Source organism: Cuculus canorus, chromosome 4, assembly GCF_017976375.1.
Source record: "Cuculus canorus isolate bCucCan1 chromosome 4, bCucCan1.pri, whole genome shotgun sequence".
In the NCBI taxonomy this organism is placed as follows: domain Eukaryota; kingdom Metazoa; phylum Chordata; class Aves; order Cuculiformes; family Cuculidae; genus Cuculus; species Cuculus canorus.
The window spans coordinates 7537036-7608814 of NC_071404.1; the positions used below are offsets into that span (position 1 = coordinate 7537036).

At 46.3% G+C, this 71779-nt stretch overlaps 1 protein-coding gene across 1 annotated transcript; it reads right to left on the reverse strand.

The window, feature by feature from the left end:
- Nucleotides 1-25446: 25446 nt before the first annotated feature.
- Nucleotides 25447-50793, reverse strand: ATOH8 (atonal bHLH transcription factor 8). Its single transcript, XM_054065864.1, has 3 exons — nt 50153-50793; nt 35591-35782; nt 25447-27189 (listed from the first exon to the last, which is right to left on the reverse strand). Exons 1-3 carry the CDS (start codon nt 50570-50572, stop codon nt 27184-27186), a joined length of 618 nt encoding a protein of 205 aa, XP_053921839.1. The 5' UTR covers nt 50573-50793; the 3' UTR covers nt 25447-27183.
- Between the last annotated feature and the right edge of the window lie 20986 nt (nt 50794-71779).

Consider the following 71779-nt stretch of genomic DNA (forward strand, 5'->3'; position numbering starts at 1 on the left):
GCTCAGGACTGTTGGGATTAAATTCATAGTAAAGTTTTCTAGGAGAGGAAGTGGGGGTGGACTAAGGGAGAGTGTAGCAGACAACTTCGAAATATTCACAATGAGGAGAGATCTTGGTTCTATCTTTGAGACAACCATAAAGCACCATGCAAAGGTTTCAACTCATTCATTTACTTTGCAGTTGTAACAGGCTAGGAGCCTGTACACTTAGCTGTCCGCTCAAATCCTAATCCTATCATTGTTTTAATTTGCCAGTGCTTGTAGATCTCCATAGACTTCCAGTGTGGTGCTGGCCACACAACTTCACAGTGATTCAGGGGACCTAGAGGTTTGTATGAAGTAAGACAACCCTTTGATTGAATCCCTTGAGCACCAGGGATCCTGATCTATTGGTTTGAGGTACCACAATGGGATGGGAGACACTAGGTCTCCCATCTGGTAAATAATTCCTGTCTTTCCACCAAAGGGATCTAAGAAGGACATAAGCAGAGTGCCTTTTGACCAAAAGCCATTATTTTCTCTTCTACTTTGGGTCTGCTAAAGGACAGCAATGCCGTATTATGAGCAAAATTTTGCAAGCAATGGTTCCTGTCTGCGAGAAGGGCAATGATTGCGCAGTGAAGCACCTTCATAGCTGGGATAGTGTAAGATTAGGAGAAGCCCAGCTCTGAGCTTCCAGGCAACATATTCCCTGCAAATGGGATTCCCAAACACTCAGACTTGTTCAGATTTTGATGTCTGCTTGTTTTATGTTGCAGTTCAAGGGGCCATTTCACCACTCTGTCCTTCCAGAGAGACCTTGGGTCAATTTGATATGGAGAGGCCTTGGGCAGAACTGCTGTCTGAGCAGCAGGGGTTGCCTATCTGCTCATCTCCTTCAGCTGCACTGTCCAGAGAATGTTTTTTTTTCTCTTTGTCTCCTACTTAATATTATCTCCTCCTGTTTGTCCTTGATTTTATCGGCTGAGAATGTGCCTGTGTGTTGTCTACAATGGATTTTCAAATGAATGCCTTTTGGCCAGCCGTGTTGTTGGCATTTTGGTACAGAAGAAAGGAGAAGGAATTGGACTGAGGACTCCAAAAACTGAAACCACCTCATTTTTCATCCCCTTTGATTAACTTTCTGGTTTATTTGCCTGTAACAATGACAAATGACGCCACCAGCTGATGCTATCACTTTTGGCAGAGTCAGGCTAGTTTTGAACTCAGCAATTAAAACTCTAAATGGGACAGATTTATTGTAACATTTCACAAACTCTTGGGGGAAAAAAACGTCTTTGACAGATGCAAGCTAAGGAGGAATCTGAAAGGTTCTTAACAGCAAGAACAAACAGTTCCTTTGTGTTCTATCTGTTCTGAGCTACTAATGTCCACTAATGCTACTCACGATTATAGGATATCTGTGTTTTATTCTCATTGCTTTTTTGTCTGTTTTAGTATCAGTCTAATTCTGCTGTTAGTTACACCAGTGTAAACTGGGAGCACATCCATGGAAATAAACTGCTCTAGCTTTAAAGTAGTACAAGCTCCAGAGGTACAAGCTCCAGAGAAGGTTAAAATGCCTTGTCCAAGCAGCTGAGAGGAGGTGGTTGATTGGCGAAGGAGAAATCTCATCTTTCAGAGAGAGCTTTTAGGAAAGTCTCTCTGAATGCAGAAGGCTCAAACCAAGAAAGTAAATTAAAACTCCAAATGTATTCTTCCCCTATTGTTGTTATTACCTGGAAGGTGGCTGGGAAGGTGTCTTGTGGTTGTTGAGTTTTCAGGTCAGATACTGCTGGATGTCAGGGCTTTGCAAGGAAGTGACCCCACACCACGCTAGTTGTATCCATAAATGCCAATCAGAGTTTTTGTACACTGATCCTCTGCATGTGGGATGGATCCAAACCCACTCCTTTCCTGAATCACACGTCTGACAGGTTTTATAGCCAGTGGAGAGGAATAGGCATCTCCAATGCCCCTGAACTACTTGAAATACTGCATTAGGGGGGCATGAGTTACACCTTGTGTCCTGAAGTTCAGTTGAATCCTTATCTTGGCTATAGCAAATGTGGTGAGACTTTGACCCTGAAAGCTCTGTACCCCAAACCTCATGTCCTTGCAAGTCATGGCTCTTAAGTCATGGCACATGTCCCATGTCTGGAAAGATGTGACCAGAAAAAATTTCCAGATGTGGCTCACGGCGGGGTAGAGGATTCCCATGAGATGCTGCAAGCCGACAGCAAGAAGACCGTTGAGACATTTTCCTGCCTGCCCAGACACAAAGGAATAGGGAATTGTTGCATTCAGATCCACTTTGCTGGGAAACAGTTTTAATAAAAGCAGGGATGCGATAACCTTTACCTGCTGGTGTGTGCCATGCTGCACATGCAGGAGGAGCATGAGTCAGTAACAACACACCTGGTCCTCCAGAGGAGGCACAGGTAGATCTAAAGGACCCTGACTTTGGCCTGAAGTCTAAACTCATGGATTACAGGCAGAGCCAGCTAAGTGAATGGCCGTGTTGTAAGTCCAACTTATACAATGCAACACACCCTTCCACCCCTCCCCTCCTGCGGTGCTGTTAGTAATTCATGCGGCACACCTGCTCTTCCTTATCTCTCTCGCCTGCCCATGGCTTTTGTTTAAATGTTAATACCGCATGTGCTACCTTTCTTCTGGAGATGAAGATGGATTGCAATGTCAGACTGGATTTAAATTCGTTTTTCTATTAAAAATTTGTAATTATATTGCAAGGTTGTACAAAGTCCAAGACCACTCCAGGTTATTGTGGTTAATTAGCTGCCACAGATATTGTGCATTCAATCAAATGGTCCTCACTGCATTAAATTAAGTTATTAAACATTTCAAATAGTTGAGATATTAGTAATGGTTGATTGCTGATAGGTCGCACACTTCGTTACTCATCTAGGCCAAATTCTGTGTGTTGGGCAATTTAAGTGCAAATGGATTTGGAGGCTGAAGAGTCCTCCAGGAAGACATTTGGTAATGGTTTGCACAGGTTTGTGCAGGCACTGACAAAGTAGCTAGAGGCTGACACTGCGACCTTCAAGAAATCAACGAGTTCCTCATATAGCCGATCAAGTGAGATCTGTTCCTGCTTACAGGCTTCACCAAAGAAACAGGGTTCATGAGGGACCTGCTGAAGGTCTGGTCTCCCTGTTTGAAGAAAGGGAGAAGATTGCTCCAAATAAATCCAGATAGGAGCAAAGAGATGGCTTTAGATGGTGATATGGGTAGGGAACTACCATTTCCATTTCCATTTCTTATAAATGGAAATAAATGTCTTTGTGCTGCTACTCTGGAGCATGTTGGCTTTTGTCCTTGTCCTGCCTTTCAAAGGGCCTTGTCTCTCACACCATCCTTCATGCTAGGAGGTCCAGGGGGATTCTGTGTCCAGTCTTGGCCATTGCCATGTACTGGATGTGTGATGCATGCTGAACTCCTCACAGCCAGATCTACACCGTACTGTGAATTGCTAGGAGACCCCAGAAATGACCAGGGCAAGGCTCTCTACTTACACAGGTCAGCTGGACCTGTTGAATCACTTGTGTGGTGGAGACGACACAGGGCTGGTGGTGGTATATTTACCAGTTGCAACCTCTTCTTGTTCCCTTACCCTGGTTTTGTTCTGCTACACCACCAAACAGATTGCTCATGCATGGCAAAGAGCTGCATCTGCTCTTCCAAATAACTCCAGTTCTTCTCCCACACATGCCAGCAGCTCAGTTTGTTTGTCCTGTGTTTGACTCTCTGCTCCCTCCTGTGCATTAACCATCTCTGCTGGCAGGCAGATCATTGCTGGGAGGGAAGAACAGATTTGGAGATGCTAATGGCCATTTCACATGCAATCAAAAGCCTTGTGGCCATAGACTCTGGAAGGCGCAGAAGAAAGCCACCAAGCTGTGGGCTAGGCCCTCTCCAGTTTCTTTGAAGGCATCATATAATGTGACTGAGACAACTAGTGAGTTACTCAAGGTCACAGACAACAGAAAACTTCTCTTGTCAGGAAACAAATGCAAAGCTTTTCCATCATGCAAAGTCCACTCCAAGTGTTTTGTTGGGGATGTTAAAGAGAGCCCTCAGCCCTCTCTGCAAAGATGGTGCTGCAGCCTGGTGTCCGTATTTCGAAGAGATCGCAGAATCGCAGAATCACAAGGTTGGAAAGGACCCATTGGATCATCGAGTCCAACCATTCCTAACACTCCCTAAACCATGTCCCTCAGCACTTCATCCACCCGTTCCTTAAACACCTCCAGGGAAGGCGACTTGACCACCTCCCTGGGCAGACTGTTCCAGTGCCCAATGACTCTTACTGTGAAGAATTTTTTTCTGATATCCAACCTGACCCTCCCCTGGCGGAGCTTCAGGCCATTCCCTCTTTTCCTGTCCCCTGTCACTTGGGAGAAGAGGCCAGCTCCCTCCCCTCCACAACCTCCTTTCAGGTAGTTGTAGAGAGTAATAAGGTCTCCCCTCAGCCTCCTCTTCTCCAGGCTAAACAACCCCAGCTCTCTCAGCCGCTCCTCGTACAACTTGTTCTCCAGCCCCCTCACCAGCTTCGTTGCTCTTGTCTGGACACGCTCCAGAGCCTCAACATCCTTCTTGTGGTGAGGGGTCCAGAACTGAACACAGTATTCAAGGTGCGGTCTCACCAGTGCTGAGTACAGAGGGAGAATAACCTCCCTGGACCTGCTGGTGACCCCATTTCTGATACAAGCCAAGATGCCGTTGGCCTTCTTGGCCACCTGGGCACACTGCTGGCTCATGTTCAGTCGGCTGTCAACCAGCACCCCCAGGTCCTTCTCTTCCGTGCAGCTCTCCAGCCAAAGATGCAGCAGATCCTCTCTCCTTAGCAGCTCTCACCTGCCATCTCCATGTCCTTAGGCAAGGGAGACAGCAGTAACTATTCCATTCTCCCATATTGTACCCCTGATGCTGCCCAGAAATCGATATTGCTATCTGTTCCTCTGCAGGAACGTGATGGGCTTGTCTTCATTGATCTTGCATTTGTAAAAACACAAGAGGAGAAGAGGTTATTGTTTCTCTCTCTGCTGGACATGTGCTATCTCCCAGACCCACAGCTTGCAGCTGGTTTTCTTTGTCAAATGATTTTGGCTTAGCTGCCGTGGTAATTACACAGCTGGGCAGTGGGAAATCCCACCCAGTAGCTGACGCCTGCGTAATCACTGCTGGTTGTGCTCGGAGACTCGAGGACCTGCTGTAATAACACCACCACTTAATTAGTCTTTTCCTGAGTAAAGGCTTTGGAAAGCAAAAGAATTACAGCTTCCTAGATCTTCTTAACGATGTGCGTCCACAATGGGAGAAAACAGTCCTGATAAAGGATCAAGAAGGGAACTTAAGCAGCTGGATGTCAAACCTTGGCCTTGCCTCAGTTTCCCCTTCTTGGGTTTCTCACTGACTGTGATAGAAGAAGTAGTTACCATTACAAAAAGTGGAATATTTTTGATTTAAGCTAAAGTAGAGTTAAGTTTCATCTAAGTAATTATGTTCTTTGAAAATTAGACAGAATATCCCTCTGACAGCGCATTTTCTTTAAAACGCTGTTTTTTCCAGGAACTGTTCATTCTTTGAAGATGATAACATCTTGTGTGAAGTATGGTCTGTGCTGAACAGACATATCTTCTTCTGCAATCACCTCTGTTTGCAGCCTTTCCCTGTCTCAAATGCAAGGTCAGAGAGCCAGCTCCAAATCTCCAAGTTAGCAACAGTTTTGACTGTTGTGGAGTTTCGTAATAACATTAAAATTAGACCTTGGAAAGTAACAGAAGATGCATAAGACTTCTGGGAAGTTTTATACACATGCCCGTAAGTGAGAAATATATTCACTAATCAGCTCTCGTCTCGCTGTGCGATTGATGGAGATCACTCCCTTGTGTTGCCCAGGCCTGATAAAGGTTGCTTGCTTTCTAAAACTCCAAAATGAGTCTTAGACAGTTGTATTTGATGGCATTTTTGGTATCAACTGGCATTAAGACAACCAAAATAATACCCACTCTTGGGGCATGGTTTATTAAGAGGACATTACTGTTCAAATGTCAAAATAAATAAATAGAATATTTCCTTCCCTCCGAGGGCTGCCTGGCATTTCACTCACCTCTTCATTTGTGAGATTTTCAACACGAACAGCCCTAGTTTGTCTTCCAGACTAACTACCATGCTTAAGGACCTTTAAACCTGGCTGTGCTGGTATTTTAGCTGGTTTCTAGATTTGTATTAATGACAGAGTGTCTGTTCTGTATTTGGAGGATCCAGATACACGACTTAACAGTGAGCTGAATTGCAGTGATTACTGTGCCTGTGCTTTTACCCTGTTGCCACTGGGAAAACTTTTGCAGAGATTAAAGCTAATTTATTCCCCTTGCCTTGCCCGCCTTGGGCTTAGGGGACGGCATTGTTAACCACCACTCGGCTGACAGGCAGTGTTGCACTATATCAAGGCTTAAATAAACTTTGCTGAAAATCAGATTAAAAATAGTGCAAGGGCCATTATTCAAATGTGGAAAAAAAACCCAGAAGCAAAACCTCACCTACTCCTCTCCTCACCAGCCATTCAGCCCTCTTAATTCTTCACTGGCCTCTTCATGTGCCCTGTGAGAACCGACTGGCCTCTCACATCTTCTTCCTTACAATTGACTTGTCCCCAACTTCTGACAGATACCTTTGCCCTCATAACCAGCCCCAGATTTGCCTCCTCCTCACCCACCCTTTCCTTACTCCTTCCCTTCTCCACCCCAAATCCATTTCTTCCTGTCATCAGTTCGTGTCTTGCCTGATCCCTCTAAACACCTTGCTCAAAGTCCTCCAAGTCAGCATTTTTGCTATGCGGCAATCCCATGTTTGCCTAAATTTGAGTCTCTTCACCTTCCTTCTCCTGGCATACTCTCTTACTTGCGACAAATATGTGCGATTGCCTTCCCCATGTTTGCCTTCCTGTTTCTGGCCTTCCTTTCAAAAGTCCTAACTCTGGCTCTGTCATCAAATATCTAATTCAGTGTCTCAACCAAAGAAAATGTCCCAACAGACCTTGAAAACAAGAAAAGGGGCTATTTTCATGAAATAAAGCAGCCATAAGATGACTCTATTTTGTTATAAAGACTCCAAGATATCTTAGTTTTAACTGGGCAAAGAATGGTTCTTTCATTGGCCATTTAATGGGAGATTGGTTGGAAGAGTGAAACTCAAATCTGGTCCAAATTCACATTTACGTAACATCAGGAAGTTGAGATTTGTTATTGTAGTTTGAATCTGCCTCGTAAAAATGCAGTTTAAACTCTGGCACTCAGACTCCAGCCCAAATTTCACTCACTTTTATGCAGTTTCTGGTTTCAGCATTGGGTCAGATCAAAGTTATCCCTGGAGACAAGGTGCAAATGCCCTTTCAGTTCTGAGCTGGGTCTGCTCTTTGGTTCCATGTCCAAGTTCAGTACTTGAGTTAGAAAAGTATTAAAATTCTTAATCTGCTTTTTAATTGCTAGTATCATATATATATGTCAGAATACCTATTTTCTCCTGTCCATTTTTCATGTCCACTTTTCTTGTTCCAAACCTTGAGTATTGTATGAAGACTGTATCAGCCATGTACTTTGTGGAATTTATGGTGGACCCAGGGCCAGCAGCTCTAGTGAACCTGAGGGTAAATGATATTTGGGCACTTTGGAGAACAGCTAGCAGCTCCTTCTTCTCCCAGAACCTGAGGTCCAGATGTGGTCCAAGTACAAGAGCTGCTGCATCTAGACTCCAGATACTTATTTTCCTTTGCTACATTTCTTAATTTTATAGAATCATAGAATGGTTTGGGTTGGAAGCGATGTTAACGATCCTCCACTTCCAACCTTCACTTGATCAGGTTGTTCAAAGCCCCATCCAGCCTGGCCTTGAACACATCCAGGGACGGGGCAGCCACAGCTTCTCTGGGCAACCTGTGCTGGTGCCTCACCACCCCCACAGTAAAAAAATTCTTCCTAATCTTTGGAAGGGGGCCTACTGGGGCTCTGTTATAAGGTCTCCTTAGAGCCTTCTCTTCTCCAGGCTGAACAACCCCAACTCTCTCAGCTTGTCATCACATAAGTCCCCCAAAGAACAGGGGCAGGACAAGAGGGAATGGCCTCAAGCTCTGCCAGGGGAGGTTCAGACTGGACATCAGGAAAAAATTTTTCACGGAAAGGGTCATTGGGCACTGGAACTGTCCAGGGAGGTGTTTGAGTCACCTTCCCTGGAGGTGTTTAAGGGACGGGTGGATGAGGTGCTGAGGGGCATGGTTTAGGGAGTATTAGAATGATTGGACTTGATGATCCAGTGGGTCCTTTCCAACCTAGTGATTCTATGATTCTATGATTCTGTAAGAGGTGCTCCAGCCCTTGGATCATTTTTTGTGGCCCCTCTCTGCAGCTCAGGTTGGAACACCAAGGGAGCTTGCTCTAACAGATCCATGTCCTTCCTGATAGATAATTTCCACATAGATAGTCGGTATTTCATAGAAAAAAAAGTCTCAAGACATTTCACAGAAAAATCTCAAGCCATTCCCACCGCAGAACTGTTTGTCCCCAGGAGGGTCAGCATGGCTGCTCCGCAGCTGTAAAGTTTGGCCATGTGGTGGTCAAAACCAGACCGTGGTTACAGCCCTGAGTCCTGTAGGCATTAAAAGTAAGCTGAGAAAAGAAGATAAAAGTGAAGCTGTAACAGTCCCTTCAAAGGTTCTTCTTACAGACCTGGATGAAGTTGTTTATTCAAAACATTCTTTTTTTTTTCTGAAAATGCCTTAAAAAAAAAAAAAAAGAAATTCTGTGGGAATTGTCCAATTTCAACAACAATTTTAGAGTTTTCATTGAGAAAGAAAAAGCTTGAAAAATGTGCAGTTTTTTTGGCAAAAGCAAGTTAAGGAGTTTGGCGAAAACCCAAAACAAAACCAAAACCCTGAAACCCCAAATTATTTTGGTTTGTGGCCAGGAAGTTTCCAGTTTTTGGTTGCCAGAAACCAAACACTTTTTGGTTTTGTTTTTTTGTATGAAAGCCCCTGGACTTCTGTGGAAAAACATTAAGATAAGCTTTAGTTTTCACCGATTGTCTTTCATAGGAACAGGAACAATTTCTGCCTTTCCCTTTTTCCTCTGTAGATGGATGTGTGTGCAACCATGGGACTGTGGTGGCCCTTTGGCAAGCTCCCTTGGTGTGCCAACCTGAGCTGCAGTGTTTTCTCTTCCTGGCTTAACTCCTCCAGACTTTGCTGCCAGCCCGTTGCTGGCTGTTGGCAGGCAGGTATCAGCATTCTCTGCAAAATACTTCGGACCTTCAGCTTCTAGAGATATCAGTAGCATCTGAGGACGGCAAACATGTCGCAGGAGTATTTGGGCATTACACAGGACCTGGCCTTCAATAAAACCACCTTCATATTGGCAGGGAAGTCTGGAATACGCAAAACGTCTTGGCTTCTTAATCATGATTTTCCAGCTTTGCTTCCCACCCACCATGCCTGGGATTACACCTGTTTTAGAGTGCATGTTCTGCATTGCTGTGTTCCAGCTTGGATATACTCCCTTAAAAACAATTACTTCACTCGGCAGGTCTAGTTTAACACCCCTTTGCAGCCCTAGAGCTGCCTCTGATCCTGCAGATGCTAAGTGTTAGCAGTTATGCTCTAGTTCCGGTAATCCTTGTTACGTCAGTGAAGACAAGACCTATTTGCACCTTGAAAGCTTTAAAATCATTTAAAGGGATCAGCTATGGAGGGTTTGATGGTGGTAGTGGCTGTTTTTTCTTTCCCAACGATGCTGAGTGCCAGTATCTGCCAATTACTTGACTGGAGCTATGTGAGATGGGCACTCAGGGAAGCTCAGCCAACTTTTTGCCCTTTACCATCCCACTGAAGTCATCGCCAAATATAAAGTGAGGCCCTTGTGGATTTTCTTCTCGGTTTCAGATGTGAAGGTGACCAGCTGCTGATTGAGTGTTGCAGAGATCTTTGGAGAACAGTATGCGTTCAGCTTGGAAATGAAGGGCTAAATTCATACCATTTGTGTTCTTGGCATGATGTTCGTCCTCATCTTCTCTGTGTTTGCTTTAGAAGTCTGAGTAGCTGGCATGCCCCAGCCTCCGGCTAACGTGGATTAATTCTGACTCTCTTAAGGCTTCAAGGAAACAGATTGTGGAGGAGTTTTCATCACAAGGGGAATTAAAGAAGCTAGCAAAGTATCTTAACCCCAACCACATCACCCATTGCTTTCAATCAGGAAGGAGGACAGATGAGATTAACCTCAAAAACCTCTCGGCCTCCTTGCGGAGACTGTAAACCACAGTGCCAAGTGAGAGAGGAATGCAGGAAGAGGATCATTTTTATATGGACATGTAAGAAACTGGACTTACACCACCAAGCCCATTCCACGTTGGCCACCGAACAGTCATCAGAGGGTGTTGACTTTTGACCACTACTGTTTTTGTTAACAGGGAAAATAAAACCATATGTCGTCTAAGTAGATGCACAAAACTTTTCTCCAAATCCCTACAGACAAACTGTCAGCAGCAGAAGTATTTACTTTGGTAATGCAGCTGGGCTTAATCCCAGCCCATTGTGTTTGTGCATGCCTTTTCACCACTGAGCTCAATAACATGCTGTTTGTGAAGAGGGTGAATGAATGCATGCAGTACGATTTCGGTTATTAGGCCTATCGGTTACGTTCCGAGACAAAAGGCTGGAGTCAACAATGGTAGCATCACATAGGCACTGCTCAATGCCTTGAGTTAGGCTAAATGGAAATCTTAGTCATCAGTCACGTCAAGTAGCCATCAGCTTGAGGTAGGCCAGCAGGACTTGGACTGGTGGTGTGGATCCTCAGCTGGCTTAAATCAGTGTAAATCCAGTGTAGTCCAAGGAGCCACAGCTGAGAATTCTGGCGCCTACTGTCTATTTCTGAGTTTAGTGGTTGCTGAATACTTAATTCACTGGGCTGCAGGCTCCTGCAGCTGAGCGATGGATGTGTTCACAGGCTGCTCCTTCCCGGCCAGAAGGATGGCAAACTCTGGCAGGGCCCCTGGATGGGACCTCTACAGGTACCAGCCTTCATCTGAGGGTCACGGTCTTGGGTCACGGCTTCTTTTCTCCCTCCTACTGTCCCAGGAAAAGTGGTGTCTCTGTATTGAACAAGCCCATTGAGGCACCACGAGGATTGAGGGCAAGATTTGGGTGGAAAGGTTAGTGTATAGGGGTTGGGTGCTCGTGTCAAGTAGATTTATAATTTGAGGGCTTCAGACAGTGAAGTGATGATGGTGATGGTAATGTGCAACATACTACAACTCTGATCTCAGGCTAAGTACTCTACAATGCATTCTCCATGGAGAACACGTCCAGAAATGACCTGCGTCCTTGTGTGATAAGCTGGCATGCAAGGAATACATTGCATGTGTTTCTCAAGTGCTTTGTTTTGTGTATGCATTTGAAATGGTGCCATCACTGACTTTTTGAAGCTGTCTGTGGTTGAGTGTTGACTGATATAGGTCTGAATGCAGTGTCATAGAAAGACCCCCAAATTAAGCAAACTTGGCTGTGTGGTCGTACGGTATGAAGGTAGGTGATGGTCTCTTCTCCCAAGTAACAAGTGATAGGATGAGAGGAAATGGCCTCAAGTTGCTCCAAGGGAGGTTTAGATTGGATATTAGGCAGTATTACTTCACTGAAAGGCTTGTCAAACATTGGAACAGGCTGCCCAGGGAAGTAGTGGATACCATCCCTGGAGGTATTTAAAAGACATGTAGATGTGGTGCTTGGGGTCATGGATCATTGGAACTTGGCAGTGTTAGGTTTATGGTTGCACTTGATGATCTTAAAGGTCTTTTCCAACCTAAACTATTCTGTGAACCCAGCCTAGAGCAGGAATATGTCTTTTCTCCTGGCTTTGCTGGGATATTGGGATCCTTTTCTTGGATGCATCAGTTTTTGGACAGGAGACAAAAAAGAGACTCAACTGCCTCACGGGTGATGATGGAATGAGGGAAGAATAAAATGGGTGAAAGTTGCATGGAAATTGAGGAGAGAATGGAGAGTTTTGGGGTAAACGAAGGTTTTCTGTGCAAGGCATGGAGCTGAGTAGGTGTGGCATTGGGAGCTGTGTGTAATTTGAGGGAATGAGACAGGGAACATTTAGGATAGGTGATTATCTGTGGTCAGCATTTCTGGGAGACACCTGGCATGGGAAACCTCACAAGAGAACAGATTTAGTGCTTGGTTTACACCTCTCCCAGTGCCTTCTTCAAACTCTCAGCATTCATTATCCTTAAACATGGAGTTACTCTGCATCTGGATTTTGATGTGGCTGTGTCCAGAGCAGAAAGGCAAAGCCGGGTGTCCCAGCTGCTGTTTCTTCAAATACCGGTGAGCAAGGGCAAGCCCTGCAACAGGCAGCCCCTGGTGCTGACGCTGTTTCGGTGGCAGCACGTGCAAGATGTAGGTCCTCTCCCAGGGGCAGCGTTGCTGCCAGTGTGCCCCGGTCTCCATCGTGCTCAGCTGGTGACAGGGCACAGTGCACAGACTTATCAGAGACTCCTTACAGGCTTATCAGAGAGCTGCTTGTCAAAGGGGAAAGCTGTGACTGCTGTGATTGCAGTCTGGGAAGTGGGGAAAGGTCCCATGCCCTCACTGTCACCAGAAGAGTCACAATATTTCAGTATGGTTAAAAAGGAGAGACCCCTCTCACAAAGCTGCAGCTGGAAATGTGCAGCTATTCCCTTCTTCTGGAAATACCAGGTGGAGATGCGTTTCTATCAAACACAGTTGTGCTTTGGGTTTGACGAATCCTGACTGTGGTTTGGCTCAGTGCAAATTGACCCATTCCCAAACACTGGAAATAAGTGAAGAAATCTGGTTTTGACCCCCTCAGAGGGCCAAATTTCTCATTGTAAAGCAAATGTAAAGAACTTCTTTCTGCACGTGTAAAGGTTGTTAGAGAAACCAGATCTCAGCTAAAAGCAGAGCTGATTCTGCTGAGACTTCCATGAGGACACAGCATTTTTTCCTTAATGTCCTGTGAAAAACTTGAATGGATTGCTGGTAGGCCCAAGCAACTCAAATTGTTTAGATCAGCAAAGAAACAGACCCATGCCAAACTGCGTGGTTTAAAATACTCTTTGCAGAGCTGCAGAACAAAGGAAAACAGACTTCCTTTTCTAGGACAAAAGATCATTTGATAAAATTTAGGGATAATCCCTAAAATGCCCCTGTAAAACATAGTACAGTTGTTTGAGGGCTGTTTGACACCATTTGAATCATAAGGCTGAAAAGTATTACACCAATTATTTCTGTAATGTTGAACCTTTGGGATAAGAGGTATATTTTCCCGCTCTGGACTAGGTTCATAGAATCAGAATCACAGAATAGTTTAGGTTGGAAAAGTAGATATTCCCAAGTAACAAGATATAGTATGAGAAGAAATGGCCTCAGGTTGAGCCAAGGGAGGTTTAGATCAGATATTAGAAAAAATTCCTGCACCGAAAGAGTGGTGAAGCTTTGGAAGAGGCTGCCCAGGGAAGTGATAGAGTCACCATTCCTGGTGGTGTTCAAAAGACGTGTAGACATGGCACTTTGGGACCTGGTTTAGTAGGCACAGTGGTATTTGGCTGATGGTTGGACTGGATGGTCTTAGAGGCCTTTTCCAAGCTTAACAACTGTATGATTCTATGATTCCATGTGTTTTGGGGCAATGCTGAACAAGACAAGAAGCACAGGGTGGTGCAGAGAAATGAAACCAAGAGCAAGAGCCCATCACCTTTGATGTGCTGTGGTATCACACAGTTTCAGCACTGTAATGCTACGGCTTTATTAGAGTATCGTCATCAGTAATATAATCTGATTGAAACACCAAAATTAGGTGTGCTGTGAGCTGCATGAGAGAGAAACCTGTCCTGCCTGGAGAGGCTGTGTGCAAGCTGATGGGCAGAGAGGCAAGGGCGAGCCTGAGAGGCTCTGCAGAAGGAACATTAAAGATGAAGACAATAAGGAAACCGCTAAAAATGCTGATAACTTTTCTGGTTTTCTGGGGAGTGGCAAAATGACATTTTTGTGGAAGAATTTCAGCTTTCAGCAGACAAAAAGATCCTTTTGGTATTTCCCCCCCAAAAATTGTTCCTTTTTTTTTTTTTTTTCTTATTTAAGTTGGAGACTGCTATTGCTACCAAACCTTAAGTTTTCATCAGAAATTTCTGATGGAGGAGAAGATTGAGAATTATGCTAAATAACTCTTTCTACATAAATATCCTAAGCCTCTCAACATTGCCCTCATGCTGCTCCTTCTAGTCATCCAGGAGACAGTACCCTACTCAAGTTCCTCCTTGAGCAAAGCTGCTTTAAAGGAATCCAAATGCTCCTTAGCCTCAGATACTGTATTTCTGTTGCTCTGCAGTTTGCTGTCCTGCTGCTGTGCCTAAAGAATTGCTTGTGGGTTGTGCTGCAAATGGGGTTTGTGCACTTTTTAAAATCTCAATTAACTTATTTCTCCCTTTGGCCTTAAGTTTTCTTTCACTGACTTGGTTTACAGATGGTTGCATGGGTCCAAAGGAGGAGGACATTCAGGGACCTCTTCATCTGACTTTGCCTCTGCAAAAATGTCACGTGGAAGACATTGAGGGAGCATTTTCTGGCCAGCACCATGTATCCTTGAAGCAATCATCTCTTTCAGATCAGTCCCTGGGGGAACAAGGTCTCCTCTGCTGATCTCAGCACGGTGTTTTTGTGTGCCAATTATCTCTGGGTAATTAAGGCCCAAGCATCACACTATAGGGTAGGTATTTTCTGGTGTGCAGTGTCGCTCGGGAAGGGACGTGAACACAAGCACTCCCTGAATGGTCATGGTTTAGCTAATGCCATTTTAAAGGCTTCCTGTGTCTTTACTTGGCCCTAATGCCCAACGCAGATTGCTGCAGGAGAGAGGGTTGAACCGCAAGAAAATTATAAGTGAGTTAAAATGCTCATGGCCTCCTCAAGCCAGCGAGGATGCTATTTAAAGGAATGCATTATTCCTTGCTGTATCTTCTGGCCTGCACAGGGAGCTTTCATTAAAGCAGCTGGCAGAGAGAGAAAGATAGTGCCTTGGAGAGCTCATGAGGCTTTCCACAACATCTCGGTTTGAAAGAGCCTTTGACCATGCATCTTGCAAAATGTTTTCTCTGAAATGTCAAAATATGCACCAGTCAAACCAAAGGAGTCTGGAATGTATTACGTGCATGTCGGTGCACCGTTACCGTTAAAGCTGTACAGTGCAGGAAGGGGTCACAGCAGTCACTCTCTGAAGCTCTGCAAAACCACCATGGTCCTCAGGGGATTTCTGAGGGCCTCGGGAGTACCTCAGCCTCTGTGCTGCTGGGGACAAATCTCAAACCCAGGGGGATTTCTCCTCAGAGGACACAAACCTTTCTGTTGGTTTTAAAAGCAAACAAACAACTTTTAGCTATCCCATCTCTCAACGAAGGGCACGTCCCTTGGCTTTCTTCTCTTCCAAAGTATGAGATTGCACATGTTGAGCCTCCCAGCAGGGAATGGGAGGGCACACAGGCAGGGACAGAGGATTGTGTGTCACAGCATGTGGTTATGCCTTCCCACGGGGATTGCCTGAGCTGGGAGCCCTGCTTCCAGACTTGGTGCGATCCTCTCTTGCCTGAGAAAGTGTGGCCTGTGGATAAGTGACCAGCTTGCCCTGCTTTGTCAAACCCATGAAGCTGAGGAATAGGAGACTGACCATTACGCAGCCTTGCAAATGTGTGAGGCACTGTTGGGATTAGGGGGTCAACTGTCAGGAGCCCATTTTGTGCATCTCACGGCCAGCCATGAGGACCTGAAGCCTGTTGGAGGAGGCTGGAGCACAGCAAAATCCAAATTTTCTTGAGGAAAACACACCACAAAGCAAATTCTGACAACACTGGGATGGATAGGCAGGTAAACTGCTTTAATAAAACTCTTGTGAATGTCTCTGGAGCCTGTTGAGAGCTGCTTGAAGGCACTTTCTTTCAAGTAGAGATTTTGCTGACCCTGTTTCCAGAAAACATCCATGTGTGGCCTTGAGCATGGCCAGAGGGTGCCCTTCAGAGCATGTGCGATTCCATGATCTTGGCCAGGCTTGGTGACGTGCTGTGCTGCTGGAGCCCTCCTGATGCTGCCAGGCTGACAGCTCGGATGGTGCCAGCCGTGTACCCTGGGCAGCCTGCGGAGCAGGTTCCTCCCGAGCTGCTCACTCACGGGAATGCAGGCATAGTGTTTCCATGAGTAAGCCTTGCTTGCAGGGGTGCATGCTTGCAGGATGAGGCCATGGAGCGAATTAGTGAGCTCCCAGCCTCTTGTGGAGCTGGTGAGGTACACGTGGTGTGGAGCTGGGCAAGTGCACGCTCGAGAGCTTTTAATTTCACGCTTCCTAAGCAAGCACAATTTTCTTCATAAAAGCTGCAAGACTCTTGGTGATTTTATTTTAGTATTAAATTCAGCATTTCTTTAAAAGTAGAAAAGGCTAAAAATGGGAGTTACGGAGCTGTGGCAGATTTGCGTATGGGCTGGGGCAAGGGGCATCTTTCTAGTTTGCCCTTCTGGTGTGCACAATACAGTTTGGTCGTGCCCTCTACATCTGAGACAATTCATGTCACTAATCATTCAAAAATCCACATTGCAAACACCTTGCTCAGGTTGAGCTGTGGCCTTTCCCTTCTAAGCACAGAGAATAACAGATGAGGTGTGAGGCATGAGTGTGTTATGGGTCCCAAAGCAAGGTCAGCAAGGGTTAGCACATCCGAATGGCAGGTCCCTATTCAGGTCCTGATTGCAATCTCATGTCATGTTAACACTGCAGCACTGGAGCTGATATGCTCCCGCAAGGACTAATTAGACTTGACTTTGGATGATGCTGATGTGGCCAGACCGTTTCCAGGTCTGAGGCCAACTCTGGAATCTGTTCACCATGCTTTGTGTTGCTGTGCTTCCAGGTGTGCACAGAAAGGCACCTCTCCCCTGCTTTGTGAAGCGCAAGGCAAGAAAGATAGTAGTGAATATAGCAAAATTGTTTGGTTTACATTACGTAAATGTAAAATTGTTCTTGTTTTTCTTTCCTCTAACTCACTCCTTGCTCTACAGCCCTAAACACCACCCTGGATCTGCAAATCCTTACTGGGTTTCCAGTCCTTACCTGATTTCTAATCCTTTAAACCCATTTTCCCCCTTCTATTAGATAGCACATGGAAAACTTTGAGTTCATGGTCACGCTCCCCGCACGGATGTGAACGCAGTCCAAGCAAATAAATCCTGAGTGCAAGCATTCATACATGAAGAACTTCACACTCGGAAACATGACCACACTAAATTGCTGCCAGAGCTTTAAAGGTAGCTTTTGAAAATATTGGCCCCTACATCTTGTATTTCTGGAGCAAATGGTTTGATTCATTAGGGAAAAGTCAGCTAACTCCACACAGGACTGCATCCTGGGGGTGCAAGGAGGAAAGTGGCTGGGATGAAGACAACTCTGTGCTTGTACATAAATGCACCCTGAACTGATCAGCTACCAGAGGAAAAGGAAATCTTTATGATTTCTGCCTTCATTTTCCATGTCTCTGCAATTACTGAGACTTGATATAGAAGAGTATCTTTCAAGTATAGAAGTCATATGCTTCCCAGAAACATTCAGCAGCAATGTTTTTGCTACAACTAATGCTAGCAGAAGGATAAATTTCCTGTGTGTCAGCACGAGTTTTTATTAAGAATGAGTATTTTCAGTTTGTTTTCTCTCCCATTTCCCAAAGTATTATTGATAGTTGATTATTAGTATTTTATGTGAGGTCATAGCAATTACGTTTGAATTAAAGACGTGCAAACATGTGGTCTGTAAAACTCAGGTCAGTGTTGGAGTGTGTAGGTAGTAAATGCCTATAAACAGCACTGAGGCTATGAACTCCAGCATGGAGAAGTCAGGAGATTCCAGAATGGAAGTTGTTATGTCACATCTCCACTTAGCTTTCATTAGCCCATGACTCATGATAGTCTCATGATCATTACACAGTACTCTCATGCTGGACCCTCCATTCAGCTCACTGTAGAGACACCAATCTTGCAAGGAGTGCCCAACTCAGTACTTTGTGTCAGCCTTGTGGTTACTCCAACACATGTGCTACTGATGAGGTGGCGTTCTCAGTCCATCACAGGTCTCCACAAGTCAGCCCCAGCTGGTTAGGGCTCTGCTCAATCTGCAGCAATCTTCTCTGCTGGTTCCTTAGTCAGGAGCTCAAGCCAGTCCATGGGTCTTGCCAACTTGTCTCACATTGAGCCCTTTCAGGCTTCCTACAAAAAAAAAATCCCTTGCTTTCCTCCACACAGCAATCCTGGGGGTGATTTATGGTGTAATTAATGAGTTATATACTATCACAATGCATATCATGGAAAGGGATGGAGCAACGAGATCTTCCGCTTCGTTGCAAAGACTTCTATGCTTCAGCTCGTGTTTTACATACACTTACATACCTTGGCTGGGTGCCAGCCCAGGTTGTCTCTTTTAGTGCCATGTGCCATGTGGGAACATGCTCATGGAGACAGGAATTTAATGTTAGTATCTACCATCATGTGAAGGCACATGACCCTTTGCTGCACAAAATCCATCCCTGACGCTGGGTCACCAGAGCACCAAAGCGGTTGCTTGTGCTTATAATGCTACGAGAAATCCCATGAACTTCAGGAATATCAGCCGCACACAAATCACACTTGTCATTTCAATACTGATATGAAGCGATCCTTCCAGTGTCTGAAGGGGCTACAAGAAAGCTGGGGAGGGACTGTTCACAAAGGCTGGTAGTGATAGGACGAGGGGCAATGGATATAAACTGGAGAGGGGCAGATTTAGACTGGACATAAGGAGGAATGTCTTCACTATGAGAATGGTGAGGCACTGGCACAGGTTGCTCAGCGCAGTCATGGCTGCCTCATCCCTGGAGGTGTTCAAGGCCAGGTTGGATGGGGCGTTGGGCAGCCTGATCCAGTGGGAGGTGTCCCTGCCCATTGCATTAGGTTGGAACTGGATGATCTTTAAGGTCTCTTCCAACCCAAACTATTCTGTGGTTCTGTGATTCTATGATTATATGATTCTATGAAATACCACAGATTTTATCAGTTACTCGTATGTTGTGGATTAAAAATTCTAAAAGCATATCAGACATATGTATAACTTAACCCTATGTATAACTTAGGGTTAAATTTTATCATCCCCACATTTCTTACCACACATTTTGTTGCAATCAGGGTTTGCTTTAATTCACCCAATTATATCTAAAGGAAAGATTTATCCTTTTCTCTGCTGCTAAGTTCAGTTGCACTTAAAGCGAAGAGATTTTATGCTCCTTGAAGAAAAATGTACAACTAATAACAGTAAAATTCAGTTGCTGAATTGCTATCGATGGCAAAGTGTTGTAGAAAACATTGTGACCTGAATGAAGCACTTAGCTCTACACAAAGTGAAATATTGTCTGATATCTAGGGCTTTTCATAAGCAAGTGGAAATAAATGTAATTATAATAGGCAGAGAGGAAAAATCAATGTTTTTCTTTGAAAATTTGCCTTTTCTGGATTGTTTTTTCTGGCTGAGACAGGCTGACAACATTTTATGAAACATTTTGATCTACTCAAAATTGTGTCTCTTTCTTTCTCTTTTTTTTTTTTACCCAAAAAGAAGTAGTTTTGGCTGAAAATTTTTACTCTATCCAGAAAGGGAAATTGTCCTGTCAAGGGTATTGTAAAAAGCCCTGTGTTTCATTGCCTTTTAATGGAACCTTAATAGAAGTTGGCAGCATAGAAGACGAAGCTGGAAGGCTGCAGTGAAATTAAAATAATCAGAAGTTGTTCCGAGGTTCATGACCGTGAGAAAGCCCTCAAAGCCCGTAACTACTCACTCAGCCATAAAAATGGCTGATCTCATTTCTTCCCATCACATCCCATCCTTTGGAGAAAAGCTCACAACTATAAGAAGCCCATGGGGGACTGTGCTATTGCTATTGATTTTAGATGAAAGTTGTGCAGATACTACAGTGAGGAGGAGAAAGATCGGCTTCACCAAAATAAAAGTGCCTTGAAACCTGGAAAAGCTCTTGGATCTGAAAATAAAAGGATAAATTTTAATCAATGTCAATATTTCCAGCTGATTTAAAACTCCTGACTATGCATTAAGGTGTAATGACCTCTGACAGACTTTTAATCTAGATTCAAACATCATAACTTTCTTTTTTAATGATAAGCACGGCTTCTAAATCCTTTGGAACAGTTGCATCTGAACAAGTTTCTGCTACTTGGAGCTTAAATTGCACCCACTGGATGTTCCTCGGATTTTTGCCAGAGTATTGCTGAAATCAGAGTTAGAAGAAAAGTTCCCCAGGGATAGCACTATCTGGACTTGTACTTCTTTTGCTGCCCTGCACTGATTATTTCTGCCCTAAATATACCAGCATACTCTTTCTTTTTCCCCATCATTATTGCTATATATTCAGACAGCTTTTGGCTTTAATTCTATTGGTTTGTCTATTGCAGAGCCTTTAATAATGGTTATTTCCTGGTAGTGAATGCTCAGCTTGGTCTAGGGGGACCTGTTTGTAGCATAGTTTTCTGTAATTACCCAAAATTTACACAGCAATTCCAGTCCTATTATATGAGGCGTAGTATGTAATTACAGACATAATATATTAGGTCCTAATAACAGCAAATAGATCATTACACAAATCACTCATGTTACTGTGCTGATATTTTTATATGGAATAAGTGAATACAATTACTAATAATTACAATAAACATCTTACAGCTGCAGTGTAACTTGTGCCACTGCGACAGATAGCCGGGCAGGGACAGGAATAATTAAACTCACACTGAAATGAGGGTTGGGACTGGATGTTCTTTAAGGCCCCTTCTAGCCCAACCCATTCTGTGATTCTATGAAATATGGGGGAGCCTGTGAATTATTACATCTGGAAACCCTCTCTGTATAGCTATGCGTGCGCATACATATGACAATTGTACTCATCGAAGCAGCCTTCTGGGAAGAGTGATCTGTATGGTCATGCTTAGGTGATGGATTATTTATAGGTGAAGATGTTTCTTCAGGCACCAGGGCTGTGAAGGAAGGATATAGATCTGATAAACACAGCAACAAGCAGAATTGGCCCAGCAGGTCACAAGGTGCTTCTCACCTTCCAGTTTGGAAGTGCTGGGTTCAGCCCAAGATTTATAATGAAAGTGCTTCGAGGCACTTTAAACCTTCCCTGAAAGGTGACTGCTGAACTCTGCCAAATGTAGGTACCTTGTGGGGAAAAGATGTTAGTGCTGGCACCCGTCAGGCAGTACCAGATGTGATGGATTCATGACACACAAGTAGTGCAGTCCTGACCTTTGCATGCAGCTATATGAGTGATTTGGACAGATGCATATGGGTTTACGAGTGATTTGAGTTGATGCATGTTGGATAATGCGTTGATTTCTGCACTGCCACCCTGGCACTTCAAGATGCATCATCTCAGCCATTGGCATGGAGGGTGAAAAGCCCTCCAAAGCTAGATGAAGGGTAGATGCAATAGGGATTTCCTTTTCCTATACTACTATACCCAAAAGTTCAAGTGGCAACTTCTGTTTCAACATCTACCTGTTTATTTCTGCTGTATGGTATAGGCTGAATATTATCTCTTTCACCTGTGGGTTTCCCTGCTCTCGGGGCTCTGTCTGCAGCATCTCAGCAGCATCTTTAGCAGCACTAACTTGTGACATCACACCTCCTTTCTTCACGGTAACGGGATAAGGCTCCAGCCACTCTCACCCAAGTTAATGGGGATTTTGTTTACCTCTCCAGAATAGCTCAATATGAGGAGAAAAACCCATCGGCTGCGCTCATGGTTGGGAGTTACTTACAGAACCCGGCTTGCACTTGGTCATCTTGATTTTGACAGAGGTTTCTGCCTGGCCTGTGTCATCCTATTTCAGTATGCAAATTCCTTGATGAGAGCAGGGATGATGCATGGCAGCTACAGGGGTCAGCATCAGTCTGCCGAAGGCATTTTATCTGACTGTGGAAATACTGATGGGCCAGCCTGAACGATTGCTATTTATGTAGGTCAGAGGGAGATGGAAGCACTCACTTCAGCTTGGGGAAAGTGTGCAATTGCATGAGAAAAATGTGGAGGAAAAAGCCATTGGGGAACAAGAAATAATAACAAAAGAGAGAGTCTTAGTGCCAGGCTTTGTCACAGGACTACACTGATGACTCCTGTGTTTGATGCCAGCATTGTGGATAAAAACACTCTTAAAAATTGGGCTGAAGGGCCACTTCCAATAAAAAGGGTCGGTGTGAGTCTGCATCTGAATAAAGCCAAAATACTGCATGACGGAGACATGCAGCAGAGCATGAGTGCTTTATGGTAGGAAACATGCAAGTGTTGTGGCCAGGGCTCCCTGATTGCAGCCTTTTGGGGTCCATCCATTGGTTTTTGCCCAGGCTTGGTCTGATTGTGGCTGGGATTCAAGCAGGAGCGGGAGAGCTGTGGCTGTCCTTGCCCAGAGGAGGCTGGCCATTTGCATGGGGCTCTGCCAATGACCTCCTATCTTGTGCTTCATCTCCTCGATGGTTTATGAGTCCAAGAGGCTGCGAAGTGGGAGCTGTTTGTTTATGTGAAATGGGCAGAGATCTTTTCAGAGAGCCAAGCACCTACTGAGCTGAGTCCTTTGGCAGCGTGACTGTCTCTCCCTCTTTCAAGGTGTTTTTGTGCTCAGCATTCAAGGGTAGGACAGGTCCTATTGCTTCCCTGCTGTTCTGCTGATCACACCACCCATGAGCAACAGAAAACTCTTGAAAGAAAGAATCGTCTGTCTTTATGGGGCAGATCATTACACAGTTTTAGGAGACGTTTTTGAGACTCAGTAGACAGCCTTTCAACACGTGACAGCTTGCACTGATATAAAACCTGGCTTGAAGGTGTTTGGATTTAGGATGTCTTGCTATGCAGGGCTGGGCTCCTTGGGCGAGAAAGACTTGGCAGCTGCAAGGAAGTAGATGGTGACTGCTGCTATGAATTCTGTGCAATACTTCGAACAAGCCTGGTGTTGCCATGTTCATGAGATGATCTTCACCTTGATCCTCACCTTTGATATCTCCTTGGCCCCTAAACTCCCACAGCAGGTCAGAAATAAGGGGAAATGCCAACGCTTTTCACTACCACAGTTGGCACCTAAGCAGATGATGTGATATAAGCTAGGTGCACTTCTTTATGCCCAAGTGTTGTTATTGGTTTGATGTGTGATTTCTGGTTTAATACAGCATTCAGAGTCTGTGAAAGAAACCCAAATAAAAGTCATTTCCCCTCTGTCTAATGGTGAGTTATGGTAAGCTGAGCTCCTGCAAATTGTCCTGTGTGGGGGCTGCGTTACAAGGACTTCCGTGCCCTCCCATTTATACAACGTGGAGCAGGAAGCCAGCGCCAACTGGGAGCAAAGGCTTTGGCTCTGCTGACCTTGGGGAAGTGACAGCACGAGGGCAGTTTTGCTTTTCTAGCATGATAATAAACATCATTACCTTATTATTGGCAGAACAGAGCGACCATTCCACATGTTTGCTGGGGAGGAGTGAGGCAAGGTTGGTTCTGTACCTCGGTTGACCTCGGCTGCGTGGCTGGTCAGGAAAACAGTGTCACCTCCACTACGGTATTCAAACGCACATGTTTACTACCTTTTGGCAAAAGTTTATGCTTCTTGTTGTTGTTAGAGTTGATGGAACTGGGCTGGGCAGCATGGGGCAGTGTTAGTGATGACCACTGTGGCTTGTCTTGCCTTGCTTGACCTCCCACAGGGACAGAAAAGCAGCCACAAAGCTTCTTGCAGAGCCTTGCTCACTCAAACCAAGCAAAACAATTTCTTTTTCCTTAACCTTCTAAGGGCTATCTTTCTGCCAGCACTTACTGGAGGACAATGGTAGGGTGGGAATCCCAGTATATGCTAAAGAAAAGGGAATTTGGGAATTTGTAAACGAAACAACTTGATCCCAAGGGTTAATAGTTCCCTAATTAGAGGGACAAAGAATATTATGACTTAAAGCCCCAATCGCAACCTGATGCTGCTGCGCAGCTTGTGTATTTGCAGCAAACTCCTTATCTGAGAACAGGAATTGAAAATAGGAGGGGAAAAAAAAGGACAAATAAAGAATATCAGCAGTATTATATTGCTGATGCTCCCTGCAGACCTTGTGTTACTGATAATTATTAACTCTCAAAAAATCAAGAGTCACTGCAGAACAGGTGACTAAAATACAATAATATTTCTCAAATTAAAAATGCTCAGTGAACTTTGGATTCACTGCTCAAAGGCAGAAATGCACACAGTTTCTTATCCTCCAGCTACACAGTGCAGCCAGTGCATGCCGGGATGGGGACCATTTGGAGTTGTCCTCATTGCTCTTGTTCAAAACCCAGATGGGAGATTACAGCACAGACCTGTGCAAACCCTGCAATTCCCCTGCCTTTTAGTTCCCTTTCTCTCACTGTGGCTGGGTGACATCTGTGGTGCTGTTCTCAAAAGCAAATCCACTTTATATCCAGTCTTTAGACAAAGAATCACAGAATGGTTTGAGTTGGAAGGGACCTTAAAGCCCATCCAGTTCCAGTCCCCTGCCATGGGCAGGGACACATCCCACTGAATCAGGCTGCTCAAAGCCCCATCCAGGCTGGTCTTGAACATCTCCAGGGATGGAGCATCCATGACTTCTCTGGGTACCCTGTGCCACTGCCTCACCACCCTCAGAGGAAAAAAATTATTTCTAATCTATCTTTCAGCTTAAAATCATTACTCTCACCCTATCACTGCTCTCCCTTACAAAGCGCCCCTCCCCAGATTTCCTGCAGGCCCCCCTTTAGGTACTGGAAGGCTGCTATAAGGTCTCCCTGGAGGCTGCTCTTCTCCAGGCTGAACAACCCCAACTCTCTCAGCCTGTCCTTGTATGGGAGGTGCTCCAGCCCTCGGAACATCTTCGTGGCCTCCTCTGGACTCGCTCTAACGGATCCATGCCCTTCCTGTGCTGAGGGCTCCAGAACTGAATACAGTACTCCAGGCGAGGTCTCGCTAGAGCAGAGGGGCAGAATCTCCTTCCTTTCCCTGCTGGTCAGACTTCTTCTGATTTAGCCCAGGATACGGCTTTCTGGGATGGAAGTGTACGCTGCTGGCTCATGCCGAGCTTCATCCAGCAGCATCCTGAAGTCCTTCTGTTCAGGGCTATTCTCAATCCATTCTCTACCCAGCCTGCATCTGTGTTTAGGATTGCCCCGATGCAGGTGCAGGACCTTGCACTTGGCCTCATAAGGTGAGCACACACGTGGTAACCATGGGAGTAAACACCTCCAAGGAGCATTGCCTGCTGTCCATGAGGTCAGCCCCTTGTGCTGTTGTAAGCTAAAAAGCTGGCCTTAGCATATAAAACAAAAGACAGGGTTAAAAACTGTGCTTTAATAAAGAAATACAAATGACAAACTAAAAACGTATTTTATTGGGCTGCTAATAATTACGGGCAGTGAGGGTGGAGGTGTGAGTAGTATTGTGAGCTCTTGGGAGGGGGCTTGGACACAGTCATTCCCCTCATCTCCCAGAAATCAGATATCATCTTGAGCATCCTCACCAAGAACTCACCCACCTTTGCCTGCCCTGGGGACTTGGCAACTAGCAGACTGTCACCGCGCAGGCTGGCACCCCAGACCCAGACCCTGCTCCCGTGAGCTCAGGTTTTGCATCCCAGCACCGCGGCTCGGTGTTTATCTGCAAATTGCTCAGCTTGGGAAATAAAAGGGGAAGCACTGAGAAGCTCAAGTTTTGTATTCGCATCAATATAACTCAGACTATTAACCTCTCCTGTCACTGATGCTCGTCCTCCCCAGTCTCTCACCCTTCCCAGTGCCCAGTGATGCTTGCCCAGATTCACACTGGAACTAGTTGGACACCCAGGAATCTGATTTACGCTGATGTAGCCAAGATATGAATCTGGCCTCGCAAATAACCTTTCTCTTTGAGTGGGAAACAAAATACGTTAATCTCCTTGGTTTAGAAACCCATATGTTTCTTTTACTTGAACACAGAGCTCTGTCCCCCCATCATTAGCAGATGTCTTGCATATGAACTGTATTACCTATAAAGTCTGCTTACTCCAAGCAAACGTTTCTCAATGCTTTCTTTTTTTTTTTTTTTACTTCAATTTGAAGTGAAAGGTACAGTATAGGATTCAAATGCTTTTGCATTACACGGGTTTCCAATCACTTGAAAAACCCCATGGAAAAAAAACGACTTCACAAACCTGAAACACCCACTGAATCGTTTTGCTGTGTTTCATTTTGCCTACCTGAACTTTCTTTTGATTTCCTGTATTCTTTTTTTTTGCTTTAAATGCCACTTAGCTTTTGCTTATTTTATTTGATTTATTTATTTATTAAAAAAATTCATAGCTCCTGTTTCAGTCTCACTTTGTGTCAGTATTTCTACTCCGTGGATGTGTCAGATGCACAGATAGGAACATCGGGAATTTGCCCAAAAGGCAGAACTACGGAGTAGCTCAAAGAAAGAAGCAAACCTGAATTCTGAAGCACGATTTGATTTTGTCACACTCTTGCCCACACTGAACACTGGCTCCAGGGCTGCATGCAAAGAAGTGCGGGCAGGAGAAATAAGAGGTGACCCACAGCTGATTCAGAAACTCGGATTTGTCACCGACAGCTTGCTGGCCCTCTCGCCACCGTCTGGATGACACCTCTGACTTTTCTTTGGCTCAAAGATTTAACGTTAAGGCAAAAATAAGACACAGTGTAGAAGCTCCATCAAATCTTTGGCACAACAGCAACAATAACAACAACAAAAAATTACTGTACACATGAGCTGAGAGGGTAACATTTCCCAGTTAAGCAAAGGGAAAAGTGCTAAATAAATTGCACGTACTAGAAGGTGGCTGGATTAACAACAATAAGAAGCATTTCCATCCTTTTTTTTTTCTTTCCTTTTTTTTTCCTTTCTGTCCCAGAGATGAAGAAAGTTCCTTGGCGAATCATCATCTTGAAAAGGGGGTTCTGCAAAAAAGCTGCTTGCAGTCTTCATCTGGATCATACAGCCTTTGCCAAGAACAGATGTAATTCTAGCTGGAAGCTCTTCTGAATCCTCCCTGATTACTACTCCTGGAAAGAGAAAGATGCACCATCAGAGCAGTGAACACATGGTGTCCCGACAGCTCTTTGCACAAATGACCATCATTGACACACCATGGGACCTGCTAAGAGTTGAGCTTGCACCTGTAGGTGCCACAATGGAAAGTGAGAAAGTTGAGAGAAGCTGGATTTGGGCAGGAGATGGTGTTTATTTCTGTATTTTAGTTATTGCATTTGCTTTTCTGCATGCATCAGCCTGCAGGACTGCATCCTGTCCCTTCTGCCTGCACATCCCCCTGCGAGTCGGCCATGGCAGATGTACTTGGGTAATTGCATTTGGCCGCAGAGTATTATGGCCAGGTCCTTTGGAAAATACACAACTCCAAAGTGCAGCAGCCCCAGACAGGGAAAACCTCATCTAAGCCCTCTTTAACATTAAAATAAGCCCTGTGAATATCCCACAAACAATTGGTAGCATAGTTCAAAACAGAGTAAAATCTGCAGGGCTTGCTCTTTCATGAGATCACATCTCTGTTGTCCAAACTGCCTTCATCACGTGGGCTGCTAAATCCTCCTTTAAGTAACTTAGGAATTAGAAACTTGGAAACGAGATCCCACTTTCCGAGTCCAACCACCGTTTCTTGCTTTTAGTCAGTGGATTTAAGAGCCCTTCAGGGTGCAGCATGACCTCTGAAGGTCCTTTGGACACAGCCATTAATTCCCTGGAGAGATCAGACATCTTCCTGACAGTCTTAAAAAGGTCAAACCCCTTAAAGCTTGGCCTGAGAAACATTTTTTCCTCAATCCATTTTGTTTCTGTACTGCCTCTCTTTTTCCATTACTGGGTATCGAAACAATTAGGTATAAAATATTATTAAGATACTGATGTTTTATTTTATGTTATTTTATGTTATTTTATTTTATTTGTATCATTAGGGCAGTGGCTTATGGGATCAACCATCACAGCTGAGCATCCACACTAGGCTAAGGGGCAGCGGGGTCAGAAATCCACCCTGTCACTCCTTCCTGCAAAGTGCAGACCCTGGGAAGCACAGGATCATCAAGATTTCTCCTGATAAGAGGATTTTACTGAAAATCAGGACATCAGGAAAAAAAATTTCACAGAAAGGGTCATGGGGCACTGGCAGAGGCTGCCCAGGGAGGTGGTGGAGTCACCATCCCTGGAGGTATTTAAAAGCTGCGTAGACAGGACACAGTTTAGTGGCAGATAGGAAAGATTGGACTTGATGATCCAAGAGGTCTTTTCCAACCTAGTGATTCTATGATTCTATGAAAATGCCCAGGTCATCCTCCATGTAAGAAATGCTGGTCTCTGTTGGACCCCCAATTCATGGAGTTGGAACCAGCACATGTGGATATGGCAGAGGAGGTGCTTGGCCGTGTGGGTCTGTGGGACGACAGGATGGAGCCATGGTCTGGCTACATCTCAGTGCATCCCAGCAATTAAGAAGTCCCAAATAAAAATCACTCCGTCGATCCCAGCCCACATCAATTGCTCTCCTACCTGAGCACTAATAGGCTCACATTCATGTTTGGCTCACACCAAATATGAAACCAGAGCTCATTATTGCAACTATTCTCAATAAAGAGGTGTCTGCTGACTGTAAGACACCACCTAGGGCTGCCAGGAGTGGAACGGTATAGAAACTATTGCCCTAATTCAAGGCTTTAATTGGGATCAGGGATTTTGAATACATGAGGTTTAGGTGGGAGAATGACAAACAGGATCATGTATGGCAAACGTTTCTGTTGGGAGTCCCTAAAATTATTTTCCAACAATAAATAATATATATTAATAACCTGTAAGAAAAAAGTTGGTTGTTAATTTATCCCACATGGAAAGAAAATGTAAGAGAAGAAAGAGGAGGGAAGCAATGACTGCTCTCATTAATACTGAAAGACAGTAGAGAGACAAATCCCTCTTATTCTCATCTGGAACAGGAGTATTAGCAAGCAAAATCTCTTCCACTGCAGGAACAAATTACTCAGCAATAGCAGCTTTATGCCCTCAGCCAAATCCACTGGAGTCACAGGGCCCGTGGGTCCTCTCTCTGGTGCTTCTCATGCTCTTGCAAGTGCTGGTCAAATAGGACCTAAGATTGCAGTTAATGCCTCCGGCTTTTGTTCAAAGAGACTCTTCCCTTCAGCTCAGGTTGCTCGATGCTGCTAAAAAGCATTGGTGGGTTTTGGGAAGTAGGACAATTTTAGGAAGAGGAGCTTCTGCTCTGAAACGTTTGCAATTGGGACAATCAGCCACGGTGGAGCAAGAGAGAATATGTACACACCAGCCAAGGGCAGGGCAATCATCCTGTACCTTCGAGGAGAAGGAAATGGAAAAGGGAACGGAACAGAGATCCCTTTGCAACCTGACAGAGGATCTCAGTAGATCTCATTCTCTCGGCTGGTCCCCAGGTGCTGCCTGATGCTGGCTATGGATTATGTTAGGTGGGAACAAGCTCCTTTCTTTCCCCCTCCACCCTTCTATACTCCAGCCAGGAGCTCTGAAGACAGATTTATTAAACAGGGTTTGCTTTAAACTAATAATATCAGAACTCCCATGGCTCTTGAATTTGACAGCTGGCCCAATGACCTTGGTGAGTTTGCAGCATCACGGTGCATTTCAATCTCTATAAATCAAAGCACTTCTGGAATTAAATCAGCCTTTGTTCCAGGGCTTCTCCTCTCTCTTCTACTCACATTTTCCTTTTGCTGTAGTCACCTGATATCTGTGGGGTGGATCTTACCCTACTCTTGCTAATATCCTTACTACAAAGGCAATGGAGCCTACTCTGAGAGCCTTCTCCCACCCGTGGGAGCAAGTCTCTGGCCCCAGGCTTTGCGTGATGCGATGCGGCAGCTCCAACACCCCTTAAAGCAAAGTGAATTTTGGGTGCTGTTGTGCAACAAGGCGTGCCACACCACATCCCTTTTGCAAAGAAAAGCTTTCAGCCTTGCTCTCTAGAGCGCTGAACCCCTTAATGAGCCAATGCAGGGTGTGCAGTGCCCTTAGGGATGCACAAACTGCTGCTGCCTCCCTCCCCGGAGCTGAGCACACTCACAAACTTGTCATGAGCCCATAGCCTCACACTTCTGCCCGCTTTGCAATTGCTGTTTTGGGTTGCAGGGACATACCAAATACAAGCGATAAACATGGGATATGGTGCTTATGCAGCCTTGCTCCCCTCCGCAACCTTATTTTTAAGTGCCCTGCGTGTGTAATCCTTCAGCCAGCACAAGGCAGGGATAACTCATAGCCAGGCAGATCCAGGCACCCCTCGGGGATGCTGCTGTCCCACAAGCAGCAGGACAGCTCGGAGTGGGTCGCTGCTCTCCTGTGGTCCAGCTCCTCCCCGGGTCCCACGGAGCCAGCGGCTGTGGGGAAGCAGACTGGCTGGCTGCCCGCTCTCGCTTGCAAGTCCTAGCAGGGAAATGAAGCTATTTTTAAAGAGGAACCTCTGCTAAGTCAAACTGCAGAGAAAGGGAGATTGAACCTCATTATCAGACCCCCACCCCAACCCCCGCAACCCGCACAAGACGGGAAGCAGTGAGGAAGAAATGCCATGCAGATGATCAAGATTTTTACTGTGCTGGCCCCAAATGTGTTATAATAATCAATATCAGATGATCAATAATGGCAAGCCCTGGCAGCCGGGATCATCCGAGCAAACCAGGGGGTGGGAGCTGTGGCTTTATCTCAGGGCTCTGTCTAAATAAATCACGAGTCATGATACCGTGTTATAGAAAAAATATGCTCCAAGCGAATAGTTTCAGTGCCATACAAATCAAGCCTGCCACTACCATTTCTCTTTGTAATATAAAACATTAGCTTGTTCACTTTTGCAAGTAAATACGCCCGTGTAATGCACTCCTTTGAATTCAACAATGCGAATAAGCGATAGCTACAGTGGGAGCTCTGTTTTTAGCAAAGTAGCAATGAGGCGGCATCAAGGCATTGCAGAACACAACAATAACTATTTTGTATAATGCAATAATTACATACACAATGTGAGCCATTTTAGCACAGCAGACTGCAACAAATAGAGTGGCTTTTCACTCCATATACGCGTCTATATCGTTTAATTATTGGGGAATATTTATAGAGAGATAGACTTTTAATTTTTAATTCCTTGTGTCTGTGTGCACACACACACAGGCACAAAAACAAGAAACTAAATTCCAGCTGAAAACTTTTATTGAGCTCCAACTGCTCGCCTGTTATTCATAACCCAGTTTCCTCTCTCACAAAGAGACCTTTTGCATGGTTTGGTTTTTTTTTTTTTTAAATGTGTGTGTGTGTATGTTTTTTTTTTTCCTTCTGCCTCGCTAACAGCTGCTCGCAGTGTTGTATCCTGAGTGATGATGAGGTTCTGAAAGTGTTTTTTTGGAACAGATGGCCAGGAGAGAGCTGGGGAATGTGCCAGCAGCGAGCTGGGGAATGCGCCAAGTCCTGCAGTGACTGAGTACTCCGGGTTCCAGCTCGCGTGCCTTTCTCCTGCCCTCTGCCCCAAGTGGCGCCAGCAGGACTTCCCAGCTCGCGCTCCGAACATCTGGAGTCTGCGACTGCCAGAAGAGTCGGGACGGGGGGAGGATGAAGCAAAAAAATCCCTCACCCATCCCTCCCTGCTCCGGCTTAGCTCCCATGGCCGCGGCGATGTTGCTGCCTAGCACGAGGGCTGATCAAAAGCAAAGAGGGAAGGAAAAGAAAATGAACTTTGTGACGGGAGTTTGGGATATATTTCTTAGTGCTCACGGTTTTTAGTTCAGTTCTGGGTGTCTTGTACAGGTTGTTATATACATATGGAGGTTGGATCTTGCTCTTGAAGACTGAAGGGTTGTGGTTGTGCTGCCCAGTGGGGAGGTAAGGTCAGCCCTGTAGGGCTGGCGTTGGGATTCTGTGGGGCTGGGGGATGTGGGGGGCTGCAGCACACACCTATGCACCGACAAAAACACCGCTTTCCAGGGAGAACACCCTGCCACACACCCCTCTATCCCAAAAATCCTATCCCTACCCTGAGCCACGATGTTGTCTTTCCTGCAGGACACCAAAACTTGGCCCTGGGGGCAAAAGCTATAAAAAGAGACTGTGCAAACAGCAGGCTGGACCCAAAACCCTACAGAATCCATGTGAGGCTTTCAGATGACCTCTGACCACTCAGGACAGTGTCCCATGCAGAAACGGGGTACAGCAGGGAAGATGAAACTTGGACTCCCCTTTCTGATCCAGCTCCCTTTGCTCAGCGCTGCCAGAGGATGCTCTTGGCTGGAGACAAGGGCACATTCCCCCCATTTTCCCAGGACATCAGAGTGGCCCCATCAGGACTCAGGGCTCTGCTGAAGGTGTAGCAACCCAGATCTCTGATGTGGTGTGACTCTTGTGCGCATGGTGAAGGGCAAGGCTTGGTCTCAATCACTTGTATAAGCAAGACAAAGCCAGCTTTAAAAAATGGAGACTATCACCCAAATTCACCACCCCTCCATGCAGCTTTTTCTTTTAAAGGAAAAGGCATTTGAAGCCCTTCAATTATTCTCTTGGCCACTTATAAATGAGTTCTCCGATCACCAGAGACCCTTGGTCAAGTCTCAATTGCAACAACTAAAAGCACCATATAACTGCAGTCAGGACTGCAAAGGGGATTTTTTTTCCTAACCAAGCTTGAAAGGCTCAAGCCAACTTTTCTAATTAACAGAATGGAGTGGAAAGGGTGGGGGAAGCCACCCCACTAAATTTCCTATTGCAACAGCAGAGTCTGAACAACAACCTAACGTTACGGACAGCAGATAATTCGCCCTCAAAAACAAAGCAAAAGGCGATGCACAATCCAGCAAACACAACATCTGGAGCCCCTGCCTGCCAAAACAAACTCCAACCAGCTACTTTTTTGTGTGAGAAACTCATGGTGCCACAGCACATTGCAATCAAAGAGTGGGGAGAGCAAGCGATAAAGACAAAGACTGGGAGAGAGAGCGATAAAGACAGAGACACAATAAAATGGAGATGACAGGAGATAAGGGTGCTGTGGACCCAACAGTACAGCTCAAGAAGCGGAGGTCTGTGTTTGGGCTTGCCGTGATTTTTTTTTTTAAGAGAGAATAAAAAAGGAAACCCAAAACTAACAACAAAAATATAACAACCACCCCAAAGTCGGTAATTCAGAGGAAATGCTCAGCAAGCAGTGGTTTTAGAGACCTGATTAAAAACACACACAGCTTACAAAAACGTGCCGATTTCAAAATTAACGAGGGCACAATGATATTGGGCCAAGCCATTGTATCCTCATCCAGCCGCCCATGCGAGACCCCCCAGGAGAGACAGCCCTTCACACCACCTGACAACCAGAGCTCAGATCTTTCCTACACAGTCATCTCAGATCTACAACTTCACCCTAATAACAGCATTTCCCTCCCTCATGCTCATGATGAGGGAGGTACCAAGATAAGTCCTCCCAACCCAGGCTTTGCATCTCTATTCCCATCTACTGGGAATTACTGGTGCTACTTAGTGGTACCTACTGGTTTTGGTCTCATCATCAGCTGAACGTGCTTTTGCCATCACTGCTGGAAATAAAGCAATACCTAACAGCCTGAATTCCACTATCAGTCCCTGAATCCACGGCTTGCCCTAAACTTGGACTTTGCCAAATAACAGCAATGCATTTGCAGGACACTTTCCAGAAAGAAAAGTAATGCAACGCAGGGAGAAAGACTTTGCCTCAGGTGCAAACCCTGGCTTTCTTTTTGGAGAGGGCCTTTGGAGAAGGGTTAGGGTAGATGTCCTTCAAAAATGTGCCAAAAAGGCTGATTTTCTCTTGGTGATGCTGTTTCTGTGGATCGGCAGTGGTGCGTTGGGAGATGGGACGTGCTGATGCCCCATGAGAGTTTCATTGTTCATGTGCTCTCTATGGTCTCAGGGCTTTTCTCCATGCGTCCGCTCTGGAGCGAACGTTAGAGAACAAAAGCCATAAATGGAAGACTTTTAATTCTTAATTTATTTTTTTAATTCCGGGTGGGCTCATCCCCAACCCTCAGATGTGAATACCCTGGGATTTGGAGCCATTTGGAATGTGGCTCTGCATTTTCTGTCTTTAAGCTGCATTGGTTTACATTAATCCAAGACTGTGGGTCTCAGCCCATCAGACACCCAAAGCCTGAATACCAGCTCATCAGTCTTCTGAAGCCCCAAGAAGGACGCTCATCCTCTTCTTCCTCCTCATCTTGACTTGGGGAAGGGACCCAAGACCCAACTCTCACCTTGCTCTAAGGTTGGTGGCATCACATCAGTGTCTCTGGGACACCACCACCTACGGACCCCACAGTGACACTCCAACTTTATGGTGTGCCCAGGAACTCCCCCAATACCTCCCAGTTTCAGTTGGTGCTGTTGGACATGGGTGAGCAGTGCCGTGCCTCCACCTGGCACTGCTGTTCCAGAGGCATAAATACAGCCCATGACAGCGAGAGGAAGTGACAGGGAGTGTGCTATTGTGTTTATTTATAAACCAAATTTCTGCAGGATGATTCGTCTGGCTATTGAGGAGGAAAATAGAGGAAACCTGTCCGAATCAGAGGCAGATCTTAACGACACCGGGGAAGGAGCCTGCTCCCCGGTTTAGCTGCCCATTCATCCATTAAAATCCTGCTGATTTATTATCCCGCCTGACAAGTGAGCCCAGAAAGCAGGGGGAAGTTCAATTCAAGTTTACAAAACTCTTTTTGTCATAAAAGCCTGAACAAAGACATCAATCACCCATTAATTCACCCATGTCACTCTCTGAGAGGAAAACTGGCAGAACGCTCTGATTCCTCCTCCTGCCGCTTGACGATGATTTCACCTAATTGGTTCAGTGTTAAGTAACCTAAAGGAATGCAAGGCATAATTAGATTTAATGTTGTTTCCTCAAGATACCCACATGTCCTTCAGGTCATACATCTTACTAATGTGTTTATACATACAATGTCTCCATTAGCTACTTTTTTTTTGTTGTCGGGTGATTTTTCTCAGAGATAAGTGTTAGATTAAACAAAACAGAAAACACAGGCAAATGACCGTGTTTTATGGGCTCCAAAAGGCAACTCGAGGTTGGTTTGGTTTAACAAATAACAGCCCCAAGATGACTCTAATAGGATCACGCTCGTGTTAAAACACACGATGGGCGACTAACAAGAGGAAGAGCCCAGTGCGGAGGATGGGAAGGAGAAAAAAGCTTTTGATTAGAGAGGAATGTGGTTATTACAAGATCAGACAGATGGAGGAGAAAAAGAGAGGGAGAAAAAAATCAGGAAATTTTCAAGAGGTTAAGAAAGGAAGGAAACCACTTTGGGTTTTCTCTTTTCCCCCCCCCCTTTTTTTTTAATCCCCTTTTGTAACTTTTACCATCATTTGGGGGGTGAGGGAGGGGAGGCTGTAACATACCTTCCTTTTTTTAGATCTTCCTTCTGCTTGTAAGGTCCTAGTGCACTGCTCCACACATTCAGAGAAGCTCATGTTACTGTGGTCAGCACTGTAATCCAGGTCTGCTAGTCTGGCCAGGGAAAGGATATAGTTACAGGCTATTCTCAAGATGGCCAGTTTGGACAACTTTTGACCATAAGAATAGCAGGGAACCTAGAAAGGGTAACAGGGAAAAAAAATGAAAATTAAAAATTAGGCCAGATAAACAAAATATCTTGCTTGAAGCATGACAAAACAACTAGGTTATTTTCTTAGCAGCTTTTAACATAAATAGGAACTCTAGCGATAAAAGGCCATATGGTCCCAACAGGTTTTTAAGCAGAACTCCCCTGCTGATCTCCACGGGGATGAAAGCAGCACGAAGCCTCTTGATTTCAGCAGGGCAGTTCTGCTTAAAACGCAACGGCAGGATATGGCCCAGGACGTCTGCCTGCCATTCGGTTCACTTCTCAGAGGCTCTGTTTTCCTTCGAAACCTGCAGCCCCCATATCAACCAGTTACTCTTCCCAAGTAACTTACTCCACGCAAGTAGCTCCAATACCATCACAGAATAAGGCAATAAGGGGGGGATGAGCAAATATATCACAACCTAGTGTTTTGGGGCTCAAACAGCATCAGCCATGATTTGAAGCCCATGTGAAAACATGATGCTGTTGTAGAAACACGACCTGGATGCAGTAATTCCTACCTGCTGAAACACCCCATCATGGTATATCACCTCCCAGAAGAGACCAAAGCAGAGCCTGGTTCAGGGCCCTGGTTGTATCTTACGCAATTCATTTCTTTACTCTTGAAGATTTCTAGTGTAATATGAAACATTTAAACAATTCAAACTAAACAGCATGTGACTGAATAACTGAATAGTATACATTTCCTGCTGCAGAAGGTTTGATTGCTTGGCGATCGCGATGCAGCAAAACACTACATATGCGCTCCGTTTTAGGCATACAACTTTGATATATCCAGCTTAACGAGAGATCTTCTTCTGAGTTCAATGGGTTTGGGGCTCTGTTTGCTCTTGCTAGTCTGCAAAACTGCTAAAGGTCATTCAGTCTTTAATGCACAAGAGTCTATTGCTTGAGAGAAATTGGAGCTGGGCATTTATCTGAAATCCATCCTAGCCACTTGGACCATCTGTCAATCTGAGTTTTCGTACTACATCAGTCACTGGAATGCCTCAATGTCCCGCTATCATCTGCCTCCATACCAGTCTCCATCTTCCTCATCGCTCTAGGGTGTCACACTACTTAGGGTTGGAGATTTTGTAACGCTTCTTGCTGTGCTCATGCCTCAGCTTCTCTTTTCTTTGCAGGATCTCAAAGCCAGGTTCAACGCCGGAATGATGTCCCTGACTTTACATAAGGTAAGATGGGTTGTCCCCCTCAATGAACCTCACAGCGACCACACGCAGATGCCAAGGGAGGAACAGAGCAGCTCACACATATATAGTATTTCCCCAAGTATTCTGCCAGGCTCCAACTAACATCAGATCCATGACCTCTTCTAGACGGGCCTCCTCTGTATTTAGCAGCCCAGGATAGATCTTTTTGTCCATTAATTTGGTCTGGTAAACTGAACCTCTTTCAACTTTTACTATTCACAACAAAGCAGGCAATGAATCTTTATTCATTTTCTCTGTGACACATGTTCTTAGCCCTACACCATCTCTCGTGCCTCTTTTCCAGAAGGAAAAGTCTGAATCTCCTTAGCTGACAGATGCGTGGAAGCCACCTCACAACTTTGATCAACCCTGCTGCTCTTCCATGAACATTTCCTAGTCCTACACGTGCTTTTGGATCCGGAAGGTCCAGAGCACCATTCTGGTGTACCAGAATGGTGTACCAACAGTATTCATGTTGTGGGCGTATTTATCTAACAGATGTCAATGTTCTCTGTTTTGTTTAATATTCCTTTGCTGGTAACTCCTGATTTGATCAGGCAATGATCCAAGATTTCCATTGAACCATCATTTCTAGCTTTTGAGATAATGGTCAGCTTAGGGTCTATCGTATTGTATGTGGAATCCGCGATGTTTTTTCCCATATGCATCAATTCACTTTCGCTACATCGCATTTCATCTGCTGTATTATTACCTTGTCACTCGGAGTCATTAGATCTCTCTGTAGTTCTCATTCTTGGTACCTGCATCAAATATCTGTACCTATTGCTGGAGTATGGCCAGAAAACTTCCTATCTCACTGCTTACCCACCTTTCTAGGTTCTCTATGAACACACCGAGCGGCACAGCTGACAGTCACAATTTCAGGGGGTGGGACCTCAGGAGTCTCCAGCCCAACTCCCCGCTCAAAGCAAGGCTAAACTCAGTGTCAGACTTTGTCCACTGCAACACCCCTCCCAACAGGAACCAGGTCTTTTCCCCCACCCACTGTTCCCTGACTGTCCACTGATCACTACTCCACACTCCTGTCCAAGCTGACAAGTTTCTTCAAACTCTCCTAGGGAGGAGCTCTGCCATAATACTTATGGAAATCCAGACCAACTACAATTGGATGGATCACCTTTATCCACAAGCATATGGATTTTAATCCTGTTGACCCTATGGGTCATTTGTCTTATACGATACAGCTGGGGCACCCAGCAGACTTCTCCAGAAGCAAGCCAAGAAGCTTCAAACAGCCTTTTTCTGTACACATCATCTGCTACTGGTACTCCTGTGAAGGGGCAGGGAATCTACTTTTTCTCTAGGAATACCCAGTGCCACCACTGCATTGACCTCGGGTGGCAGCTGCACAGAGCAGAAACTCCTCTGCTAAGAACAGAAACTCAAAACCGACAGAGCCACTTCCATGTCCTGCCTGCTGGAAACAATGCTAGGTGTCCAGTGGGATTCGAGATACACCCTTTACGACCCTCTTTGCAAAGTTGGCAGTCAAGGAAAAGGCAAGGCTACGTACTATGCCCATCACTCCAGAGTCAATCAGAGGGGTAGCTGGAAATGGCTGGAGTCTGGTGGCACAAAAGGGCCTCGTTTTACCCGACAAAATCGCTCTCTAAAACCTTGCCTTCGGCTCTTTGCCAGCATTATGCACCCGCCAACAGCGCTTGCTCTCAGACTGTAATACCTGGCCCCCAGATGCAATAAGCTGAGAGCTATTTAGGAAGCAAGAACTTCAGGCAACAGAACCACCGAAGTTTCTTTTGATGCCGATGTAACAAGAAAGGTGGAGATCCCAGATCAAACAGCAGCAAAAAAGACCAAAGCAAGATGGAAACTAAAATAGAAGGATTCAATGAAATATGGGAATAATTTCAGAAATGAGAGTAAGAAGGAAGTTAATGCGAGTGGAAGGAAAATAGACCATGAAATCCTTGAGGCTGATGCACAGACGCTGCCCAGTTATAACACAAGAAGACAGGCTAATGTCTAGTTTCCTCATCTGTTTTGCTCTTTCTTTTGTGTTTTGTTTTTATTTAAAAAAAAAAAAAAAGAAGCAGCAAAATAAATAACAGTTTTGAAGGACACGTTCACTACGAATTCCAAGAAAGATCTCACTGCTAACATAGTTCACAAAACCCTTTACTGGGATTACACAAGGCTTTCCCACATGCCGCGACAAAGTCCAAACTGTAGCTGCCCCCTTACAGGCAGGGGAAGAGGTTCACCTTGTGCAGCTCAGACACCTCCGTGATGGGTGCGGGGCACCAACATTAGGAGATAAGAGTTTTTGCCATGGTAACAGTGTTAGAATAACTGTTTTGTAGGAACCCTCCCTGTCTTGGCTCGGCTCCTGCCATTTTAATGTTTCCTTTTGAATTAAACATGGGAAATTGAGAGAGGAATGAGCCACTTAGTTCAGATCCAGATCCAAAGCTACCCCAAACAGTGAAGGGAAAGAAAGTTAACTTTGTTTTTATCCCTTCTTTAACACAAAGCAGCAGGGAAAGGGGGATAGATTTGCACAAGCTGGTGTGAAGGATGTCGATGACACACCTGGATTCCCAGAAATCTTCAAAATTCAACCCAAAACAGAGAGATGGCCTTGGAAACAGGAAAAATGCCTGATGCTGGTGTGGCTGTGCAGGTGTAACCTGTGTAACTCCCACAGGATCTGTGCTACACAGATTTTCAGTAAGATGTAATGCAAGCAAGCATCTGTCATGCTCCTGGTGAACACCAAGTCCTCTCTTTCTGCTGCCTTCTTGCTCATCACACTCAAGTCAAACAGATCCCAGTGCTTTGGTGGGAAAGCTGTGAAGACAGGAGCTGAGCAGGTCTGCTCAGACCAGGGGAGATCAGAGGAGAGCTCAAGTTCCTATGCAGTTAATGAAAATATTTCCCTTATCTGACCTCACTGATTTCTGCCGAGCAGCAGCACGGCTCACCATCTTGCATGCATTATTTGCAGTGATTAAAAGGAATTAGGAAAGAACTGCAACTGAAATTTCACACCAATCTGAAGGAATGCAGCTGTCTGCTAGAAAGGAAAAGATACTGGCACCATCCTCAGCTTCAGGAGATCAGCATGGCAGTGGGCTGGGACCAGCGGGAACCAGAGCTACAGCCAGAGGATATTTGTTGGTTGTCTCTGTGTAGGGCTCTGCAGACTCTCATGGGTCTTATCAGTGATCCCCAGGCTGGCAGGGGCTGAGGCAATGCAAGATGCACGCTCTTGAGACATATTCCTGTGCAGAAGAGCCCTTCTTTGGCAGGAACAATGGACAGGATGTGACCTAAGAGGTCTTTTCCATCCTCGATGTCTGCAATTCAGAGGCAGAGCCCCTGGAAGACCAAAGATGCTGCCTTTGAAGTCTGTGGGAATTCTGCCACACACTTGACCAGTTCAGTGCTCAGCCCACAGCCAGAGCTCTCGGGAAAGGCAGAACTCTGCTGCTGCTCCCTGAAGATTCACTGCTATCCACCAAAGACACGGTCTTAGAGTTGATTCTCATCCACGGCACAGAAGAGGAGACTGCGTGATAAGGTTAGGAACAACTGGAGAAAAAGATGGGTGAGAGTGGTACGATAACCACTGCTGCCGTATGAAGGTGCAGAGTCAGTTCACCAGTTCACCATGATGGGTCTGTGGGGAACAAACAGGAACATCTCATGGACTCTAGGAGCATTAAGCCATTTCATACCATTGAGCTTCTGGCTGGGTAGCTCCGTCTTTATCAATAAGACTCAATTTCTATAGACAGCCCCTGGACCTGTACAGATAATGTCTGTAAAGCCAAGTCTACTCTGCTTCTATGCTGCATGAAAATGCTGGAAGAAAGAAGGTGCTGGGCGTTCAGACTTCTCTGTTATTGTACTAGAAATAGGACTCGGCAGCACAGACTTCCACAGAATCCCTCCACATGAGGGTCATGCAGGGCAGAATTGGGCCCCCTGTGTACAGCAGAGAAGATGGGATGGCTCCAAGGCAGAGAAACGTTCATGTTTGCAATGCAGTGTAGGCTCAGCCCTCCTGACAGCTAGCTCCTCCACAACATGTCATAATAAACTGCTGATTTTACCTGTCTGCTAATTCATCTGGTTTATTTTTATGCCGGGAGTTGAAACACATCAGGATCCCCTTCCCTGGGGAGAGCATTTGGCTGCCTCCTCCCTGCGCCTGAACACAGTGCAACTGCCCTGTCTCATTGTTTGTGCTGTACCTCCTGCCAAATATATTTCCAGAAGGTTCATATAAAAGTCCAGTGCTTAATAGTTCTGGCTTTCATACATCCCTCCTTTCACCCTGAGGTGAGTCAGACATTTCCCAGGGTTAAGTCACCTAGTGGGAAAGGCAGCAGGTTGGAACACCAGGACTACTGGTCGTCCTTGCTCACTGGTCCTCAGCACAGGGGAAACCTCTCTCTTTCACCATCCGGAAGCATCTCCGGGGCTGATGTCTGCAAAGCCACCAGGAGGATAAGGAGGAGAGAAGTTGTGGATGCCCACATCGCTGGACGTGTTCAAGGCCAGGTTGGATGGGGCTTTGAGCAACCTGATCTAGCGAAAGATGTCCCTGCGCGTAGTTAGAGGTTGGAACTGGATGGTCTGTAACGGTCTTTTCCAACCCAAAACATTCTGTGGTTCTATAAGCAACAGCCTTAACAAGCTGAAAGCCTTGCCCAGAGATCATTGCCTGTTTTCAAGACATGTTATTTTGTGGAGCATGTCTGGGAAGGGTTTGAAGCCAGCCTTTTTCTTTCCACCCAGTTCCAGGGGGGAGGTGAACACATATGGGTCCTCTTACTTCTTAGGAAACCCACTGGTTGATGAGCTAGTTGGTGTGTTCAGATTCACCAGCAAGGGACTTGGCTTTCCTACCTTGCTCTTGACAGCTACATGCCTCGTGTCCTCCTAACATCCCAGGTGGGACGATGATAATTTATACAGCTGTATGATGGAAAGGTCTGCCAGCATTGCTGGGACATCCTTTCGGTGTCCTGCCAGACCCCTTCAATGCCACTGATTATCAGTGGATGGATCTGGTGACTGCAGTCATGACACCACGGAAGTAGAGAGCTTGCATGGAGTCCTTGAATTTAAGACCCAGGAGAAGCATGGTGTGTGGTTCAGAGCTATCAAGCAGCTTGCAGCTCCCAGAAAAGGAGCTTTGCTGCCTGCAAGAGTACTTCTACATGCAGCAGTAGAGCCTGCTGCAGAGCCCTGGTCCCCAGATTCCCCTGCCCACAGCACAGCAACAGCCAGCTTCCACTGATGGGTCCTCCATGCCACTGCTGCTCACTATACTGAACTGAACTTCCCCAACTTGGACAACCCTCAACTCTCTCAGCCTTTCCTCACAGGGGAGATGTTCCATCCCTCTGATCACTTTCATGGTCCTCCTCTGGACCCACTCCAACAGGTCCATGTCTTTCTTGCGCTGAGGACTCCAGAGCTGGATGCAGTGCTCCACGTGGAGTCTCACCAGAGCAGAATAGAGTGGCAGAATCACCTCCCTCGACCACCTGTGGGTGTTACAGTGTCATATGCTCTGCAGAGCTCTATTCCGGCCAGTGGTGGGCAGATATCCCATACAATGGGTGTGGGAGGCTTTTGTTTCTCTGCCACCAGACTGCAATGGTGGGGAACGGGCAGCCCTGTAGCAGCAAAGCAGTCCCAGCAGAAAAAAAGCCTCATCCCTGCCTCTCAACAAGCAGTAAAGCACCCAGACAGGGACCAAACCTAGCTTAAAGATGCCAACAAGAACAAAAGCAGCATCGCTCAGGCAGGAGCACTAGTCCTGACCCAGGCGCCTTTGCCTCCCGGGTGGGTCCATCACTCAAATAACCCAGCTCCCGGTTCCCTCCCAGCTTCTGGCTCCCCCATTGCTCACATTGCAGAAACATGAGTTCACTCCTTGGAGCGAATGAATTGGCTTCCTCCAAACAAAACCTAGGTGTGGTGCTGGGTGAGTTCACCCTGGGGATCTCTTCCAAACGGCAGTCTGATTAATGCTGCCCCAAGCCTGGCTCTGCTCCACGTTGGACAGTCCTCCAGCACTATCCCTGGACTTTCTGTACCCTCAAAGCCTCCTGCACATCCTCAGGGCATGCAACACACACTCTCAGTATCATGCATGGAAAATATCATATTGCTGGGCTGCAGCAAAGCTCTTACCTTAGTGCAGGCTCTTTGTACCACCTCCCAAAATAATAACTACACAGAGGACTACTGGGGTACCACAGGACAAACTCCAGAGCCATTTGGCATGGAAAACCTCTCTAGAAGGAGATACCTTCAAGCATTATCGGGGGGAATTATTTTTTTGAGTGACATTTCAGTAGTGGTCATCTCCACCTCAGAGGTCCAAAGGGTCCGATTCCCAATTCATCTGTGGAACAGGAGAACAAGCTCCACCAGAGCTAATTGCACTAGACTAGCCCCAGCTTGGCATCAGTGATTCTTTAGTCACCGGCCACTGCTGGACACAGGGTTTTCCACTCCCTTGCTATCGCTGCTTAGACTCAGGAGCTGCCCCAAGCCCGTGGCCAGCTGCAAGACAACCCTCTCACAGCACATGTGTGGCTCTGCTCGCATCCCTGCCTTCCTGCCTGGCACAGTGGGAATTGGGACCTGGGTGGGTTATAACACTTTGTGAACACACGTGGCATGGACCAAAGAAGAAGCAGGTCAAGAATGAAGAGCCCAGGGAGCTTTGCTGCAAGGCAGCGTGAAGTGTCCCACCTCCCTACCATGGGGACTGCAGCCCAGAGAGGAATTTGAGAGCAGATTAAGGCAGCGAGCGGAGGCTGGATTCAAAGCCTGCTGGAGAAAAGCAGACTCTTTCCTCTGATTTCAGCAGGAGCCGTAAGAAAACACAGAGGTTAACACGGGGGTGGCTGCAGCAGGCAGAGCAAATACCTCCCAACAGGAGCGGGATTTGTAGCAGAGGATAAAATCAGTTAGACAGCAAGCAGCCAAGGGAGGAAAAAAGCCCAGTTCTTGGTGACACAGAGTCATTGTTTTCAGGATTTTTGTCCTTTTGTCTGATTTCTCCCTTATTTTCTCTCTCCCTGCACTGCCTTCAGGACAGTATTTTATCATCTTCTTTAGCTGTTAAACCACAGTGCCGCCCTGCTCTGCCCCAGCCAGGCTCTAAATAACTGTAAGCGTCACCCAGACTGGCTGAAACCACTGAGACACTCCAGTTAACGCTGTGCTGTTCAACAACAACATGCAGAGGTGGCACCACATGTTGCAAGCAATGTTGTGGAGGATGCTCTGGCTCTTCCAAAGTCCAGCGGCATTTCTCCAACTGCCACCATGGAAGAGAACAAACCCCCCTGCCCAGCTCATCCCCAGTGGGTGGTTTGTCTTCAGGAGCTGGGTTTTAAGGCGTCTTGGGGTTTCCTGCTAGTGGGATCATCGAGGGCTGAATCACCGGGAACAGGACTGGGAGATGTCAGCAGGTGCAGGAGGAAAGCTCTCAGCCTTCCCACCACACAGTAAGGACATGTCAGTGACAGTGGTCACATAGTGTCCTGCCTGCACAGCTGAGAAACCACAGCTGCCTTTGGGATGACACATGAAGAGGACGACCATGTAATGATGCACCCCCAGAACAGTCTCAGCCTCCACCGGTTTCTGGCGAAGGCACTGCTCAAGCTGCAGGTCCTGCCTGCATTTAGTGCCTGGCTTTTCCTTTCAACCCCCTGCAGATAGCTTGCCTTCACGCCACCCCATAGCAATGCAACCTCCTCCCATGGCCTTGAGGCTGCTGCTCCCAGTGTCCCACCACGCTCCCAATGGGAGCAAGCAGGGTCTTTTCGGCACTGATTTATAAACCACCCACAGCAGCCACGTGCACGCTGGCAGTAAAAAGAGAAAGGATACTATGATGCTACTGGGGGGAAAAAACCTCCACTCCAGCAGCTAAAAAGCCCTATAAAACCCTAAAATATCCAAGGAACCCACATGAGTGTGAGAGCAAGGCTGTCAGCTGCTGAAGCAGAGAGCGCCCTGGTAATGCAGTGGTGAAAAGATTTAGAAAAACGCCAATATACTTCAAGGGAAAATAAATGTCTGTGGACACATTTGCTCCCGGCGCAGACTCTAGCTTGCTGTGGCTCAGTGTGTTGCTTTCTTGAGGAGGAGCTGGACAGCAGTGCTCCAGAGAGAAACCAGATGTGCAAGCCTAGGCAGGCTCCAGATCAGGGAGGCTTGCTGTGGTTGTCTCTGTCCATCAAGGGAGAGTTTGCTGCCACCTTAGGGTCTGTCAGCACAGCTGAGAAGCTTGACTACAACTCCTGCGAGTGCATCATACTGATAAGAGTTGGTTTGCTTGGGTGCCCACTGCAGCCTATCAGTGGAAAGCATCTTCTCCTGGCTAATGCCTCCAAGAGCAAACCTGATGGCTAAGTCCATACTATAATACATGTTAAGATGCTTCAGTTTCACATTCGGGATGTGCTGGAGTAAGAGACTCTTGCTGCCAATGGAATTTGCATACAAATAAAAGGAGCTGGTGTTGCTGGCCACCATGGCCTGGCCTGGATAGCAGTTGCTCTGAAGATGTGCAGTGGTGTTGTTGCATCCTGTCTCCTCCAATGGGTTACACTGCTTCATGAACTAACATCCACCAGCACGTGGGCACTTCAGACAGAGGAAGAGATGACCTTGGGTTCTCGTGAACTCCGCGCTGCATCCCTGTCTGCATCAGAGATGTTTGAGTATGTTGACCACCCACAATAGCAGGGAGAGGGAGAGAAAAAGGATGGAAGTGACAAGTCACGTCACTCTTACTAAGGGGAGTCTTGAAGCAGCTGGGACAGAGCAAGAACTCACTGACCAGAACCTTCCAGAGCATCAGAGAGCAAGAGAACAGTGCTCCAGATAAGAGCTGCCCAGCCACAGGAACAGCACCCAGGAGGGACACCCAGAAAAACAGCAGCAGAGGGAAAGCAAAGTATAGAAGAAGTATCTCCACCACCCCAAAGTGGTTTAGAGCAGGTGAGTGTTTTCCATGGGGAACTACATCCTTAGCCTCAGGAGTTCACTGTCAGTGGAAGGATCACTTGGACAAATGCTGCCTGGGAGATCGAGGCAGGAAATCTCTTCTAGACTGAGCAGCTGAAGATGCCACGTGCCAACACTAGGGTTAAGGAGCAGTATCTCAGGAGCATCTATTCTTCTGTCCCACTTCAGTGTTACAGCCCTATGGTGAAGACAGCAGCTCGATCCAGAGAGAAGGAGAGAGATCCTCAATCCTGGTGGCCACGACACCAAGATATGAGCACAACGGCAATGACACATCACTTCCAACGGCAGGCAGCTTCCCAGAGCTGTCAGTTACCCATCTACCTCCCACCTCTGAGGGGGCCCTGGCCTCCGAGGTGAGCCGGGGACAGCTAAGTGCTCAGGGACACGGCTGGATTAGCCTTTTCTTGTGTGAAACTACTGTGGTCGGCTCTTCCTCCACCAAGAACTGGGGGAAAAAACACCCAGCCCTTCCTGCCATCTGGAGAGCTAGCTGACACAAGCTGAAACATGTGTGCCATATGTACACAGCTGCAGAGAGCAGGGACACCACTGTCAGCCCATCCGCCCAGCACACTGCGTGCCAGTTGCTCGCCCTCGGGTGGGCTGCCGAGAAGGGGAGAGTGTCCTACAGAAAGGCAAGGCTTGCACTTTGTCCTCCTCCTCACCGGGCACGGATGGGCTTCCTACAGTATGGCTGTAGAGGGCCTGATCCTGCAGGGATTGGGGTTTTATCTCATACATGCCAGCAGGGATGGGCATCTCCAGCTCTGTGCATCCAAGCAGGGTGGGTAAGGGGATGAGACCTGTGGGGGTGCTGGGTACTAGTAGCTGAGCGGGGATCTGGCTTCCAGCAGCACTGCATCCAGCACCCAATCCCTTCCCAAAAGAGCATGGGGCCAGGCCTGGCTGTGTGTAAGTGCGGCACTGTCCCATGCTCCTTGCCCACCCGTCTGCAGGGAGGTATCGGTTTCAATGCCTCGGGAAAAGTCTCCCAGCTGCTTAAGAGCCTGATACGTGATGACAAGGAGGGGACAGAGGACTAACCGAGGAACAAGAAGTAAACCGAGGCTTGCGGCTGACAGCACAAGCCTGCATAGGGCTGATCACCCTTTGTGCGCTCGGGGATGTGAAAAGACGGCACTTACTTGAGGCAAGAGAAAGCTGCCCTCCTGCATTTACCTCTACAAACGCATCTCTCCATACTCTCGCTTCCTGGACCTGCTAACCAAGACGTGACAGAAAGCAATGTCCTCTCTTCTGATCCCAACTGCTCCTCAAAAACCTTGCCGCCGGCACCGGTGTGAATGATTTGAGTGACAAGCCAGTGCCGCGCGTATGTGCAATGAAGCCGACTGTCACCTGATGTCACGTACAGCACCAAGCACGCCGTTGGCAGCCCAACAAGAAATGAATCCAAATGTCATCCAATGATGGTTGGGACAGCCAGCCCACCCCTCAGCAAATTGCTAGGAAAACCTTGCAGCAAACATTTCCAGGAGAATGATTTCTTTCTCTCTACAGAGTGAATAGAGCTCTGCCAGTATGTTCTCATGCTGACCCTTGAGAACGGCTTTCATGGGAAGAGAGGACAGCAACTTGTTCTCCAGGCTCTTTGGGCTCCCAGCTGAGACCAGGGCTGAAATGATTTATGGAGACAGGGCCAAGGCCAGGAATCTGAGGCTTTTCAAGAGTTGCCCATTTCCCAAAAGAGTGCGGCTTTAATTTGTTGCTTGCCTGACTTCTGCTTGAGGCTCAGCCTAGAACAAGATTGCCAGTGATCTGGGAAATCACTGCTACTTCCCCTTGCGGTTTTGGTGGTGTAGATGTCTGTCCACGGAGAATTAGACTGACACTTCCAAGTGCATAACACACAGTTGCCAAACAACTGAGATATGGAAGCAGCTTACAGAAACAAACTATATCAAGTGTGGAGTTTGAATTTACAAGGGGGAGCCTCTCAGCACCGGAGGACAGCATCCAGCACATACCGGATCACTGTGATTATAACAGAAGTTGTCAGTTCCCACTACTGTGGCGATTAAAAATGCTCTAGTTTAGATGCTCATCAGCAATCCTCTCCTGACACAGCCCCAGACTCAGCTTGCCCTTTTTACTGAGGTCAGTGCTGGATGTCTGTTTGCAGAAATGGATGATGGGGAAGGATTAACTTTTGGGGTGCAGCCACCCAACAGACAGCAGTCATTGAGAAGGGCTGCAGGCATCATGCAGAAGATGGGAACAAACAGAGCTTCTCTGAGCAGGAAAGAGGATTGAGTCCTAAAGCGAACATACCTGGGGAATGGTGTGGATAAGTAATGTCTGGAAGACGGTAGCCAAAAGCTGGGTGTATGAGCCACCCTGCAAGCAGAGCGTGCCGCTCCCACCGCGCTGAAGGGACCATCCTGGGAGAGGTGATGCTCAGCGTCTCTCAGGATCACTCATCTGCAGGTCATACCCTCCAAGCCCTTTGTACCTCCTCCCTCCTATGCACCTGGAATAGTCCCATTGGCATTTACTAGAAAGGTAGAAAAGGCGGGACAGCTAGGCTTGCCCAGTGTGGCGGCACACCTCTATCAGTGAGCTGTTATGTGGTGCCTACACACAGAGAGAAGTAAGGGCTGAGTATAAAAGCCAGGGCACCGATTTATCCTTGTGGGGAAGATGCAAGAACCTTGCTGGCTTTTCTGCATCTCTCCACATGTTGGGAGGTGATGGGAGTGATTTTGTTCAAAATATCACTTAACTTTCAGCAACTCCATGCTGCCAGTGAGAACATGTTTATTACTTTTCACAGAAGACCATGAGGATTTTCAAAACCTCTCAGCAAGAACACCCGGCTCTGTACATACTTCAAGCACACACTACAGCAAAACTCATGGGAAACTAACTGGTAGGGGACCACAACTCGGCTATCCCTGGTGGCCATAGGGCACACGGAAAGTTTCAGAGGTGACTGCAGGAACCCCAAGGGATTCGAGAGGTCAGGAAGGCTGCACAGAAGTCAGTGGGAGCATGTTGATGCCCACATTCCTACAGCCCACCCCAGCAGGAGAGCTAGTGAGAGCATGTGCTTTTAGCACAGGAGCATCTCTCCAGCTTACAGCTTGGCCAAACGCCTCCTTCAATCCTCCGTTTGCACTCAAGAGGTCTTTCTTGGTTTTCTTTCAGCCCCTCACCCCCATGTCATTCTCTCTCCAGGGGAAAAAAAAGTCCAAAAGTTTCTAACTGCAAGCAAATTAAAAGCCCTTATTTATCTATCTTGATTGTTAGCATAGCGCTAGGGTTGGTACTTCCAGGCATTTTAAACCGACTTCCCCTCCTGTCAGGCGTCCACCCCAGGCTCCTGCCTTCAGCCTTCCCTGGCTTTAGGCGCAGGGATGAGCATACTTCATCCCCATGCCCTGCGCACCCATCAGCACCTGAAAGGGACAGCAGGGATGTGTGGGCGTTATCCCTATGCATCCCTGCATCACCCGAAAGGGGCAGCGGGGATGTGCGGGTGTTATCCCTGTGCCCTGCATCACCCGAAAGGGGCAATGGGGACAAGTGGGTGTTATCCCCTTGCCCCGCATCACCCGAAAGGGACAGCAGGGATGAGCAGGCGTTATCCTCGTGCACCTGAAAGGGACACCAGGGATGCGCGGGCATTATCCCTGTGCACCCAACAGGGTCAGTGGGGATGTGTGGTGCTATCCCCGCGCCCTGCATCACTCAATAGGGGCAATAGGGATGTGCGGGTGTTACTCCTATGCCCCACATCACTCAAAAGGGGCAACAGGGATGAGTGGATGTTATCCCTATGCCCCACATCACTCAAAACGGGCAACAGGGATGTGCGGGCGTTATCCCCGTGCCCTGCATCACCTGAAAGGGACAGCAGGAATGAACAACCGTTACCCCTATGCCCTGCATCACCCGAAAGGGACACCAGGGATGTGCGGGCGTTATCCCCGTGCACCCGAAAGGGACACCAGGGATGCGCTGCCGCCCTCCCCTTGCCCCGCATCACCCGCCAGGCCCCGCCGCGGGGCAGCACCTCTCCCCGCGATGCCCGCGGCGGGCAGGCACCATTCCGCCCGGTCAGGTACCTGCTTCCTGAGCGCCTCGAAGGCGGCGCTGATGGTGTGGACGCGGGTCCTCTCGCGGGCGTTGGCCAACAGCCGCCGCGTCTGCTGCAGGGCTTTGATCTCGGGCGAGCCCGCGGGCGCCGGTGCGGGGCGCGGGGAGGCGGCGGTGGGCGGCGGCGCCGCGGCGGGGAAGGCGGTGGCGGCGGCGCCGAGCGCGGCGCTGCGGGGCTGCCAGGCGGGCGGCGGCGGCGGCGGCGGCGGAGGAGGAGGAGGAGGCGGAGGGGGTGCAGCGCGGAGCCCCGAGCGCCTCCCGCTCAGCACTTTGAGCTCCACGCGGAAACTTTTGCAGGCGTGTTTGCGCCGCAGCCGCCGCAGCGTCCCCAGCTCCGAGGCGCAGAGGCGCGGCCAGGGCTCGCCCGCGGCCAGCGGGGCGCTCCGCATGGCAAGGGGCGCTCGGCTCCGCCGCCGCCGCCGCCGCTGCTGGTTTTGCCTCCGCTGCTGGTTTTACTGCCGCTGCTGGTGGTGCTGCTGGTTTTACTGGTGTTGCTGCTGCTGTTGCTTCTGCCACCGCCTCGCCGCCACCGCCGCCCATCTGCGCCCGCTCCCTCTGTCCCCGGCTGCCTCTGTCCGTGTGTCTGTCCGCCGCCGCCGCGCAGATGAGCGGCTTTAAAAGAAACAGGAAGGCTGGCTTTTTTTTTTTTTTTTTTTCTTCCCAAAACAGCTGTGCTGCCAATCTCCTTTGTTCATCCCCCCCTCCCTCCCCTCCCACCCCACTCCCACTTTCTTCTTTAATCTCACTCTTCCATGCGATTGAAGAGAAATCCCGCCCCCTCCCCCCGAGACTCGTCGAGACCCCCCTCTCCTTGCCTCCCGAGGGAAATACGTGATTTGCTTTGGTTTCCATCTCCCCTTCATCCCGCTTCTCCTCTCCTATCACTCTTTGCCCTCATCCAGGTCCTCATCTGCGGGAGAGGGGTCTGCCTGACTTCTCGCTGCCTCCCCGAAGGTGCCCGGAGTACTGAGGGCACTGGGGAGCAGGAGCCGGAGAAGCTTCAAGACCTCGCAGATCTCCCTCCTGTCCCAGCTTCACCTTTCACAGCTCCCCAAAGCCTTTGGTTGCTGCTCTGCCACCGATTCCGACACCGAGGAATTATTCCACCGCAAAGGGCTGCCCCATTTTTCACAGGGTTAACAAGGGGGTTTGGACATATGGGTAGTTGCTACCAGCCATGGGCTGTGTTCTGCTGGCACCCCAAAACACCTAAACTCCCTAAACTCCCCTTGCCGCCGCCATCGGAGCTCGGCAGAGCCAGGGGTCTCCACAGAGCCATCAGCAGGGTGGGAGGGATAGAGAGGGATAGACTCATCTAAGGTCATGGTCAGAGCTGCGGCACAGCTGGGAATAAACCACATGTCATAGGACTGTAGGAAAATTCAGGACAGAAGGGACCTCTGGAGGTCTCTGTCATTTTTTAAACTGCCTCTGCTGTTTAGGCACCTGGTTTCTGTTTTCAAGTCTCCTAAAGCCCATGGCCTTAAAGTCGTACTGGGGTTAGGCGATCTAAGTAATGGGATCTAAGTTGTGGGATGGTTGAATTCACTGCAGAGAGAAGGATGTTAGTTCCTAACCCTCCTCCTCCTCCCATGCCATGTCAACCTAGCAGCCATCGGCACCACGTGGGGCGAGCAGAGGCAGCTCCTACTGACCTAATTGAGGCCCATGAAACAAGAGAAGCTCTGCCTGGTGGATAATGTCCACTGCTTTGTGCTACTTGACCAGGCTGCCGGAGCAGACGTAGCAAGGGTTTCTTAAAGTAGAGAAGTGAGAAGTACTGGAGATAGTACTACCGAAGATATGCTGAGTCCTGGTTCAGCACCATATCTGTAATAGCTGTGCTGCCCCCTCCATCAAATCCTCTGCACCAGGTGCCACTGCTGTTTGGTTTTCTTTTGCAGAAGGACTTTAGGCGAGTCAAGTGAACTCAGAAGTTCCTGACTTCCCAGTATGGGTAGTATCACCCCCTGCCCTGTGATGATGCTGGCAAACTGCTCAGATATCCTCGGCTAGAGCCTGTGAATTATTGCCAGGGCATGCCTTGATGACCATTTCCTCTATCTTTCCTCTCTGTGTTCCTCTGACTCTCAAAGGTGAGAGCCAACAAAGGGAATTTTCATTGACACAGTTTCTACCAAGTGTCCCAGTGAGTGGCAGTGGCATGAGCCCTTCCTGCAGGGTCTGCCTTTCAGGGGAAGTGTACGTTAAACATTTTGGTGTCTCTTCTCACACGAGAAGGAGCATTAAACCAAAGATCTTGGCCAAATTTCAGTCTCAGCCATTAAATTCTGCCTACTTAAAATCCCTTTGCTGTTCCAGCCTGACTCCATGGACCAAATCCATTTAGAGGCTATATAGATGAAGTCATGAAAAACAAAGGAATTTGCAGCCACTTAAACCATTTGTTTTTCATGTCTTGCCCTTAAGGCACATGCATTTTCTGGGTGCTGGTTATATAGCTGCTCCCTTGGCGGTGGCTGCATTACGGAGCGCTTCCAAGAAGAAACCTAAACCTGAGCGTCTCTAGTCACATAACTGCCTGTCAGACCTTCCCCTTCTCTCATTTTAGTATCCTTGTGGTTATGGGAATTGCAAGAGAGCTGGGGAGGCCCAAATCAGGGCTGGGTCATGATGGTCCTTGTTCCTGAGGGTGACACATCACATGGTGCCTGTCCCTGTCTGTGCCCTGTTTGCAGAGGATACAGCAGCGATGGCTGCGAACCGTGCAGCACAGGCAAACCCGCACCAAGTACGTTAACCTGCTTTCTCAAGATTAGTTAAAGCAGTGCAGTCTGTGTGCAGACTCTCATGTTATCCTTTGATTGGGTTGCTCCTGTGTACCTTAAAGGTGGTTGAAACTAAAGCATGCCTGAGACTAAACCAAAGGATGAGAGATTTAAGCTGCAATGAAAGGGTCCAGACGATCTCTCCTGCCGGCTTATGTTATTTAGCTGAAAGTTGCTTTTTCAATTAAGTAAGTATGTGTTTCTTGCAGGCTGAGCCCTGCCCTTCAGCGCAATCCACGGTGGCCCCAGAGCCATTGGCACGCTTGCCATGTACAATGGAGATGGGCACCAATGACCGACCTCACAAAGACCACCTTGCCTCTGGAAATCAAAGCTGCAGGGCTGTGCTGGCATTGGTGTTTGGACCAGGAGCAGCGTGGCCTTGTGCCATGTCAGTAGAGCAACATGATTTTTGTGACTGAAACAAGAAAATCTCTGGGTAGTGCTGGCTGCTCTGTGCCATATGGACACAGCAGCTCATTCTGCTGCTTCGTACCTGTGGGTCATAATCATAGAATCATAGAACAGTTTGGGTTGGAAGGGACCTTAAAGATCATCTAGTTCCAGCCCCCCTGACGTGGACAAGGACGCCTGCCACTAGATCAGGCTGCCCAAGGCCCCATCCAACCTGGCCTTGAACAACTCCAGGGATGTTCCAGTGCCTCACCACTCTCATAGTGAAGAAATTCCTCTTTATGTCTAGTCTAAATCTGCCCCTCTCCGGTTTATACCCATTGTCCCTAGTCCTATTGCCACAAGCCTTTGTGAACAGTCCCTCCCCAGCTTTCTTGTAGGCCCCCTTCAGGTACTGGTAGGTCACTTTAAGGTCTGCTTGGAGCCTTCTCTTCTCCAGGCTGAACAACTCTCCCAGCCTGTGCTTGTACGGGAGGTGCTCCAGCCTTCCAATCATCCTTGTAGCCTCCTCTGGACCCGTTCCAACAGCTCCGTATCCTTCTTACGTTGAGGATTCAAGAACTGGACACAGTATTCCAGATGAGGTCTCACAGGAGTGGAATAGAGGGGCAGAATCACTTCCCTCGCCCTGTTGGCCATGCTTCTTTGGATGCAGGCCAGGATGCATGATAATGATGGCATGAGGTGAAAAACGGAAGGAGGGAATTGCCTGCCTGTTGGGGGAGAAGTGTAGAGTAACGGGGCTGTAGTTGTGAGTCGTAGTGAAACCTCTGAGCTTTCGTTTCTGCAGACCACTTTATGTCAGCCTTGTCTACTCTCAGGATTGCATTGTTTTGCCAATGTCGTATCTTACAGGGTGGGTATCAACAGATACAGGTCAGGCAGGTTCTTGCAGGGTATAGGCACACACAGTGGGAGGTTTCATTTCTGGCAGAGCCAAGCTGGTCGTCCAGTACCACTGATAGGGAAGGTCCCATACCCCTGACTCCTTCTCCTCACCATACTCTCATTGCCTTCTTTTGCTAGCTCTGGAGTCTGGTGCACACTGGTGAGATGGAAAAGGGGACATTCCTCAGCTTAGAGACCCACCAAGAAAATAGCTTTAGTATCAGCACCAACTAAGAAGCTTGCCATGCAACTTAACCACTTTTGCCTTCAAGGGTAAATAAATAAGGAAATAAACCCTTTGCCAGTCCCCTGTGAAGGGCATAAGAGTGAAAATCTGAGCAGGTAGTGTCACTGGAGAAGTGTTAACCTCTCATCCTATCATCCTCTGGCACTGCGTTACTCGAAGTCATGGATTAACTCCATCCAATATGGGGTTGAGCTCTCCCTGACATTACAGTACCACATCCTAAACCAGTCTCTGCCTCCTGCTGGTGGGTGAAACAACCTTGTGAGGTGGCTCTCCGCTCTAAGAATTGACGTAGTTGACTCTGAAACCCTAGACTATGTCTTCAGATAATGTATTTTTTTAAAAAAATTATAAGTAGAAAGAAAAAAGCCATGGAAACAATGTACTCTGTGGTGAGATTTAGCAGTAGGTGCAGTTTAGGGTGTTTGAAAGGCTTGTCTGCAGTGCCCAGGACAGGTCTTGGGGAAAGGCCTATTGCAGATGTGTGCCAGCGAGATGTTTCCAAAGCAGAGTCTGAAGGACAAGACATCTTCCCCAGGAAAGCATCCTTAGTATTTCTGAAAGATGATTCAGCTGTGACAGCTTTGTACTTTCTGAAAACCAGAACACACTTCCAAATATGAAAAACCAGAGCTCTGCACTTGTTAAAAAGGAACATCTACTCTCGTGAACATTTTCCAACATCCTTCTTAGGCAAGAAGAATGATTTTAAAATGCTGTTGAAGAGCAAAACCAGAAGTCTGATTGCAATTGGCATGCTGAATATGTCAATGTAGAGGTGAGTCATCAAAGCAAGATTGAGATGCAGCCTTAATCCTCCTTCTTTAACGTTTAAATGTGTCGTGTACTCTGACATTATCATTAACAGTTTGACAGCATTTGAGCAGCTGTCTTTCTTGGGAGGTTACAGAATCTCAGTATGTGTTTTGAAGTGTGCAAGATATAAGAAAAGAGAAGGGGAGAACTTCTTTTTTTTTTGTTGCAATAAAAATTCCATCAGGAGCACATTCTTTTATTATGAAGTATTTAAACAACAAAAAAAGAAATAAAAAAGGCTTGGCAGGCTAAAAGTTTGTCCAAGTCACAAATCTGGGGGAAAAAAAAAAAAAAAGAAAAACAAAAGGAAAAAAAATTCCACTGTTTTTATAGTTCTATGAAAAATACATCTTAAAAATCAGCAATTTGAGAATATAGGCAGGAGAGAAGAGAAAAAGTGAGAGAAGGCTGCTAAAACACATGTCTATTATTAGTGAGGAGAAGAAAAATTTCTCTAGCATTAGAAAAACTCTGTAGCATTGCTAAATACCCATAAAATGTACAGTGGGAGTTGCAAGAAACTGTAAAGTTGGTGGTCTCTCATCAGTGGGGTTTTTTAAAGCTGTTTGGAGACTTGGCAAATGTGCATGGGCAGGATTATAAGATAGTCCTCAGGATAATAAGAAACTGAGGAATGATAGTGAAATGAGGTAAGAAGAGAGAATTATTCACATCCAATGTACATTGGAGTCGTAGCTGTCATTGGCTTAAAATTGTTTTTCTTTATAAATGCTTGTTTTTTACATGACACAGTCAATATGCACTCAGAGGGGAAAGTGCTTATGACAGTCTGCAGCTTAATTTTATTCTCTTAAACTGAATGATGACATTTAATCCTCCTCTCCTCTCCTCTCCTCTCCTCTCCTCTCCTCTCCTCTCCTCTCCTCTCCTCTCCTCTCCTCTCCTCTCCTCTCCTCTCCTCTCCTCTCCTCTCCTCTCCTCTCCTCTCCTCTCCTCTCCTCTCCTCTCCTCTCCTCTCGTGGCTTTCTAGTCTATCAGAAAAAAGTGCAACCTAGTCCAGAGGCAAAGCAAATTTTGCTTTTAATACTACTACTTAGCTATGTACTTATGCTGAATGTAACAATCTTTGCAATGTATTGCATAAGAAATTAATGGAATCTACACTGCTTGAATTCTATAAATGAAAGATTGACATCTTTTAAAAATACGTGTTGTGGCTTAAGCTGTGGACTTGATGCAGGAGTATTGTATGAGTTTATTTTATGTGGAAAGCTGGTCTAATTATTCATACAGGCTTCCTTTTGCCTTAATGTCTTTGAATCCCAATCAGTTATGTAACTTTCTGATACATCAATGAAGCCACTGGGTGTCTGGCAGTCTAGCAGATCAGTTTGGGTGCGCTGTGCTGATGACTGAGAGGCTTAATTTTATAAAAAGACTTTTTTGTTTAAGATTTTTAAAAGCCTGAAATTTTTAGCCTAGCCTTAGTGGAAGTACTGCGTTAGTCAGAGCAATGCCTCCACTGCTAAGGCAGGATGAAAGATATGTCTTCCCTAACCTGCCAGGAGGCTCAGCCACACTGCAGTGACTTATAGAGTCACCCCAGAGCCACCAAGGCTGAGGATGACTCTTCCGTTGATTTCAGCAAAAGCAAAGATGGACTCCTGAATTTCAGGGATGTGAGACATCTGAGAGGTTGAATAGCTGGGTAAGGATGTGAAAAAACCTCAACCCTCTCTCCATCTGTGAGCCAACCACTGATTTATGCACAGTTGTACTGGCAGCTGGTCTGGCTTCAGCCTGATCTGACCTCATCCATCACTGAAACCAGTACAAATTCTTCCATTTGTTTGTTTAGGACCTGTCGGAGGCTGAGAGGTTGTTCATGTGGTCAGGAAAGGGGCTGTGTGTGGAGATGGACACGAGGTGCAGTCCCAGCTCTGCCAACAATTTTCTTGTGGGTTGTTCTCCGTAGCACTCCTGGTTTCCTGTGGGTCTGAGCAAGTAGCAGTACTGTATTCTTCCTTGCCCCAACTCTCCTCCTCACTGTGGTCACTCTGCCCTACGCACCAACAAGATGCCCAGTATGAGTATTAGCTCAAACTCTTCCTCCTTTATCTTGTCAAGGTGGGGAGAGCTGATGGGAATAGTACTTTCTAGGCTTTTCAGTTACTCTTTACACCTAGACAAGAGCTGCATGGCCTCATGCAAGGAGCCTCAGGCTTTCTTCTGTGTTAATTTCCCCTTGAGCCCTGAGCGAGCATCCTTTGCTGATTTTCCTTTTCGAGTTTCAGGTCCTTTCTCTCAGCCTATCTCCCTCCAGGATTGCTGGTTCTCTCCGGTCAGTGAGAACAAGCTCCTCCCTTGACAGTGGTCCACCCCATCAGACAATATTCCTGCTCAACAGGAGGATGAGAGGCTGAGATGATCTTGGATAAAGGTATCTTCACTGTATGTTTAGTGACAAATGCCGTGGCACGAATAGAATATTAAAATTTTTTGTGGAGAAACTGAGGCAGAAAAGAAACAAAAGGATGAGGTGTGAGGATGCTAAAGTCTTAATCACTTCACATTCTTTGGCTCTAGAAAGGGGCAGTGGACCGTAAATAGAACATAGATACAGGACAGTCTCATTTTTAGTTCAAACCTATGTAGTTTGAATGGAAGTTTACTTTTGTGGGTGAGGGCAAAGCAAGCACTTGTCTGCCAGATTTTTTTAATGATGGCTGTTGAACATGGTTAACAAGGTCCCAAGAATTCCCAGTGACTCTTAGTGGTTAAGAGTTTTGAGAGTGCTATTAGAGACACATTTATTATAAACTCTCTAGTCAGATGCTCCAGGCATAAAAGAATTTTTAAAGGTGAAAAGGGAAGAGTACTATCACCAAGAGCTTCTTTTACATGAGCTGAACCCCCACATCTCCAGTGGACAATCACTGCATTGGTGAAGAAATCAAGGCTTTGAGATGGTAGAGGATTCACAGAGAAGCTCATTTTTGTGAAGGAGGTCTTATCCCCTGCTAAAGTTCATCATATTCTTCTATTAGCCATTCATCAGAAGGGTTGAATTTATTTTTATAGTCAATCAATACTGTAACAATATGTTTCCACAAAACTTCACACAGGAGCTTGTTTCTGGTTAAGTTTGGACTTCACATAACTTTGGGATACATAACTTTAGAGGCATCTTAGTGAACGGGAGCCCCGAGTCATGCTGTCTTGGAGTTATAAAATAGAAAGACTGTATGAAACAAAGGCAAGTTTGGACTGTGCTGCTTAGGAGACCTGCTGGAGCTACCATTATTATTTTAAGCCCCTTTGTACTCATTTGCAATTTTTCCTGCCCATGACAATGAGTCTCTTAACTTGTTTGTGGGAGAAGTCCCCTTGTTTGTTTTGAATTCACTGCCTGATCATTTCGTTAGTCAGTCTGTGGTCTTTGATGTTCTGAGAAATGGTTCACAATTATTTCCTGTTCATCTTCTCCATGCAGCTCCTGAATTCATAGACCAGCCTATGAATTCATAGACCCAAGATGAAGAATTTTAGCCTATTTGGGCTCTTTTCATCTGGAAAATGTTCCCTGTCTCTGGTGTCTTGTTGCCCTTTCTTGGCTTTCATGCTTCTGCCCTATCCTATATGAGGTTGGTGCACTGGAGATGCGTTCGGAAGTTCTTTATAATGCTCTGAAGCCTTTTCCTACTAGTTTTCAATTTTAGTTTTGCCTTTTTAGTCCTCATAGAGCATTCAGTTCTTATTTTTTGAAAACTACCCTCAGTAGCTCCAGGATCTTATTCCCATCAGTAGTAGCTCACTCAGCGCTCATTACTGTGCGTGTATCCTTTTTCTTCTTTCATTACTTATATTACTCTGAATTTTCTCTTCCATTTTATTGTGCAGTCGCTTAGCATTTTAAGTCCTTCTGAATTTATTTGCTCACTGCTTTAGTTTGTAATGTTTTAGATGCTTTACTATCATCAGGAAAAGCTTGCACTCTGCTTTTCACTTCTTATGGATTTTCTAGAATAAATGTGTGTGTTGAACACCAGATGTCCTTGCAGCATACAACCTCATCCAGTCCTGCAGGTTGGCTCACTTTGTTACGAAATCTGGTCATTTATTCATTTGGTCTCCTAGGTTTACCCAGTTGTTGAGCCACAGTTCCCACGTTCGGAAATCCAAGTGATCCATATTTTGTCGATCAGCATCCCCCAAAACTCAGTGATACTCTCAAAGAATTAAATTTGTGAGACACCACTTCTACCTATAGATGCAACATTTGACTCTTCCCCATTACCCTTTGTTCCCTGATGTGTCTATATTCTTTAGTACAATATTTATCAGTTTGCCTTGTACAGAATCACACTTGTCTGTGTTTATTTCTTCAAGAGCCATCTCTGGAAATTACTATTTTGATTGCATCACATTTACTGCTTCTATTCTTTTGACATAGGCTGATTTAAACAACAGGTTGGCTCTACGCTGTAGATAATCATACAGCAATTTCCTCTTTGGATTTCCATAGAGCTCTTGAGTGAATACCACCTGGTCTTGCAGATTTGTCTTGTTCACTTTATCGGTTTGTTTGAAAATCTTTTCTACTGCTGCTTCAATCTGTGACATGCTCTTCAGACGTGCTTTGGGAAGGGAAGGCTGTAGCGTGGGGTGCATCCTGAGTATTTATTTGACTTTGCTATCATGAGATAATGTGTCTTGAGTGCTTATCTCTCACATATTGATCACCTGTTAGTCCGACCAGCTGCTTGGCAAACTACTTACTTTGGAAGTGTTTGGATCAGTTTTATTACTAGCTTTTAGGAAATTGTTCTTCAGAATGTTTTAAATAGTTTTATATTGGTTTTAGTGTTGACTTACCTATGTGTGTGTTTTTCCTCTATTCCCTTTTTATTTTAATTCCCATATTTTACTTCTAAAAGACTTTATGCTGTTGTTTAACAATTTCAGGTGTTTAGGGGTCCTTTTAAAGCCTTGGGTTTGTTTGTTTTGTTTTGTTTTTTTTTTCTTGAGAGGTGATATCTATAACATCTAGCATTGAAAATGTACTTATAAAATAAAGTCTGTAAGTCCTGAAATAATTTTACACCTAACTTTCCCTTTCAACTTCCTTCCAGTACAACTCTTCAGTTTTGTGTTACTGCCTGTCGCTATCCTGCAAATGGAGAAAAAGCTTCAGTATTTGACATACGGAAAATGGGACTGGCAACCTGTACATCCGTTTACCGCAGGACTTAGTCAGTAAATATCTTCCTAGGCTTGATATGATGTAAAATATGACCCCTGCCAAGATTCAAGCCAGTTCTGCAATACAATTTCTCTGCCTTGGCTTCCTGATATGTTTCATAGCACATAAACGACATTATCCACTTTCTGACAGTTTGGTCTGTGAACTTCTTAACTACTACACTGACTGGTGTGGTGGGGAACAGCATAGCAAAAAAAAATAGTGAAAGAGAACTTAGTGATGGGCTGAAGTGCAGCAGTCAGCTTGTGTTACAGAGTTCAAAGCCTCTCTGTTAAGCCCAGAATGTTTGAGTTGCTGAATAGTGGGCTTTGACCAAATTTTGTTGATTAATTATCAAATATGAAGCTGCCTTAGAGTGGGAGTTGTCCTTCAGTGTTGAGCTTGGGAATCCTGCTCTCTTGGATGTGAGTTGTTCAATGCTGAGAACTGGACACATCCGTCCAGCTGGGTGACATGAGGATGATGCAAAGAGGTTGATCCTTAATTGCTGCGTTTGTAATTTGGCCCTTTCTCCCTTGGCTAGTCGCAGGAGTGATGGTCTCTCAGCTGGCTGGCAGATGAACTGGTTTGTTAATATTGTTGAATTTGGTTCTGTCCCGTCATCCTGGTGAATACACTTGTAGCAGGACTGTGCCAATGCACCAGCCAGGCTTTCTTCCTCAGTGTGGAAGATTTCCTCAGGAGGGCAGAGACACAGCCAAACCAAGGCTGTCCTCCAGTCTGCACCCAGAGGTGTGTACCGCAGCAGAAGATGGAGCTATTGTCTCTATTGTTAAAGCACAAGTGTGCCTGATTGGATGGGTTTGGTTTGGGCCAAGTGATTTTTCTCAGACAATGCTTGGGCAAGCTTTGAGGGTAGCCTGGGACAGGGATGATTCCCAATGGGCAAATCACATGTGGCCAAGATAAGCTTTTCCTTTGTTTTTTTTTTTGTTTCCTTGAGTGGGGAGTGAGAAGCATTTAGCCACCCATGTTATGCTATGCTAATTGACCTAATAGCTAGAGAATGGTCTTTACCTCTTTTATTTACCATTATGCATGCGGCTGGAGCCTTCACTGCTGTTCTTGGATGGTCTTGCATCTGATTTTGAGCGAGTCTGTTTTCTTCCTCCTGCCTGCTGTACCATCAGCCTCATAGATTCTCAGCTCCGTCTGTATCTGGGAGAAAAGACAACCAGGCATGCTGGTTATTGAACAGTTAACAACACTGTTAGCCAGCCACGTGCTTTACCCATGTCCCTGGTTGTAAAGAAGTTTTCGTGAAGCGGTTAAGGTCAGGCAGGGCTCAAGAGAACTGAACAAGGGCAACTGTGGTCAATGGATGTGGATTCAAAGAATACAATGATCCAGATAAATGAGATGAAAGGCCAGAAATTTGGCCAAAAGACATCTAGGGACTTCTTCAAGAAGAAAATAAAAGTTGATGTGTGATTAAGCTGAAGATCAAGAAGATCAGTGACACAGGAGAGAATCCAGGGCATGAAGTAGACAGAATGGGAGTGAGGTCAGGCAAATATGGGTCAGGGACCAGGTCTCAAGCATAGCAGGGATAAGGCTTAGGAAATATAACCACAACCCAGGAAGACGGTGAGGAGCAGAGAGGAATGAAAATGAGTCCTCGAATGATAGTGACTAGTTGGGGCAAATGTCCAACGAAATCTACAAGAAAGCTCCCAGGTGCTTAAGCACATTTTGGTTTTTTTTTTTTCTTTCTGGCTGCAGAACATAAAATTCAGGCAGAAGTCAGCACTGGTACAGAAAATGTATCAGGTTATAGCCAGAGAGCGCAGGAGAGAGAGTGCTGCAGAGACTGCAGGTCCTATGAATAGCTTGGAAAATTAGCTGTGAGTTGCCCCTAGCAGTACTTGACTATATTTGTGAAACACATTGGTATTCATGGTATCAGTAGTGTTGCTCAAAGCAAAATTAGCAGTGTAAGAATCTCAGTAATATCATGTTAGCTTCTCTGAATGTAATTAGACCAACCTTTTTCCTAGGTGTCCAGATGTTTTCTTGGAATGTGTTCATTGCTGGTTGAGTGCTTGTTCAAAGCAGGAGCATCTTACAGCAAAGCTGTAAAAACTATGTTTCTAAATAAAGTCTTGCACTTTTAGGCATGATCCAAACCCATCTTTCCATTGATTTTCAGAGGCTTTTGGATTAAGCTTCATATGCAGATTTGCCAGTGCTCTCAGACGAAAAACAGCAAAGGATATGAAGTGCCAGATGGTGTTAAGTGAAATTTATTGGGTTTGGAGGTAACACAGAAACTCTAAGCTGAATGGACCCGGAAATTCTGGCTGCTGAAGTGTGATTCCCCATCTGTACTGAAGATCAAGGTGGCTCAAATAAAGGTCAGGGACCCACATTACCATTCTGTGTTCCACCAGTGGCTTATAAAATATTTTAGGATTCATTGAGTGGGCTGTGTAGGAACAGACTGACTAGTTTAGCAGATGTCACCGCTAGAAGAATGTCTGCCATGATCTGGTGTCTTGTCCTTTGATAGCTGTTCAAAGAGCAGGCAGGAAATTGCACTGCTGAAAAATAAATTGGATATTAACACAACAGAAAGAGCTGATAATGTTTCTCTTTGTGTTACTGGGCTGAGTTGACTGGAAACCTAACCTTAGCCACACTGAATCAGGAGCCTATTGAAATAAGCAGCGTGGACCCAAGTCCGGTTTTCATGTAGACATATTTATTCTGGTGCTTTCCACTCGCCTTTTAACGGAGCCAAACATGATGCGTGGTCAAAACAGACACTGAGGGCCTTTAATTTTAGCATTCACCCTAAGTTACAGCCATTGTCCTGCTACTGATTGCTCCTAATGACATTCAGAGCTTTCAACTCTGCAGGTACATATCTTGATCATTATTAAACCTGGTCACAGTTAAGGTGGAAATGGGATGGGAGGAAAGCCATTAGGAGATCTTTTGCTGAGTTTTCCTGGAAGGAAGGGTGAAAAAGATTTATCTTTTTAAAGGTCCAAATGACTGTGTTACCACTGATACTTAAAATAGTTAATGTCCATTGAACCAAGCTAGGGAAAAGAGCGTTTCCAGGGCTGTTCCAAAATGTTTACTGCTCAAAGGTTTTCTGACAGAAAATGCCATTACAGATTAAATAAATTTTTTTTTTTGAGAAGTGTCTGTGTTCAGCATGAAATTTCAGATGTTTACTGAAGTTTTTCAGCTAAAAGCAGAAAGTTTATTTTCAGCTCTATTTTTTTTTAAGTAAAAGTTAGAATTTTTGTGAAAGAAGAAGAAAACTCCACTTTCAGACCAGCTCTAGTCCATTCTCTCTTCCAGATAGAGAAAAGCCTGAAGAATGTCATTTTGAAGTGTCAAGCTCAGTGTGAACACTGGAAACACTTAGCAGGGTCCTGGCTGGAAGGGTTTGACTCATGCCTGTTGCAAGGCTTCGCTCCCTGCCATAGAAGAGTCAAAAGAAGAACAGGTCATGAAAACCTCTAATAACAATTAATGAAAAGGTCTTAAAACTTCTCAGGGTTGAAATTATGCATGCAGATCAAATGCAGGTACATGTCTTGATCACTATTAAACCTGGTCACAATTAAGGTGGAGATGGGATGGGAGGAAAGCCATTAGGAGATGCACTTTTGCACATTTGCACTCATGAAGGCTCTTTGAGTGTTCCTCTTCCCTAAAAAATAGACTCACAAATACCAGGTTGAATGGAGGAGGAATCTCCTGTGTTGGATCAGGTGACAGTCAGAATCATTATCTGTGACCATGTAATTGTCATCTCCCTGATCTGTTGAGCACAGATGCTTTTGGTGCCCGGTGCTGGCATGATGGTTCATTCCTACCAGAGTGCAGCACTGGAGTGTCCTGCCCAGCTCTGACCATGTGTACCAAGTTGAAATGATTAGTGAACCACAGATCAGGATGTCTTGAGCAGATAGTACCCTAGCTTTATTTGTGCTACGTGGGAAATGGTTGAGATACTGATTGAGGAAACAAGGCTGGTTGAGTGACTCCCAAACCTCATGGTCAGGATTTTGTGGAACTCCCCAGTTTGCCTGGCTGTTCTGTCACAAATGCTGGGTGCTTGCTGGTGCTGATGCTCAGCCAAGTCATCCTCTTCAGTGCCAAATCTCATGAAAGCTGGATGAACCAGAAAATTAGTTCAGTGAGGTTGGTACTGGAGGAATAGGAGAGTATCTTTCTCCTTGGAGAGAGGGGGTTATGTAAAATACAAGGACATGCGGCATCTGTGGGGAAGGAGAAACACAGTTCTGCAAAGAAGAGGGATGTTTTGCACATCCGCAGATGCTGGTAGATATAGATGTGTTGTCACTACTCAGTAGAAGCACTGCTGGGGCATTTCGGGACTCTAGGATCCTTCAAATAATATGTGCTCCTCACTAGATCTCCAGCCTTGAGGTTTAGTAATTGAGAAGTACCTGAGAGAATGCCTGCTTCATGACTGCTTGGGCAGCCTGATCTAGTGGGAGGTGTCCCTGCCTATGGCAGAGGGGTTGGAACTAGGTGGTTTTTAAGGTCCCTTCCAACCCTAACTATTCTATGATTCTATGATTCTTTCCCCTGTCACTTCTTCTACCTTCTAACATTGATCATCCCACAGAGTTGCACCTGAATGTAGGACATGGGGTCCCAACCCTGTGATGACACTGTGAGGCTGTGTCACCCAGCAAAGTGCCCACCAAAGTTTGGGTACGTGATTCCATGCACACATAACTAGCAGCTCTGAGAGACATTGTTTGATCATTAGGTTCCACAAACAATCTTGTTCCCTCCACAGGAGAAATTATCCTTTTTTTTCCATCAGTTGATCTTGGATCTTTGCACCATGAAGCAATCTGAGCAGTGAGGAATTTGTTAATCCATTAGTACAGAGCCATTCTGAATAAGCTGACTCACAAGGTAGTGGCTGTCACTACTGAGAGCCTCAGCATAAAAAGACGCTTAATTTGTCCTCCTGGGTCTGCCGCATAGCTGTTTTGCTGTTGAATTCCCATGTGTTGTGGAGGAGCCCTCCTTCGTGCTCCTGCTCCAGAGGCTGAGAGGGCAGCACCACTGACTGAGGCATGCAAATGTCTTTGCCACTGATATGTTGGCTCTCCGGGAAGGAGCTGGTAGAAGTGATGTGGGAAGCTCAAACCTGAAGTCATCCTTCCCTGCTTGCCAGAATGAATCATTAAATCATCTGATTTTACAGGCTGTGGCCAGCTATAAGCACCCATGGAAAGGGAGAATTCACTCCTGCCTCTGTGCAGCCACACAGGGTCATATCCTAGCCTGGTGCTACTCCAGTGGTTTTACACCAAAACTATTAATTCTTTTCAAAACTAAGCTAAAAGTTGGGGCTTTTTTTGTTTGTTTGGTTTTGGTTTTGTTTTTTTTTCCTCAATGATGCCTCATCCAAAGTTTCTTCAAGATATTAAGTACCTTTTTAGAAGGGCCAAGAACACGTCTTGCTGTATCTGAGCATTTACCAAGAGATTCCTCCTCCTCTGAGACCACCCTAGCTATGTAGGGCGAGAGGGACAGAAAGAACAAGAAGGAAGCATCTGCATACAACAGGACCTTCTCCATTAATATAAGGAATCTTTACTGTCTGGCACTTGATGGTCTGCCAGGAAATGTCCCGTGCCTATTGAATGTGAAGCTGGGCTGCCACAGCTGGCTGTAGGTGAGCTAAAACCATCAGACCTGGTTTTGGTTTCTGTTAGGTGATCCTTCTGGCAGGAGGAACTCATTGAGAAGATGATTTTGTTTAGATTGAACCAACTTTCCTACGTGTAAGTTCCTTCAGCAAAGCCAAATATGGTGGCAAGTGGTATCTGGCAAGCAGAACCTTTGGTTGATTCTCTCAAATAATTTCCCTTTTTGGGTGGAACTAAAAGGCTGTTTCTTTTTTTTCTTAATTACTGAGACTCAAGACAGCCTTCTTCAATGCCAGGCTGTAAAGGTGGGGAGGCATGACACCAACAAAACATACAAATACCCCAGCAGGCTATGGACACCAAAATACAGAAAAATTGCTTGAGGTGTAGTAAAACCACAACCAGTACATGACTTATTGATTACACCCATCATATGATCAACCCTTAGCTAGTTATAAATGTTATATTAGAAATACTAGTGAAACCAGATGGGTTGCAAGCAGTCCAGAATGTGGTGAGCCCGTGGCCTGAAATAAAGAGAGAAGAAGCACAATGATTTGGCATTGAAAATGATCTTTGTGCTAGAACCAAATACTGATGAGGAAAAGAGGAAAAGTCACAGAGCCAGCTGTGTTGTACACATGATGCTTGGGAAGTAATATTTCTGTGTTCCAAGGCTACAAAATCTGCTTCCCAAGAGTCTGCGGTCCACATTGGATGTTTTATCCTACTGCTGACTAGCTCTGACAATTAGCCCGATAGTGTTCATTTTGAGTCGGCAGTGAAAGATAGGAGAGAATGTGAAGGTCATAGCCCACTGCATGTTCCTTCTAAAGGGGCCAGACAGAGCAGAACTTTTTTTCTGGGTTTGCAAAGTATTATACAGTCCTGATGCTGGGTGCAGAAGGAGCAGGGAAAGAGGTAGATACTACTTTCTCCATCAAAGCCTCCTTCCCAATGCTATTCCCAATGTTGGAGAAGGTTTTAGTCCTCTGCTACTAAATGCCTGCTGCAGGTCTTTCTTCTCGTTGCTTTATGTCCTCAAACACACCCCAGCGACTTTACATCTTGCATTGGTCCTCCCCACATTAGCTTCTCTCACAGAAATCTGTGCAGGTCTCATCTCCACTCAGAGGACATCAAGCCTTTGTTAACAGCGTCAGGTAACTCAAAGAGTCCCGTTGGCTCAAAGGGCTGGTCCAGGAGCACCAGGAGCACTGAGTATCCCGTGAGCAGCAACCTGGGGTGGTAGGACACAGTGGAGTTGGGCTGGCTGCACAAGACCAGATCCTGCTGTGGAGTGAGTATTCGGTGCATTAGAGTTTGCATCAGTGCTGGCTGCAGAAGAGCCTCGGAGTTGTCAGCGGGGCAGCTGATTTATCACCCCGCTCAGAAACGGAGTGGTCAGTGATATGGCATCAGAGTGCTGTCGCCGGCTGTTAATAGCTGGGAGGCTTAGGGTCGCGCAGGTGCACGCCGAGCCCCGTGTGACAACCCACAGCCCGCGCAGCTGAAAAAATATGTCCGGCATCTGGCACTGTCCTTGCGTCTGGGCCTCTGGGCTGGCATGCCAGCCCTGCACAGCCGGTGCCTCCCCTGCACGGCCAGAGTTGGATCCTTACACAAACACACAGAGGCGGCCGGAGCGGAGCTGTGCCAGGGACGGATTTGGCTCTGTCGTGCAAAGCAGCTCTCAGTCGTGCCTCCAGCCTCATCTGTGAGGTCCTCACCAACCTCGCCCATGCCGACATCTCGCCTCCTTCCAGCTTCCTTTCCCCAGCCAAACTGTACGTCACCATCCTCTCCCACCTGGTTTTCTGGAGAGTCCGTGCTCTCCAGCTTCAGTCCCCAGGCAGGTTCCTCTGCTTGCTCTTGTCTCCCTCCAGTTCTGTTGAAGGCTCATGGAGGTGCTGGGACTTGCAGGTTTGTTCAGAGCTGGTTGCATCCATCCTGCTCAAGTCATCATGGGGAAATTACCTGGCAATTTCTAATCGGCCTATATTGTGTGACTGAGCTCCTGCGTTTGATGGCTTTAGGCTGTGCACTTGCTTTGGGTGGGTTTTGGGGGCTGTATACATTTGCGGTAATACATGGCTACAAATTACTAATAATAGGGAAGCATGTGCTGGGTCTGTGTCCACTCGTTTCTGTCCCAAAAAGGAACAGGCTCTCTCCAAGAGCCCTAACCTTGTCTTGAAGGCCAGGACAACATGCTTTACCGATGAGGTGGCCTGAATTTCATCACCCGCATATCACTTTTTGTTCTTGGCAGACGTGAGAGTCCGTTACTTATAATACTACTTACCTCTTTAAAAGGACTGTTCATCTCGAAGAGCTTTAAAAAGAAGCCAAGATCATTATTTCCATGTTCCAGATGGGGAAGCTGAGATACAGGAAGCAAAACCAATTTCCCCATTACACAGCAGCGCTGAGATAGGAGCAGGGAAGGGCTCCGTTCTGCCCATGTCGGGTGGCTGCCCTGCCTTGGGCTGCAGCTCTGGAGCACAGGGTTGGGTTGGAAAGCTCACTGCAACATTTATCCTTTGGAGTGATCAAGTGTGTTCACATTTTCTTTCCTCATTGCCCATCAGTGCTTCCTTTGAAGCACACCAAAGGTTTTCCTGAGCAGAAGGAGGCACTTGCGGGCAGGAGATGAGGTGTCATTGTTGAATGTGTGCACTTTGAGAGAGAGAAACTCTATTTCTGCCCTTAAGACTAAAAAGAGCACAGCAAGGAAACAAAAAAATTGCAATATCCATCTCACAGTAGAAGGGTCTGTGGCAGGGGAATTCTTCTCAAGATGACACAAGAAAATGGTGACTGACCTGGAGATGTAATACTTTTTAATTAAAGCCCTTGTCCAGTGATTCAATGACAAGCTCTTGTTCCAAGTATGAATCTTTTAAGATGAAAATGGATGCAAAAAAAGAAGAATGATGGAGAGCTGGGATGCTGAATACATTTTGGACTGTTCCTCCCTGTAACTGGATCAAGATCCAAAATCAGGAGGACAATGTAAAAAGATAAAGTATGTAAAGTCGATGAAGAGGCAACAGCAATTGAGCTAAAATTGTCTTTGCTGGACCAATTGTTGTGAAAGCCAAGAATGGAAAGAAGCCTTGCATTCCCTTGCAGGTGGGGAGTGAATCCTGAGCTGAAGTTGCTGTTCAAAGCCTGATGGTCTTCAGAAGTGTGTGGACTGGTGGCTGTGTCAACAGTTACCATGAAAGAGCAGTGCAGGGATAGTTGCAGGATCAGGGGACAGCAGGATAGCCCAGGCACAGCACTCACGAGACCCCCCTCAGGGATCCCTACCTGATGATCACAGCTGGGATCTTCCTCCGAAAATCTACAGTTTCTCTCTGATTTCTTCATGGATTGATCAGATTTCCCTGTGTGGAAGATCACCTCTCCTCTGTCTGCAATGTAGTCTCCTTGGGTGGCTTTGCCCCACGGATTGGTGACATGGTGGTGGAAGGTGGCTGGTGATGGGTGTCACAATGCTGTATTTAACCATGAAAATTCTTCTGAATGGTATTGAATCCATGTTTGTGTGAGTTTGGAGGTGCAGATACAGCTTGGTCCCTGAGTTTACTTTCATGAGAGTTCTCCTGCCTCTCACCCATTGGGTTTTACCCATACAGATGGAGAAAGCAACAATGAGGGCAATTCTATTGCTCCTTTTTACCTCTGGAGAAGTGCCACAGTTGACATCAGCCCATCATGTGCTGGTGACTGTGCTGCATTCAGCTGCTGGCCAAACACCGATTTCCCTCATTAGTAAAAAAGGGCAAATTCCTAATGATGGTAGTTGCTGCAAGTTGAGCCACCAGCTTGCTCAGAGCTACTCCTGCCAGGACACTCTCCGTCACTGGATTATTTGGGACCTGGCATTCAGCACAAATGATATGAAAAACTATAGATGTGCAGATAAAATTGCCTGTTGAGTCTCTGCCTCCTCCCGTGCTGTGGGGAATTAATGAACATTTTTCATGAAGGGAAATTTTTCTTTTAGTCTTCTACCAAATTTCTCCTGTAAGCAAATTAACCTTGAAAAATCCTATTGCCTTCCCAAAATAGAAATAAAAGTCTCATCTCTAGTATTTGATGATTGTTACTGGAGGAAAAATATTCTTATTTGCTGGAGGGTATTTTCAGCGGCATCCCTGCTGCTGTCCCATCCCATTGCCTAATCCCTTCCCTGGGCTTACCCACTCCCCTGGCAGACCTGGTACAAAGTTCTATATCTTATGAGGAGTGGCTGAGGGAGCTGGGATTGTTTAGCCTGGAGAAAAGGGGGCGAAGCAGTGACCTCATTGCTCTCTAAAACTACCTAAAAGGAGATTGTAGCGTGGTGGGTGTTCATCTCTTGGACGAAGTAACAAGTGATAGGACTAGAGAAAATAGCCTCAAGTTGCACTGGAGAGGTTTAGATTGGACATTAGGGAAAATTTCTTTACTGAAGGAGTGTGAAGCATTGGAAGAGGCTGCCCAGGGAAGTGGTGCAGTCACCATCCCTGGAGATGTTAAAAAATGTTGTAGATGTGGTGCTTCAGGACATGGTTTGATAGGCATGTTGGTATTGTGTTGATGGTTGGACTTGATGATCTTAGAAGTCTTTTCCAGCCTTAATGTTTCTATGATTCTATGATCATCTGCCTTGTGCGTGAAGGCAGCAGCAGGCAGGATTCAGCCGCGTCGATCGAAACTCAACATCTTCTGCCAGATGTCACTGCTGCACAGCCAAGCAGACTGCGGGGGTATTCCTGCAGGAACGTGCCTTTCAGAAATATCATTCTCCAGCTCCCCGGCCCCAAAACTGGGGCTCTGTTTGCCCTGAGGTGGCACGGAGTGAGGGGAAGAGGAAAAAAAAAAAAAAAAGCAACATACACACATGAGGAAAAAAAAATCTGAAGGCATCCAGTTGCTCCTGGGCAAATTGCCAGTGATTGAGTGACCTGCTGCTTCCCCAATATTGCATTCCGCTGGCATGTCTTTAGCCCTGGCTGACGCCAGCCATCTAACTCACCCCCAAAGCAAACATTTCCAGTTGGCACTGCTGCCTTGTTTTTCTGAAGAACCGATTCATGCCTCCCTTAAAAAGTTTTACTATATCCATTTTTTTTTTTCTCTCTCCCTTTTTTTTTTCCTGGTGCGTGAAGCCATCTGGGAACGGCTGCCACTTCAAGGATTTGTCCTTAAAATAAAAAAAAAAAAAAAAGATAGAGAAGGGGGGATTTTTTTCCACCTCTCTTTTTAGCGAGCATGATAAATCCATTCAGAGCTCTCCTTGTGCGTGAGTGTGGAAACCTTCTGCTAAAAGAGTTATTCTGTTCTCATTCACAGATAATTGCTCCCCAAGGGGCCTGGGAGAGAGCGAGGAGCAGAGACCGATAATCCGGGAGGACATGGATACAAATATCAGGCTGTGGCGCTGAGTGCCTGTTTAATTTATTGGGAACGAGCTGTTACTCAGCGCTTTGCAGGATTAGACCCGCTGTAATTCTGTTATTTAAGGAGAGACTGAGTCGAACGACAACAACAACCCACCCGGGGCCGTTGTG

Excerpts from the sequence above, each read along its gene's own strand:
- ATOH8 (XM_054065864.1), bottom strand. The coding sequence starts at position 50,572 with ATGCGGAGCGCCCCGCTGGCCGCGGGCGAGCCCTGGCCGCGCCTCTGC. Across the intron at positions 35,783-50,152 it reads TCGAGGCGCTCAGGAAGCAG|GTTCCCTGCTATTCTTATGG; the intron begins GTACCTGACCGG and ends TACCCTTTCTAG.